The sequence below is a fragment of the Diadema antillarum genome, unplaced genomic scaffold, assembly GCF_040938485.1.
Source record: "Diadema antillarum isolate AM-2024a unplaced genomic scaffold, OU_Dant_1.0 seq00000620_RagTag, whole genome shotgun sequence".
Lineage (NCBI taxonomy): Eukaryota > Metazoa > Echinodermata > Echinoidea > Diadematoida > Diadematidae > Diadema > Diadema antillarum.
Window position 1 is genome coordinate 826,727 of NW_027271543.1, and position 72,089 is coordinate 898,815.

Below are 72,089 nucleotides of genomic sequence, written 5' to 3' on the forward strand. Positions count from 1 at the left end.
GATTTTATGGTCCTGTGCGGTGTATGCAAGGAAGCTGCGCTTCAGTGTGCTTGTCATGTTCATTCATGGGAAGGTAAGATGAATGAGTGACAAGTCCACCGCTTTGTAAACAGATTTTTTTTTTTTTTTTTTAAATCTGTGAAACCTGTAGAAACCTGCAGTATGTTCACTGAGTGTAAGCCTTGTATGTGGTTAGCTCTTCTTTCCTTTGCCATACTAATTGAATGATGAACACCTTTCAGTAGTTTTTTGGAAATCAGATTCACAATGTATTATGAAAGAAAACAGCGCATCATGTGGTTGTGAATTTAGTTTCCTCCAGGAAACTGCTCTTCAGACATTTATAGTTTTTTAAATTGTAAATCAAATTTGGACTCACCAAAGTATTGTTCATCCTCCCACGTATTTTATATCTATTTTGTATCTTTGTGCATATTTACGATATGTGACAGTCCTCAATGAAGGTGTTAATTTCTTGACTTTATTGCCAGGTTATATTATTAGTGAAATTACAGAATTTTTTTTGTTTTTGTTTTGTTTGTAAATTTCAAGTGTAACAAATCATGAGCTCAAGAAATCTACAGATAGTATGTTTAGCATGTTACACTGTACAAGTGTAGCCTGTACAGGTTGTTGTACCTCGATGAAGTGTGTTCTGAATTACGGTACCTGCACGATTGCAATTTTTGGTATTTGGACAGTCCTTCACATACTATTGAGGTCATGTTTATTCGAATTATTTCATATTTCCCATGGACAAATGTATGTGGTGGGTCCAAGTACTGAGATTGTTTAACAGCAAATAGGGCTTTTAATAGGGATGTAATGCATTTTGTTTGCATAGGGGACACAAGCACAGGCTACTAGGAAGATTAATCAGTGTGACAGCTACATCAGTACGTTTGCATGTTTACAGTCAGATAACCTTTATGTTGCAACATACTGCAGTTCTGTGGGTATACAGTTTGTATTTGCCACTGATTTAATCTTGTGTCACATTTCCTGTCATTACTGTAATCTATTCCCAATGGCATTAAATGCACAATAAAGTCAACTGTAGATGAGTATCAAAGATATGTCTGCTACCATGATGTTGTGTGGGTGACTGGGCTTGGGATAATGTGATTTACATTTTCACACTGAGTGTACATATATTTGTGAACTCTTTGTACAATGATAGGACAGTTTACTAGTGTATGAAACTGTGTGTATTCAAAGTCATTGATATTTTTCCCTCTGAGGACCTGGTAACAAGGTATTTCATCAACCTATTGTATACATATACATTCCATACATCTCAGTACCTGAATTCGGTCTGCATGCATTAGTGTTGCTACGTCACAGATTCCTTGGGCAAGGTCTCTAGTCATTACAAACTAGGTGTACCTTTGCCTTTATTAAAGAAAAATACACAATACAGTATGATGAATAAACCAGTATATTGTCAGGTTTGTGTACATGTGTACAGTAACTGTACTTGAATAGATATGTATTCCCCAAACACCACTGTGTGATTTGACATTCATAATCTCTGTCCCAAATTCTTTTGCTTGCCTACAGGTCTCTGGAACTTCCCTTGACAACCTACAAAGTTGAGTCCAAGCTGCTGCCAAGCTCAGCCTCGAGGTATGCAGCACTATGGACATGGAGTATATCTTTATGACTGCATACAGCACTCCTCATCTTTGTGATTCATGTGAAGCCACATCCAACAGTATTTTTCATTTCTGCGTCAGCGTTACCTTTAAATTAGCAATAACAAGGGAATCATATTTCATGCGCCGCCCCACTGAACTTCCTAGAATCCTGCATTGTGCCCATCACAATGATAGAGCAGGAAATTGGTACTTATATTGATTTACCAACTATTGGTTCAAGTGGATGTGTTAACGAACAATAGATAAAGAGGATTAGACATAAAACTGATAATTTAAACACTCACCCCCTTTAATCGTTAGAAGTCCTGACAAAATCCGCATTTGGAATACAAGTGGAAAGCTGTCATATTACTTGACATCAAAACAACCACTTGAGAGAACAACAACAAGCAAAAAATGGCATCAGTCCAAGTGGTTCTTCAAGCACTCTCCATGGTGATGTGGCACTTACTGTCAGTATGTGAGGCCAGGTATCCATACAATACCCTGACAGGTAGCAGGATGCAGTACCCAAGACAGGAGACTGATGACTTCACCATGGATATCCTCATGCCTGGTGTCATACCTAAAATGGTGAGTGCTATAAACTTAGGGCAGTTGGTTTCATCACGTATGAATTTTGTATCGTTGATTTTATAGCTTCATTGGCTTAGGGGGGGGGGAGTGTTGGTGTGAACGCCCCCCCCCCCCCTTTCAGACTGTTTTAAAAAAGTTTTACCCGCATGCGTGTGGATAAGAGGCTTTTATTTTTTGCTTGTTAGCTGATGATACCCAGAAGTGGAACCAGAAACGTAAACACCCCCCCCCCTTGAAAAAAGCTGGTGATGCCCCTGAGCTTATACACTGACTACAAAGCCTTAGCCTTCTACAATTCAAAGATCATGTTTTATACTCTTTTGCATGTTTATTGCAACTCTGTGGTTCAATTCTTATTTTCACCATGTGTTGAACTACAAAATATTCTTTTATTATTTTTGTTTTGATAATTTTTGTGTCTGAATTGAGAGGCATAATTTTGCTTTATTGTTTTTGCTTGTCTATGGAAGGAATGGTGGCTGAAATTTAGGCAGCGAAGTGGCCCAGTTGGCAGCACATTTGCTTTGCAAGCAAATGGCTTTACAGATATATAACTAGAGATGAGATCTGCTGGTTCACTTTGCTCATCAGGTGACCAGTGATAGTCAATGAACAATGACATCAACCAGGCATGTGGTGGCATAACATGAGGAAGAAAAGAAAGCATGTCAAAACTGTAATACAAACTTGTACAAATTGTACATACCGCGTAATGCATTTCCATCCCTGTTTTTTTTTCCATTTTAAAAAAAAGAAAAAAATGTGACAGTGTTGGCCTCTTACATACAGGTGTACATACTTTAAAGGCATGTAGAAGCCAATTACATGTATGATCAGTTGTGTGGTAAAAATGCTTGAGTGCAAAGGCTATTGGACCATGAAATGAGTGTCTTCAGCACTAATTACTTATCGTGGCATTTTACATGTTTTCTGATAATTATTAGGTGGTAGGTAAAAGCTTTCAAAACTATCAAGAAGGGTAATGATATTAACATGTACTCCAAGTACAATGTACATTGTACACTGTGCCGTCACTAACAATTACTGTATACGCTGAATATTTCGCGAGGTTTTTATTTTCGCGAATTTCGCAAGTTGGGTGCTATTCGCAAAATTAAAGGACAAGTTCACCTTCATAAACATAAGGATTGAGAGAATGCAACAATATTAGTAGAACACATCAGTGAAAGTTTGAGGAAAATTGGACAATCGATGCAAAAGTTATGAATTTTTAAAATTTTTGTGTTGGAACTGCTGGATGAGGAGACTACTTCAGCTTGTGAGTCATATGCGTACAACAGTATGAAGAAAATGTAAAAGAAAATTCAACATATTTTCACTTTCTTCGCATAATAAAAGAGCACTTGACCTGCCTCTTTCAAAAGGCAGGGGGAATGATATTACTAATAACATTTGTCGGTAACGAGTCAGGGGAATGTGTACTTTTTTCAAAAGATGGAATTTTGCGAAATTCTCTTTATATTTTCCTTATATTGTTGTACGCATGTGACATCTAAGTTATTCATACACTGCAGTAGTCTTCTCATCCAGCGGTTACTGCACAAATACTTCAAAAATTCATAACTTTTGAACGAATTGTCCGATTTTCCTCAAATTTTCACTGATGTGTTCTACTAATATTGCTACATTCTCTCAATCCTTATGATTATGAAGGTGAACTTGTCCTTTAAAGACACGCGAAAATATTGGCTCTGATCCCGATGTAAGTGTTACATACGCGTTTACATTTTCTCCATTCAGTACTGGACTCCATGCTCGCGAATTTAACCACTCGCGAAATCGTCGGGAATTCCCGATTCGCGAAATTTTAGACTCGCGAAATATATGGCGTATACAGTAAACATGACGAAGTGATTTGCTCAGAGGCCATGTATTTAGAACTTAGATACAGGATTTATTTGGGAATTGTGCAGAGCATTAATAAAAAGTCTGGATTTAATTTTAAAATCTTATTTTCCTATAACAGATCTTATCCTTGTGACATTATGAAAGGACCAAATGATATATTTATAATCAAAATCTGCATTTTGTGTTTGAAATACTTTTGAACATCGTTAACACTACAGATTTTTGGCTGTATCGAAATTCTGAATGTTTCTTTCACATGATGCACAATGTTTCAGGTTTTAAAAGTAAAACTATCTTATCAAGTAGTTGTGTTTGTTTTTATAGATGTGCAATTGCACATTATCATGTATTTCAAGCCCTATGTAAAATTGCATTGTTAAAAAATGTATATGTGACACTGCACCTCAAAACAAACAAAAAGTCGCCAGACATGTATTTTTAGTTATGACCATATTCTGAAAGAGCAGACTTTAAGCTTTAAAATGATGTATAACTCAAATCAAATGGACTCTCCTAGCCTATCTAAATATTGGAAAGAAAGCACAAACTCAGGAAAAGTGTGAACTGAGAAAAGAGGCTCTGAAGTACAGTGTCTATTCGAGCGCTTAATCTTTACCAAACCGTGCTGGCTGTGCGATGAATGGGACAAAAAACAGGAAGTAAACCACCAGAGTAACAACAATGAAGGGATTATCAGATTAAACTGAAATTTAGCATGCCTCATTAACACATTCTGTCCATAATCAATGCCAACTTTCAAAGCAGTAGCACTATCTTTTCAAAAGTTATTAGAGATGAAAGTGAAGAGTGTGGACAAGGTTTTTTTTCAGAAATGAAAAAGGGATTCTAAAGACACACCTAATCACACTATTCCATCAAAAATGTTCGAGATAAACTGCTAAAAAACACACTTTCCTGGCCGTTTTATCATACCAAATTTTAGCATTATGTAAAGGAAGACCCGCTCTTTCAGAAAATATGAAAGAGTCAAGTTCGGCTAGGTTGACCCATTTCACTTATTTTCAGTCCTCACGCAAAATCAGTGTGTGCGACTTTATGTTCGTTTTGAGGTGCACGGTCACATATGGTAGTCGTCAATGCACACTTTATTTCGATGTTCATTCCAGTGTTTTAATTTAACAACACATGAAACAATTAAATCTGATACCTGTAGACATGAATGCAACATTCACATACAATGTACATATTGTACATTTGTTTGTCCATCACTGCATGTTTGCATATAAATTGTATAATAACCACTCAAAATTGTTGGAAAGACCTGGTTTGTGAAATAATAGACTCAATGAAATATATGGTGTATACAGTAATTAACTTTTCAGTTACAAATTTATTTGTTTCTTTGACATATGAAATGTCTACATTGTGAGCAGTAATTTACATTAATGCCATGTACTGCAGACTCGTTCATGCAGAATTGACAACATGATGTATTTGGCCACATTTGTATGGAAAATTGGTTGATTTCAATGACAAGTATTCATTCTTTTGTTGTTCAAGTAATTTGTGATCCTCACTCTTAAATGCTTTCAAAAATCATTAATACATGTATGTGAAAAAAAAATCCACTTCTGCTAGGCATTTTTTTTTTTCAAAGTGTACTGTATGGTTACAAACTTTGAATCTTCTTTCAGAATGAATTACATGTATTACTACCTGTCATGGAAAAGAAAAGAAAAAAATACACTTCACCATAAAAGGATATAGGAGTATGAGATGCAAAGTTCAGTGAATCATTTATGAAAAACAGTGATATTCAGCGACAAAAGTGCGATGCTCATACTGCAAATAATTTAGTTTGACATGACACAAGAGAGGTATACATTGTACAATGAGGTATTATCAGCCAAGCCCTCGCTGATATAACCCACTTCAACCCCATTAATTGCCGCTGTGCCAGAATGACTTGCTGGTAGTACAGACAGCCTTCTGGGCTGCCCTTGTGTGTGGAGAGCACAATAATGATGTCATCCGTTTCCATGACAACTCAGCCGTAATGGTCATTTCAGGAGGAGCTTGTGAATGGTGTTGTACGCAGTGGAGAAAAGCCTAGAGCTCGCGGCTACCCTGTGGTCTTTGTTAAAGACGGAGTGCAACCTCATTTTCAAGGCAGTTGTCTCCTTCAGATCACATATTATCAAAGAGAGCTCTCTGTATAACCTACAGAAAACAAAGTTTGCCTCAAAATGCTTTGTACTCTCCCTATTGACAAATGTTGCATAGCCACAAAAACATCTTCAGTTTTACATTGATGTATTTGTACTCACTGTATACCTAGTATCTACACAATGTAACATGCTGCTAAGAAATTACAGACATCTGTAATGATTTGTAATCATGTTTGCATCCCTATAAGGAAATGCATGAAGATATTCCGGATAAAAAATTTCCCATTCACTATATCTTATAAACTACATGTGTATATTAAAAAATGAATTCATGAACAAATAAAATCTCAAAGTTGCAAACTACAGTAGTACAATGTTTTTGTGATATAATACACTTAGGTATCAACATTCAGTCTATTTCAATTTCACTGTGAATCCATGAAGGACAACACTTCAAAATATGCAAGGAACTAGATTTACACTATGAAGTTGAGCACGTCATGATAAAAAACAACAATATTTGAACTGCAATTACACACTAATATTATACCTGATTTACTTTTGTGTTCTGTAACATTGCCCTCACATTTCAGACGTTTTCCCTCTTTGATAATATACAGAATGGATTTCTTTCAGCATTGTTGAATAGAGTTTTATCCACTATATGTACAAACTAACTTTAATGTCTATATTGTAGTACAACTCTTGTTGACCAAAAACCAATATCTTTCATCTTCTACTCATTAAATGTCTGCTGTGACACATTGATATCATCTTCATCTACTAAGTTGAGCTGTATAGTTGTGTAATTTCATCTTCTCCATATGTAAACATGGAACTGTGGACTGCTCTGAGTGCCATATGACAGAGGCAGTTTTACAGATTATTCAGACAACTTCTGCAAAAAACACTCAATAAATAATCACTGCAAAGTGCATCAAATCATGTAGTATCATGGCCAAACATAAAGGTCAACAGCTTCACATTCCATGATATTTGTTTTGTACAATTGTTCATGTGCACAGATGATTATCTATAAAATACTAATTGGAAATCAAACATTTGCTGTTAAACTTGTGCATTTGGAATAGGACTAGAACACATTGGTACCATCTGCATGTAAATCGAGCTGGAATAGTTCATTGAATGGTCAGTTGTTGTTTTTTTAAATCATCTGCATAAATGTACAGTACATGTACTTTGCGAACACTTTCCGCATTTTAACCCGTTCAGGACAAGTCCCGAGTATACTTGGGCAGGTGTCTATGGGAAATGCTTGTAATAGCAAGATCAGTCCATCAATGGGTTAAAAAAGCTGATATCAAAATGTGCTGTGGAGAAAGCCTGTTATGCATCAAATTCTAGCTGTCCTTTAACTACAGAGTGCTGATCAAGGCATTGAAAGATGTGTTGCACAATTAGTACAAAATCTAGGGGAAGCCATTCATCTTTATAGAAAGTTTTTTTTTTTTGTAATGTAATTCACAAAGTTTTTTGTGAAGGAAAAACAATACAATAACATTCAATAGATTTTCATTCATGTGCAGTTTGCTAATAATCAACACAATTGGTCCACAGCACTGTACAACTGTACATACATTGTACAATGTATGTCTTCAGAGCTCATCTGAATGCATACAATGTAGACTTTCTCTTTTACTCCAAATGGTGTCTGATTACAGACTCTTTTATCTGTCCATCTACTAGGCTGTATAATTTGTTTGTTTAATTTATTGTTGAGCTTCAGTAAAGCTTCCAGAGCATGCATTCCAGGGTCTGCTTGCAAGTGAGAGTTACATTTAACTCCCACCATGAGTTTCCCATGTTTCCTTCCTTGTTGCTAAGTAACAGTTAGCAAGACCACTATTGTATGGCTACACTGTACTCACAAACTTCACTGAAGTCACACGGCCCGGGTTTTTGTCTTGAATCTTGCGCCCATCTCAGATGGCATTACTGTACAGTGATATAATATACTACATGGCTTCTGTCTGTGACACTTAGTGGCAGCTGAATTCCAAGCAGCTCTATGGCAACTGTATGCCAAATATATGTTTCATCCACAGGCTCTTTCTCACTTCTCTTTCTGATTCTCTGGTAATGAATGCAGTTGCATTATCTCGAAAATTGCTGACGATTTGTTGTCAAACTTCTGTGTCTGTCTCTCCTTGGCAGTTGTTTCGGGTTTACAGTATGTTATTCCAAAGGGTTGTTACTCCGAAGGTCCGTTATCCCTGAGATATCCAAAAATGAAATTAAGTTCATTATTCCATAGGTACAGGTACATGTCCATTATTCTGGACGTTTGTTATTTTGCAGGTTCAGTAATCAAAAAATAAATTGGCGTTTATCATTATAAAGGTACATGTTTGTTATTCCAAAGGTTTGTTTTAAAATCCAAAAATGAAATAAGGTTTTTTTTTTAAGCTTCATTTAATAATCCAAAAGTGAAATAGGTTTGTACAAGATTTTGTAATTCTGAAAGTTCCTTTATTACACACCTTATGTTCGCTTTCAGATTAACAATCCTTATTTCATTTTTGGATTAATGAACCTTTGAAATATTGAACCTTATTTCATTTTTGGATTACATTGTAGTCAACTAATCTCTGGAATAAGGAATCTTATTTCATTTTCAGATCAAGGAACCTTCAGAATAATGCTACAAATGGTGGGATTAATGAACCTTATTTCATTTTTTATTTATGAAGGAATACAATCATATGCATGTACATGTACAACAACTGTAGATAGAAGGGATTTATGTGTGTCAAAATAATGAACATTCGGAATAACGAACCATATTTCATTTTTGGAATAACCTTTGTGAGCAACTGACAGTTCTGTGCATTGTACATAATGGCTTATTGTTCCCTAAAAGGTATAGTGATATTACTCTCATTTTGACAACTTTCAAAATTATGTAAAATAGCTCACTGCATGTTTATTTTATCTATAGGTTATGTTTATTTAAAAGCCTCTTAGACTTTACCAAAAGACTAGTGTGTCACACACATAATTCAGACATACCTTTGTTGACCTTTGACCTCTGTCAAATAAAACAATAAAAATGGTAAAGCGTAAAACTGATTTTTGAAAATGTGGACAGGCAATTTTGGGCATTTTAGGGAGTAAATAAGGTGGGTGGTTTCAGGCGGGTCAGTGACTAATTTTAATAATGAACCTTTAGAATATTGAACATCGCCTGTTGTTTTCTCAATGCTTGTATACATTTATACCTAGAGTACTGTAAGAGTGGACATTTTTGCACATTTCATGCAACCGGAAACTAGCACAAAAATAAAAGTATACAAATATTTGTGCATGCCATATGTTCCAGGAGTAGATGTCTTGATTCTACAAAATTAAAAACATGCGAAAGTTGTCTTACATCTACCCCGTTTATTGCTTCAAACATACCTTTTAAAGAGTATATAGAATTATTGCTCTTACAATGTATTTGATTGCTTAAAAGAAGAACCTTATAAAAATTACAGAGACAAATTGTTATCTTCATTTGTTGATCACTCAGATATCGTGTTTTATGAAAAGTTGTTGAAAAAAAATAATATTGCATGGCTACTGTAGCTTAACAAAGGTTCGTTATCTGAGAAATGCATCGAATGTATGCTGCTCCATTCCTCTAGAGGGGTGCCATTTTGAAAGGAGAATATGCCTGGTAAAAGATACTATAGATGGAAATTCCCATTAAATTATTGAGCAAAATTGGAGAGAGTATAAAAAAACCGGTGACTTAATGGTTATCTGCTATCCCACCATGTAAAAAGTTTTCCTGTGTTGTGGCTCTAGAAATATGTCTGTGAGTTCTAATGTGTGAGCAAGAAACATTTTCATTGACATACAATGTATGAAGCATTTCTATTATTTTCATACCTATCATCTGTTTTTACAAACATTGAATGAAACATATAGAAATGCAGGTTATTATACAATTGCCATAAATTTGCATGCAGTCAGGCAAATTTTACGTGGATGATTTACAAGCACAAGTTGTACTCCCGAGTGCACTCTACTGTAGGCCTTTTCATCAGTGCACGGAAGATGGAAACCCATATTGAGCAGAGCACTGGGGAGTGATGGGAGAGAAGGAGAGAAAGAAAGAGAGTGTGAGGAAGAGAGGACAAGGCATAGGTTTCTGTATGCACAGCCATAATGAAATTCTTATTCATGGAGTCGGCTGCATAATTACTGCACCAGAGCCTTGTGCTTGTAGCAGGACTACTACTCATTATAATGGGGGAATGCATGATCTGTTCCTAGACAATGATGACTGTTTACCCAGTACAATTAAAAGGAATGACAATTATAACCAGGAAATATTTCCCCGATAAGCTAAACTCATGGTATTCAATTGGATAAATCTTGTGTTTTTTTGTCTGTTTCATTTTTTTTTTTTTTGGGGGGGGGGGAGGGGAATCTTCTAAAAGCACTCGTACCAAGGAAGAGCATACATGTACATTGATGAATAATCATCTGAATGAAAAGTACATTTAATGCAATTTTGAGGATATTTGATTAACATTGTATTACTGGGTAATAACTGAATAGATACAAACTCTATTGTGGCTGAGAAAGATCCAGTTTGCTTTTTGATTTTGTGTGTAATGTCAGAATGTAAAGCTACATGTATGTCTCATGGAATCAAAATATTCCACTCCAATGACTTGACCTTCGGTAGAAATGTATTACAGCTACAAGTGTACGTGCAGCATATGATTCAAATATGAAATGAAATAAGGTATGTTCTCTGATATTATGCATTTCACCATTTTATGGAACTGACTGAGGTACGTTGTACAAGATGAATTTTTTTTTTTTCATTTGTGTGTGTGAGTGTGTGCCGAGTGTATGTGTTACATTTAGCTTTGTGTGGGTCTCTACATTGCCGCAATGTGTACATACCTCTTGACAAAGCATACATACACAAGTTGTAGCTCAAATATGAGCTACAACTACATACCTATTGAACTACAGACATATGTCGACATATGTTTGTAGCGCAAACATACAAGATGCTGACATTGAAAATGTGTTATGTCATTGAACAAGAACTCTTTTAGTGGATCATTTTTGTATAAGCATGCATTTCTGCATTTATTGGACATATATATGCATTATTAGATAATTTAATTGCATCTCTAACTCTTTCCACATGTATTTTTTTTCTTGTACCTTTAACAGCCTGAAGAATATTTGTGCTATGCAGAGGCAGCACCTTACAGAGATTCCTACATTGGTGAGTGTTATTCAAGTGACCAGGTTACAAATGTAGTCAAATGCGGGAATTTTGTTTTAGTACAAGTACAACCTGTACTGAATGATGAGAAATATTTACCATACTTATTTCCTTCTTACAAGTGATTATACTTTCATGTGTATGCACATCATGTAACCAGTATGCTCAGCATACGTCAATTACTGACTGTGTTTGACAAGTCTTACTAGGCAACTATTTCTTCCTGTTACCTTGGTTATCTTCAGTAAAATGTAGTATTTACTTTCCTGTTGGAGTCCAAGATATGCTGTTACTAATATTGTGAAATGACTGGAATTGCATTCTACATTGTACATCAGCAAAGTGACATTTACCTTGAAATCTCTCATCTGAGTATTTTGAAAGAAGAAAATATGGTACATTGCAGTATTTGCAGTTATACACATTGGCATTTCTTATATCTAAAGAAAGAAAATTATTAGTGAAACGCCAATGACATTATCATAATTCAGTGTACTGCAGTAGACCTTGAATTTTATATGTGTCTACCCACGAATTCATGATGTATTATTTATGAGAACATAAACTAGTGAACTTTTACAGGCAGGCAGAGAAGAGAAGTTGAACATTCAGTTTTGATTGAGTCAGATAGTGCAATGATATCAATCATTTTCAGGTATGGTTAGAGCCAGTAATGAATAATTTAGTCACCTCTAATGCAAGCATACTGATCTTGTATGTCAAATACTGTATCCAGCTTGCTCTGTCTACTGTATAAGCTGTTATTTTCGTGTACAGATATTTTCACAAATGAGGAGGTCTCGAGACATTTTTGTGAGATGTTGTTTTCGTGAATTGAAATCGAGGCTATCGTAAGTGTACTATTACCCTTACACACGGTAACATTTTCGCGTGTTGTTAAATTCGCAGTCCAACAGTGATTTGCTAATTTTGTGAAAATAACAGCCTACGCAGTGTATAATGTTATACAGTTGGAAACCTATAATGTCATTGAAATATCAGTGTGTTCTTTTGTAGCAAATACATGTACTTCAATTGATTTGTCTAGCTACAGCCAATATAAATATTAAAAATTCTGTTCTTGCTACCACAGTAAATTTTGAGCCGAGAGCATCCATGAAGACCATCCACCATATGCTTGTCTACGGGTGTAGGGAGCTGCGGGATGATAGGCAAAGTGTTGTGTGAGTACCGGTCCATTTGCTATAAAAATGATATCAAACATGCAGAGGTTCATGCACTGATAGCCTCCTGTTGGTGAACTACATGTAGTTCTCTCATTTGATGTGAGGGCCATGTAGGGTGTCAGATGGAACTGCAATGTAGCATGAAGTGATAGCAGTACTTTGTGTCTTTTTTTTTTTAAGTTATTTTTTTTTTAATGAAAGCAGTATTTGCGGTAATGTGTAATTTAAGTCATATCAAAATATTCCTTTCTTCCTCTTTTTCCTCTTTTGTATTTTCTACTTAAGATTCCTCTCTCCCCCTTGTCCTCTGTATTTTTCCTTTTAACTCTTTTTTTTTTTTTTGGATAACGAAGACATACTTGCTTCATTTATAGTGTTTCTTTGTTATTGCAGTGGTTTAAGTGTATAAAAGTTGCACTCGTCACAGAAATGTAGGATCTTGATCAAAATTTCTCTAGTACAACAGTGGCAGATCCAGAAGGGGCACACCGGGCGCTTGCCCCCTCTTTATTTTTTGTCCAAAAAAAAAAAGAAAAAAGGGGGGGGAGGTGTGTGCACCCCCTTTGATTTTGTAAAGGCGCCTCCCCCTTACGGAATTCCTGGATCCGCCCCTGAGTACATTATCAATGCCTACATAATATGGTGGTATCCTGTTAGTATTACAATGTTTGTTTGTGATCATAAATCTGCCATCAGGAGAAAGAAATCTGCTGCAACACCTTACCATACATTGTGTATAGTACAGTATGGTTGTGCCTGATAGAAAATGAGGTGTACTTTGACATTGCATATTACTAGTCCCAAAGGCAACTTTGTATCAGTATCAGAAGTAGAAGAATTGTTGGTGGTATACTGTACCCTGGCTGCCTGCTAACAATCCTTTTGCATAAAGGGGAAAAGGGCAGTGTTTACTTTGTGTTTCACTGAATAGAGTGAATAGTGTAAACTAAAAATTGGATGATGGAGTGATACACAACTGCTCATCGTAGTCCATTCCTAACCTTTCAACTACATGTACTGTAGTTGGTTGTCAGTGTTATTGTCAAGTTTACTGTGATTGTGTGATGATTATCCAAGTGTGTCCCAGCTTCACAAAACCCATGAAAAGTTTCCAAGGTTGGTAGATATTTTGGTCAACGCAGCCAATTTTCTTCTTTGTGTTTTCTGACTCTAAGGTCAAAGTTTAAAAGCATGAAATAAAACACATATTATAAATTTTTGTAGAATTTTATTTTCTGTCATCTCTTTTAGATGGCTCAGTGCACTTGAAAATATCCTTAACTTTTAACACCTTTTCTCATAAGTATAGTAGCATTCCTGCTTGTTTATGTTTCTTTGATCATATATTTTCATGCGTTTTGAACGTCCAACCTTCGTGATTTACATCATTTTAAAGACAAATATTTCCTCATTTAGAATTGGACCTTACATGTAACTTTACACCAATCTTGGGACTTTTCATAATCTTTGAAGTGCATACAACTTGTAGTCACATATATGATATGATATAAAATGCATTGAATGTAACTTTCATTACCATATAGATGATCACTAATTCAATCCATTTTTCCTCTTGTTGAATGAATATATTTTACAGGCAGTGTAGTGGAAGCCCCTGCAAAGGCAATAGCAACATTTTGTTTGGCTGGGCCAGGGATGCACCCTCTCCAAATATACCAAGAGGTATGAAAGGACATGTCCTCATTTGTGTGCCCCTCTCAATGCCCCCCCCCCCCCCCCCACCCTTGCCCATTATGTTGCACACATGTATGTACACTCACTCATACCTTGTGTTCACACTAGGTCCCACATGTCACAGAAAGTCCTGGGCTGCAGGACTTTCCCCGCTATAAAGCCATGTTATGGATGCTTACCGGGACTTCTTCCAGTGTTCATGTGAAACCTTGTCAGGTCTGAGGACAAAATTTGGAGGGTAGAGTTTACCTTGGGGCGCAGTTGATAGTGCCAAGCTGTATTTATCAGATGCGTGCATTTGTAAACTCTTGGCCCTGTTTTATGAAGAATTATAATTGATTATATTACTTGATTTCTATCATAAGTCTATGGCAGCCTGTGTGGTAAGGAAATTTGTAATCGATTACTTGGTATATAAAACGGGGCCCTGTTGTTGAATGGCAGGGCTTGTGCTAAACCCCAATTGCCTCTGCAGCTTGGGGACAGTAAAAATTTGATAGGTGGGGATGGTCAGTTGTAAAAAAAGATCAGATCTCTCCCGACTGTCCCCACGTCGTAGGGACCCAATGTGAATGGAGTGTGAGCAGGTGTAGCGTAGTCAGGGCGTTACCTTTCACACCCAATGTCTGTAATTAATCAGCCACTAGAACTATCAGAAAGTCTTCTGGAATTGAAATTGTCTTTACCCCATTCATGTAAGTAGCTACCCCACCACTAACCTATACCTTAGAGAACTGTAATCCCAACTAGAACCAATGGAATTGTTATCAAAAAAAAAACTGCCAGATTTGAGGATTTTTTTCCCCTCAGCATTATCATACCCATAAATGTCATATTCTCTTTTATGACCTCTTTCAGTACATTTGTGTGTCAGTCACACTTTACTGAACATAGAATGATTTATGCACACAAGGACATCCTTGGGTTATCATGTGTGACTGCACACATACTATGCTGGAGAGGTTTTTTCACACTTGGAAGCCTGCACATACAACATTGTCCAAACTTAAGCAGTTTATTATGCAAATGAAGTGCAGATGTTATGTGCTTCTGATGTGTGTAGCAAAGGTCTAGACATACAAGTAGGCTCTTTGTCGTCAGATATGCAAGGAAACTGATTTACTAACAAACTGTAAGCTCCAATCCAGCTAATGGGTGACATTTTCTGCATGAAAAGTTTCATGATGTACATGTTGTATGTGCATCATGGAACTGCCAAACTATGTTTGATATCAGGTAATTGCAAGTGGAAATTTGCTTAATATCAGGCATACTGACACTACAATGACATTGAGGTCCATTTTTACACAGGGCCACCACAATGAGATGAATGAAAAATTACCCCCATCCCCCTTCCCTCACTCCCCCTGGTGCAGTGACTCAAAACTGTCTATCAATAATGCAGGCAAGCCCAGACATTCAGCAGAGCAGCTCTATATATGCATGCTGGATAATGTCTACTGCCCACGGGCAATTACCAATACCACAAATCAGTCCTTGTTTTAAAGGGTTTGATCAAGCAGCATTCTGTGTGGAGATTGTGGTTGTGGGAGGGAGGTGACACACATGATGTTCAATCTTAAGGGTATCAAATGCTATTCTAACTCTTTTAGGACAAACTTATTTTGCGATAGCACGCATTTCCCATAGACCCCTACATTTACCTGAGTATACTTAGGGCTAGTCTTCAACGGGTTTAAGGACCTGTATAACCTCCCTAAAAATATTTTTTCAAACCTTGAGGTTAGAACATATGAAGGAGTGTTCTGTGTTTCTCCAGCAATAAAAGCCGCCATCTATCTAATGTGTGTTAAAGTCAGAGTACATTGTATGTACTAACTTTTAAAATGCAGGCCTGGACTTTCATCTTTTATTTTCTGTGATAGTCACTTTTGCAACATCACCACCAGAACAGCCCAGCTTTTGCACTCAGAATATCCAGTACCCACTGTAATTACCCACTGTTTTTGTGTGTTATTCTCAATATTCAGCAAAGGTGATATTTGATGAATTGATCTTTCATGTTGTCACATTGTACATAGTGCAAATAATTGGTCACTCAGATTTTTTTTTTATCATTGTATGGAATAGTAGATATATTTCATCATCATTCTATCATCTGATATTGATGGTTACTTCTTTATAAATGTGAAAATGTTCTTTCATAGGAGAACATAAAAAAATTGTGCCAATGGGCAAATGTATACAGTCAAACCTGTCTATAGCAGCCATCCAAGAGAGATGGAAAAAAAGGGGGGGGCTGCTACAGACAGGGGCTTTAACACGCCTTTCAGGGGGGGGGGGGGGGGCACCGTGTATATGGCAGGTGGCTACTCTAGACAGGTGGCCCCTATTAAAGGCAGGTTTGACTGTTTTCTAATACCACATGGTCATGTTTTTCAGTTACTTAGACAAACCCAAAGAGTATCCGAGATTACGGTATGTGTAGCATGCCACGCTGATACCTCTTTCCATTGAGTGCCAAGTTCATACACCAAATTCAGAGGAGTGCCTCGTTCATAGAACACATTGAGATGTAATACTTAGTAATAGATTGCTCTGTCAACATAGTTTATTTCATGCTGCAGCAAGCAGTAGTTATGTAATGTTTTGTTCATGCTGTTGATTGGACATATAGCATGCAGGTTTAGAATACACGATGCATTAGAACAACCCTATTGTTTACATGTTTCTCTCACTTACTTTAGATAGACTGAGGGAAGAATTCTGGTGCTACAGATGAATTCTTTTGAATATGTGTCAATCATTACTGATACTGAATTGAATCTTCATAGCATACATACAGACATGTATAATGTGCACAGCTTGGTGTTTATACATGTATGTATTTTTATCATGTATGTTTACTTGATGTATGTTGATTATATGTTTGTGTTTCCATGACACAAATAAGGATGTACCAGTATTAAAATTATTCTTTTCCATCTGTGTACATCAAATTTTGGTCTTTCATCAAGAACTTAAAACAGTTACCATACTCTATTTGATGGCTGGATGCTGTGATACATTACAAACAGTATTTCATGTTCCCTCAGATACTACTGTCTTTTTTCGCTGACATAGCTCAGCCTCTGAGATTGAGGTCAAAAAGCCTGACTTGAACTATTTTAATAGGGGTTCTTTTTTGGCTAAACATGTGCCACTTTAACAGGAATCCATCTGTTGGTGGAATAATGTATTACAATGTATTTCATTTCTGGTTCATCTTCATCTGACTTTGATAAAGTGTCTCGGAAAAAAAAAATGCTTTGAATTTGTATTCTAAAGAAGAGTAATGAGATTCAAATACATGCCGTGGCTTTGCACGTTTGCATACGGAGTATAAATATCATAAACTGTGTTATGTGTAATTCTGTTTTGTAAATGGCTCTTTGTCTTCTTTCTTATGTCTTGAACAGGTGTTGGTTTCCATGTTGGAGGCTCCAGTGGAATCAATTATCTGATGATCCAGCTACACTATGGAGATAATCTGGATCACTTGAAAGGTAATGCAGTACTATAAACCTCTCAGTTACACCAGACGGATCTATCATTGATGTGACAAAGTACGGTAGGGATCCTGAATGGTGATCAGTCTTGTGGCATTAAACTCTTGTGTGTGTTGAGATGGCAGTCCTCAAAGCTATCATGCTCCACTTATTTCCTGGTTTGTCACAGCCAGCTAAATGGCCCATCTAGTTCATACTTACTGTCCTTGTGAAACCTCCCAGATTTTTTCGCTCTTTTCATCTGCTTGAATTCTGATTTGTCTGCCACCTGCTTTTGTGACCAACATCCCGAGTAATCAATGTTCTATTTTTTTTTGGCTAGCTTGTAATACCACCAATGCCTTTTCTATTTGACATTGATTAATAGAGCATACTCTCTGTTTTCTTATAACAATTATAAAACTTAATAATTCTTTGCCTAGCATTCTAAATGGATGGCGATATTATCCTCAATTTCTTTGCCGCTAGTACATACTGGTAACATACAATAAGCACAGGACCAGACATTTGAATTTAATCCAAAAAAAAAAAGGAGAAATGATGAACCTTTGTGCTATCTGCAGCCGCATTGATTCTTGAGCATTTATTGAGCACAGATTTAAGGGAGAGTCACAGCTGTCTGTATGTGTGAAGTGCTCAATGTATTTGCCTGGTGTTTAGCCAAATAGCTGGAGGGAGTGTCACACACAGCTGTATTTTTTTGGATGAGAGCCACAGCTGTGGCACAAAAACAAGCAGTGAACAGGAGAACAGCAGGTGCCATAAAGCTGGTATTGATCCCCCATTCGTTGAATATGTGAATTTGCGTCATTTTTGGGGCCAACTTGATCATGGCATTGTAGGCAGTAGGCCATTTTGCTACTGTATTCAAATTATTGATTTTTTCACGTAAGGGTCGAGTAAACCTCCTGTTCCTTCCACCTGTATATATAAGATGCATTTCATTACTTGGAATGTACTTCCTTAGTTGTTGCTATATCAGGCAAGCCTTAGGCAAACTTTCTGGTTCCAAGAAAAGTCTTTGTTATAGATGGAAGTATGAAATTTTTATGCTTGTAAACTGATCTGTTCTGCTTTTTGTGTGAAAGTCAGCCATGGTTTTTTGTTTTGTTTTTAGTTTTACATGAAAACATTAGTAAAGCGGAAACGTTTTAGTTATTACAACGTCTTCATGCATATCAAATATTTCTGTTTAAGCCATGAATGCCATCATGAACTTTAAGGCTGTGAGCATATTTGGCTTGGTGTTGAGTAGGTACTTACAAGTAGCACATCAAAGCATACTTCAGAGTTTATGCCATGATAATATGCAAAACAAGAAACTTGGGTGGGTATCATAATTGTGAATTTTCCTGCACATGTGATGATGCCATCACCCTCCCACTGGTTTGCACACACAAATATTATTTTGAAAAAAAAAAAATCTTTGTGTTTTGGGGGATTATTTAGCAGCAAAACTTTCACCCCCATTATGAATCATCCTATTAATAGTAAAAGTACATATACACATTTTTTTTTTATAATGTCACAACTTTTTGATAGAGAAATTGACTGCTGTCTGTACTATACAGTCCACTGAGATGCCTCCTCATCTCAAGCAATCACTACATTGTACTGTTCATGTACATGTGTACATGACCCTTCATTTACACTTCTTTCAAGTTTTAAGAACTTGACCACTGACCAAGGAGTAACAGTTAACCCTTTTTGTGCCAGGGCCTTTTATAGTTTATACAATGCTACAGGGGTTTCTATGCTAATCGGCACTCGAGCTCAAAAAGGGTTACTGTATATGCTGTTATTTTCACATACAGATATTTTTGCAAATGAGGAGGTCATAGACATTTTTGCAAGATGTTAGTTTTGTGAATTGATGCCACCGCTAACTACTGCAGTTGTTAATGCACTATTACACCTAGCGCATGGAGACATTTTCGCATGTTGTTAAATTTGTGATCCAACTGTTATACACAAAATTTGTTAAAATGAAACTCTGCAAAAATAACATTTTATTCCTCTGCAGAAAGGAAGTAATTTCAAATTTAACATCGTTATTGGGATTTTTAAATGGGATCACTGGCCAGAAAATATGAATTTATTCATGTTATGTTTTTGTTTTGTTTTGTTTTTTTGCTTTTTTTTCACTTTCCCACCAGATAATGTTACCAAGGAAAGATATTTCTACATGAAGCTCTGACTGGAAATGAGACTAAGTTGTAATAATCAAAGTGCACTGACCTTTGACCTTCTGCAGTCCCATACTGAACATGCAGCTACCTTCATGTTTATTTATTTCTACCTTGTCCACCAACTTACTTCACCAATTGGACATTACAAACACAGGAGTTCCTTGTTTGAAACATTCGTAATCACTCACAAAAGGGGTAGGGAAAAATGAAGGCAGTTCTAATGTCACATATTGTAACTACATGAGTGTGTTCATTCCCTTCAATGCCTTTCTCTGTTTTATCACGTATAGTGCAGTGCAGTTGTGTGGGTTTACCATGGTTGAATTATGCCTGCTGTATAGAAAAAAAGAATAACAACAACCAATAATACATCAAAACGCGATTATGGTGGATGAATATCTAATGACACTGGCATTTCCAGAGAACTCATCTGGGGAATCTCATGTTGCCTTGAGGCAACATACAGCCATTGCTTATTGCAGCATTCCATGAATATACTTTTTGTTTTTGTTTTTGTTTTTTGCATGCATTGGATAAAAGTACTTGTATACATAACAGGTCAGAAAATGTCAGAAAATGTTCCCATCAATGGTATTTTGACTACTATAGTAAGAGAGAGAGAGAATGAGAGACGTGTGTATTCTGTACATGAGTTAAACATTTTCCATCATGTTTGACTTGTTGGGAACATGCAATGCAAAGCTGTATCAAAGTCAGGTTTTATGTCTTCTTGAGAGAGGCAATATTGCATGTCTCAAAAAGCAGACGAAGTGAAAAAAAAAATCAAAACAAATATTAAACTGTAATGTCAATGATTGTAAACATATGCAGTTTTGTTTGTTCAGATGGATGTTGTCTCCAAAGAAACAAACATGGTATTAGTGGCTCTGTTGAAGGAAACATTGGTATCAATATGCAAAAATTGCAGTAGGAATGAAATGTAAGAAATTGTATGTAACAGTGATGAATAAAAGGAATAGTAGTTATTGGTTTATAGCAGACATACTGTTAAGCAATATGACAAAATTAACATCTTTTTTCCTAAGGAGTACACGTATAATCTCCCATTAGACTATTTTTGGAATACAGCTACTGTTGCCAATGTATGTGAAAGAAGAGGACACAGAAGTACATCAAGAAGTTCTTTTTGTCTGGTATTTTAATAATGCTTCTTATCAAACCCCAATTTGGGACCAGATCTGAGATGGTTGGATTCCCGGTTTTTCCTGGGAGCCATCATGCAAAACGGAAAAAAACAAACCAAACCAAAACAAAACAAAACAAGAAACATGCATACAAAAAAGAAAGATCAAAATCATCACAAGTTTTACTCGTGATCTCTTAACCAAAGAACAACAACAACAAAAAAAATGGTGTTTCTTAGTGGAAGACCTGTGTGAGGTTATGACATTAGCTTTACCTACTTTAAATTCTACATGTGTGGTTGCTGGTAATATTGCACTGTGTGAAAACATTTGACACTACAAAGTTCCAGAACCTTTTTAGTTTATGTTTCCCTTTGATGAAACCCCCTACCACTCTGTTTACATGACTCTTTTTTTTTCTCTACTACTAGTACTAGTCAAAGTCATCTTGAACATGGTGTTTCGTGGAATCACACCTGAACTTGTCCGTATTGAGCCAGATATGGGATATCCTGTAGTTACATGTAGTGCAAACCTCCACAGAGGCCACACACAGGATATCTCTTAATACAGCTGTAGATGAAAAAGAAGCAGTTCAGCTGTTTGTTAGAACTTTTCTGAATGCCATAATCAATGAATTAGCAAATAAATGGAATGCCAGTCATTATGTAGATAAAGACAATTTTCTCCCCTATAGAATGATACATGACTTGCCCATGTTTCATTTTTTGTTTGCCAGTATAGAGGAGTTGTCGATGTGAGCTGTTGGTGTGAATGCACTTACAATGTAATTATGGAAATGTGACTGGCCTCTCCAGGTGTTTTTCAACTACACACATGTGGCCTATTCTCATTCCCTCTTGTTCTGCTGCACCAGATCCTCAAGGATGGGGGTGATGTACCATGAAGGGTTTTGAACATTCAAAAGCACTTATTTGTAATTATGTTTTAGAAAACACATTACAATTACTGTTTAATGTCACAGAGCATTCGGAGCCTGTGAAATGATTATCCTTGCAAACCACTATAAACTGCAAATGACATTTTATTTATTTAAAAAAGCTATGTCACAAGTTGCATAGCCTGTCAATCAATCATGCAGCCTTGGACTGATTTTACAATGTGTTATTGTGAAGGTTCGTTATTCCAAAGGGTCGTTCATCCGAAAAATGAAATAAGGGTTAGTAATCTGAAAATGAAAACAGGTGTGTACTAAACCTTGAGAATTACGAACGTTATTTCGTTTTTGGAATTAAAAACCTTTTTGATTACATTTTTGGTTGATGAACCTTTGAAATAATATCATGTATGCTCTTATTACCAAACCCTATTTCACTTTCAGATTAAACATCCACACATGTCATGTAGGTGTATGGAATTTGTGTATTTTGCAATAATGAACATAACCCACTTTGGACATGCTTTTAGGAGAGAGCAGTATGTCTCCTTGTACAGTACATATTTAAAAGAACCTTCCTGAATCCTGTGGTGTCATCTCCTAGATAGCATTAGTAATATCAATGGCAAACAGTTCTCATTTTGACATTATGTTACCGGGGAGAATGGTTTGTAAATCTATTTCACATGTAACTTTTAAGTGCCGACTACCATTCATATGAATAGGCTTCATCTCCTTGGATAGGATCTTCAGATGAAAGTAAAGCTAGTTATGATCACTTTGCAGATTATGTTTTAAAAAACGAGTCTGGAGCGTTATGCTACACTAGGCATATTCCTATGCGGAATCTCGTAGGATTATTTCAAGCGTGGGCCATTCCCCACTCCCGAGTTCCTTGTCAGACAGGCAGTGCCGGCAGTGTGTGCAAATGATGGCTCACTGCCATGGTCGCCCTTGTCTCCTCATAACTTAGGGTCATTTCCTTCCTCCCGTGCCGATTCACTCTTTCCCAGTAATGCACAGGAATAAAGGCAAGCACTGCCAACGACCAAAAAGCTGCTTGCCAGTCTTCATGATGTCAACCAGCAGGGGGCAACAATAAATCGCTTGCTACCCAGTAAACTGTCCTGATCTTGGTGCTCATATATAGGAAACCATTTTGTCTAAGGACAGCAGATTCTAGGAAGCAACATTCCAACAGCAAGCCTGATTTTATACCTAGAAGGAAAATTGAACTCCCCCTGTTCACAGAAAAGTTAGTCTTAAAGGGATCATACAGTTCTGGTTGAGACCTAATATCAGGTTTCTAACATTTTTAGGTGAGATAATGAGAAATCTCATATGAAATATGAAAGAGCATGCAGTTCTATGAGGAATTCATTGTTTATTTGATAAAAATTGGTTTTGAAATGGCCAAGATATCCAAAAAAGAGCAATTCTAGTAAAGTGTGGGACCCACACTTTGTAACGATTGCTTTGTTTTACTTTGTTTTTGGATGTTTCAGTTATTCCAAACCCGGTTTTCATCAAATAAACTTTGAATTCCTCTTAAAATGCTATGCTCTGTACTATATCATAAGTGTTTTCTTGGTATCTTGCAAAAATGTAAAAGCCCAATATTCATCTCAACCAATACTGTACTATCCCTTTAACCCATTGAGGACGAGTCCCGGGTATACTCGGGCAGGGGTCTATGGGAAATGCGTGTTGTAGAAAAATTAGCCCGTCTTTAATGGATTAAAAGGGAAGAGATGAGTGTGGATGTGATAGTTAATTTGCCTTCTGTCACGTAAATGCAACCTTGATCTGATCCTCTCTTGACTTCCTTTTTGGATAATTTATGTCTGATTTTGATTTTACCATTCTGTTGGTTTGATTTCTGCCTTTCTAACAAAGTCAATTCAAATATGTGGGACCATGACATTTGAAGGTTCAATAGGGACACAGTTTGCATGGGAGAGAACAAGATGCATGAAAGGGTTGGGATGGTTCATTGCAGTCGATCATCCTCCAGTATTTGTGACCCTTGACAGATAGTGGTCGTGTACATAACGTGTTGACTGCACGTCGCTAGCCTGTGGTTGTAATCAAGGAGTACATTATGATGGCACACTGCGGCGGCACTGGGGATAAACCCAAGCCGAATTCTGGTTTGCCAGCTGAGTCGACAGGTCATTTCCCCATCAGAGGACAAACAAAACCACAATCAAAATACAACGTATGGAGATGAGAAATAATGTCATTTCCATGTGGGTCTTGTGAACATGAGCTGTGTTGCTGTGTTACCCCACATCTATTCATCCCTAACCTGTCATGTCCATTATAACATCCCCAGTGCTATTTTCACAGCCGTGTATACTCCAATATTGAGCTAGCTAATTACCCATTCTCTACCAAGATATATTACCTTTTAGCTTGTGGCACTGAGGCACTAATATAGTGAATCAATATTGCCTTGCTGGTCCATACAAATTGTCACTGGTGTTAATCACAGTCATCAATAAAGATCTTGGTTCAAAGTTGCTCCAACGAGACCTAATTCATCCCTTGAGTATTTTCGCATATTTCACAAGTAACTTTAAACCACCCAAAGAAGACCGACAATTTCAAAGATTAAACGACTTCCATTGCAGATGCTTTCTATGATTGCTGTTAAAGTGACAGCAGTCCATCACAAAATGAGTTCTTTAAGCATATTTTAAAGAAAATTTTAATTCATCAATTACATGCTACCTTATATGTAAAAGAATACATATCTTCAGTGTTATATAGCATTGTATTTGCCTGTCTAGGATATATTTATTTCTGTGTGCTCTTGTGTTTATGATAAGGCTTGTCCTTTCTCATGCATACTTCCCCTTGATTTTATCATGTATTATCTTCAATTAGGTCAATGATTTTGTATTATATATGTTGTGTTTTTTTTGTTTAGTCGTTTCTATTTCTTACACTTAATTATTTGATGTTTCATCAGCTATGGCAGCATTTTCTGTGCATTCATAGTCATACATCATTTTGGTCCTTTTACTGTGTTCTTTATTGTTTTCACTGACAGGTACTGAAGGGGATCATTCAGGCATTACTCTCAGAATGACTCACACCCCGTAAGTATTCTTTCCTGCAGATTTAGGGAAAAGAGTATCGTTTTTGACTAGTCTAGAGAGTATGAGCCTGCCCAATGTATCATCTGGACACGATACACTAGCACTTTGTTTTCTGCACTCCATCACTGTGTGATTTTACAATGGTCTTTCTCTTCCGTGGGCAGTCCTTAAACTTTCCACTGTGTTTCTCCTTTCTTTTTCACACCCTACACTGTAACTTTAGTCATATCTTTCACATTACTGTCTGTGCTATTGAATACAGTACTGTAAAAGTGGAAATTTTTGCGGTGTGTAAAATTTTCACGCATTTCGCGCAACCAGAAACTAGCGCGAAAATAAAAGCATACAAATAATTTTGCTTGCCATATGTTCCTGAGCACGATGTCTTCATTCCGCGGAATTAAAAACACACAAAACTCTTCTTACACGGCCAAGCGTGAAAAATTAGTCGCGCGAAAATATCCACTTTTACAGTACTTGTCATTTCTACTGGATCTACCCATTATGCAGAACTCTGAAATTCAGTTGTTTTGTAGTATTATCTACTGCAGGACTTGTCTATCATAAAACTTGTAATGAGGTTTGCGTGTTGGGCGTAATTTCCTGTCATTGATGCTTTCGTTGATTGTATGGTGCATCATGAGTGAGCTCCAGGGAAAGCCCACAAGATGTTTGTCTTTTTCTGGTTGATTTTCAGGCAGCCGTTCATAGGAGGGATCTACTTGTTGTGGTCAAGCAATATCAACGTACCACCTCATAGCACAAGTAAGTTGATTTTTTTTTCTTCAAAACTTCAAGGGCATTGTAAAACAGTGTTTACAGTTTTTCATCATCTTCATCTTCATTCATTTAAACATTATAATATGGCCCTGTCAGCAATTTTTTGGCAATTTTTAAAATGAATCCTCACACAGTTGAATTCTGTTTTTAATTTCTTTCCTATGTGTACCTCTGTAGATCCTATTGTCAAGTGCTACTATATTTGGTGTCATAACAAGCAGTCTAGAAGAATAGCTAGATAAGGAGCATTTTTTTTTTAATTGTTCCCCCAACCCTTGTTCAAGTTACTCCTCAGGCCAGTGCTGCTGCTACACAACCGGTGATGCCACAGTTTTAGGCAAAGCACATCATACTTAAGACCACTTAGCCTTTATTCAAGGCCCTCACTCTATGAACGCCAGCACTTTTTATAAAGTGAAGACAGCCAAAGCAGAGCATGTCAGTGTGAGGGCCAGCAGGGATCTATGAATGTGATTATCATTCATGGGCTAGTATAAAGCCTAACCCATGTACCACCCTACTAGATAATTCATTAGTTACTTTGACCGATAGGATATGCTAGATATCGTATCCATCAGCCCTCAGTGCAAAGTGTATTATGCATGGACTTCTTCAAACAGAGCTTTGCTGATTATGTGTGAATTTTGTGGCTCAGTGTCACAAAAGCGTTCAAGGCTAAGAGATTTGGATGAGTCTTGGAAGGCTCCCTCACTGGGGCTTACCTCCTACTGGTGGTTCAACTCTGTCTCACATACCAACCCTCTGCTCACTTCTCTTGCAATTACTGTAGCAAGAGGGCCTTTGACAGAGACTAGAGTGCAGCATACATCAAAGTGTATCTCCCCTCAAGACATGTACAGAGCAACATTTTGACCATTGGTATCTAGGCACTGCGTAATATTGACCATTCACAATCAAAACCGGTCACAAAGACTTATGAATGCATTATGCAGAGCTGCCAATTACCCCTAATAAGTGCCTGAACTGTATCTAGTATGTTGTCTCTTTGTCAAAAATTAGACTAATATTTTTAACCTTTTTTGTACGGGAACCTGGTGGCCTGGGTATTAAGTCTGTGGGCATTTCAGAATTCAGTGTGGGATGGGTTAAATGTGAAGCATGCAGAGCATATGCAATTTTCTAATTTTTAACATATATAATATGTTAAATATTATATGATATAATTCCCCTGCCTTCTGAGGAAGGTAAGTCATGTGCCTTTTAATTATGCCAGAAAAGTGTCGATGTAAGGAACAAATCACCTTGTCTTTTTATTATTCCACTATTGTGACATAACAAATTGTTGAAGCTTGTGAAATAAGTTCACAAGGATGTGTGATGAATATAAATATTGAGCTCCGTAAACACTTCCAAGTGTGTCATAAACTGACACCGCAAATGTCACCGCAAATCTTTCTCCCTCATTTACTTCACCATGCAAACCTTCAAGCAACACTTCCAATTGTTTTAACTGTCATTGAAATTGTCGCAGCACAGGTAAATACAACAATCAGAATATGTGTTTAGAGAACTAAATATCTATATCTACATTGTTGCAGCCTTTTATCCAGTACATAGTGTCACACTGAATAAACTAAACTATTGAAGATTCCTAATTTTTTTTTTTTTTTTACAAGATTGAGTTTCCTCAAATTTTGATGGTGTGTTCTAGCATTTCTGTGTTTACTGAAGCCACATTTTACATTTGCAATTTATTTTCCTTTTAAACACTCTGTTGTGCAATGTCTAATCTGCTGCCACAGAGATTCCCCATAGCATGATTATATGGCCAACCCATTTCCTAAAGCAGGGATCTGATGCACCTATGTAGCAATCATTCAGTGTCTGTAGTTAAGCCGGTTGTGATGTGAGGTACTCCTGTAAAAGAGGGGAAGGTATTCAATTTAGTGCATGGCAGTGAAGCGGTTTTAATTTGTTTTTCCAAGGTACTGCTTTTTATTGAACATCAGCATCCATAACCAGTATGACCATGCCCCGCCCCGAGGAGTGCCAGAGGCATAATTTTTTTAATCTGCTGTGCTAGTCCGGGTATTAAGAGACATGAATAATGTTTTGCTGCATCGTGACTGGTCTTGTTATCTTTTTTTGTCAATATGTGAAGAAATGTAGTTGATTTGAATAGCAAGTGAAAATCAATTCAGGAGTATAAATACATTGAAGTAGACTGGGCAAACAAAAGAAAAAGAAAACTTTTTGTCTGTTTAAACAGAGATGCCACATTTCCGGAAATTTCCGGAATTCCGGATTTTTCCAAAAAGAGGGAAGCTTTCCGGAATTTCAGGCAAGATGGCAAAAAATCTGTATTTCTAGATTCTCCGGGAATGCGTGAATAACTACTGAGATAATGCGCCTATTCGCTCTCTCCGTCTCTCTCGGTGACCTCCGTATGCAATACATGCAGCATGAAAGCAACGATGTTTTTCTTTCAAAGCATTTGCCAATTTGATGAGTGTCATCATTGCATTGATTACTGTAATAATGCGTATTACGAGCGCTAGTACCGACGATCGGTATTATCCTGTTCAAATATACGGTCTTCAAATTGGCTTGTAGTACCGAAAGTAATCGCTTATTTCAGTTAACTTGAAAGAACAGAGATTTTTTCCCATAGAAAAGCATGTGAATCGCGCACCGCACACCGCGAAGCAGCTAGAGCTAGACAGGCGACCATAGTGCCCGGCGGCCTTCCGCGAGGAGGAGCCGCATGCGGCGTACGTTTCCCTGCATTCTTCTAGCCGGCTCCAATCAGGCTAAGATCACCGGGAGTCACTGATGGAAGCAAAATGAATTGATCTCGCCGTGACAGGCAAGGTTTTCCAAATAAATCGCTTCGACTAGCCGAATGCATTTTCAGCAAACTTTGTCTCAAATGAAAGGTTAGAATCTTACTTTTAATGTGATATGTGTTTCATTAATGTTCCATAACAGCGAAATCAATTAATGTTCCATAACAGCAAAATCAAGAATTCTGATCAAACAATTCTTATGTGAATGCTTGGTAGGCGCCATGCACAACGCTGCATAGTTAAGGCGTATTGCGTTATGCACGCACGTGTCGCAGTTTTTGAATGGTGAAATTGGGCAATGGAAATTCATGAAAAATAGTAATACATGTTTTTCAATAAAATTACAAAAAAAACAACCAACAAAACAACAGTCTTCTATGCTGCATATAACTGATCATCTTAACGTAGGTATTTACATATTGCTGTACAGAAATATCAGTAATTCAGTATGTGAATTAGAAGTATCAGTAATTTCAATTCAGTCTGTGAATGAGAAGTGATGACAAGTATGAGTATGAGAAATATCAGTAATTCAGTTTGTGAATTATTATACAGTATACTAATTCACATACTGATAGGTGTCAGCACTGGAATCAGTTACATGTAATTAGATGTAGCTTTACTGTGCCATGTTTATTTTAGAAGCACGTGTGTAGTTGATTACAACTGGCTGATTACAACATGGCTAAAGTACCAATTATTTAAGCACAGAAATAGTGAAAATCCCCTCTTAGATATGCACCAGAACCCATAATTCTACTCCGAAAATAACAAAAATTCCTTACCGTGCCCACACTCACCCCCCCCCCCCCCTCCGTCGCTTCGCTCCCTCGCATGTGATTTTCAGGAAATTTGGACAGCTCCCTGTGGCATCTCTGTTTAAAGCAAATAAATCATGAGAATGTTTGGGGTTTTTTTTCTTCAGGTTCCAAACAGCATGGTTTTTGTTTTGAAGTAAAAAGTTGAAGGAAGAGTACAAAAACATGCAAATATAACTGTAAAACTTGCATATTTATAGCAGATGGATTGTATAACTGCAAAACTTGCATAAATGATGCATAGCATGAAAATGCTTGAAGACCTTCTGAAAATGTCCATAGTGATAATCATACTCATTTTCCATATATCTTGAGTTATGTTGCAAATTTTTGAATTCATCCACTTTAACCCATTGATTTTAAGACCCTTCTCCAAAGGGTACCAGAAGTACCGTTTAATGACAGTAGCATTTTTACAGTTTATGCAACTGTGACAGACCTTGTTTGGGGGTTTGTTACAATTTGATTTGTTTTGCTTTGTTTTTGTTTTTGTTTTTTTTTTGGGGGGGGGTTTCTTGTTTTTTTAATGGAATATTCATAAATAGGCCACAGTCAGTCGTAGAGAAGGTACGGCTTGCCCAGTCCTGATACAATACAATAGATCTATAGGATACAGTCATCAGGCAAATGAAATATGTCATCATAGTTTGTAGTATTGCAGATAAGACTTGGTACACACTCTTTCAGCAGCGTTAATAAATCTGAGTACTGTCTTAACCCATTGGATGTGAGCAATTACAAATGATCACACCAGAATACAGTATACATTTGTCTCCTTGTCACTGTAATGACAAGCTGTTTAATTATGTTAACTCTGAAAAAAGAAGCAGTAATTAAGTTTGCTCTAAAAAAATATTTCCAATGCCCTTGGCCACCTGACAATCTCTTAGTTCAAACCATGGATTGTTGAAGTTACTGCTACACTTTTATCAAGTATAAAAGTAGAAGTCATCATTTTGAGTGAAATCTGGATTTTTTTTTTCTCTCATATGAAATAATGAAGTAGATATATCAACTTTTAATAACCACTATGGGACAATGTTGCCTGTCGATAAGAGTCACAAGAGTAAGAATTACTTGCCAAAGTGAACTGCTCCCATAATTAAGTTGAATTAGAAATTAAATGCTATAAACTTGAGTTATGGTACCTAATGTAGGATATCTTGAATGCATTATCCAAATTGCTAGCTAGCATGTTTTATGATATCTCACATTATTTTTTTTCTTTAAAAAAATAATAACATACAATTTTTAAGTGGCAGATTTGCATTTTTGTCTGAAATATGAGTTCACCTGATTACTAAGGGATATTTTCGTGATATTTTGTGACATCATCGAAGTTGAATGGATAATCTGTAATTAAGCTGGTTTGTACAAATGCAGACATTACAAGAGGAATATGAAATTTATAGATATAGTGACATACATATATGTACTTTACTTGCGTGCTGATTGAATAGATTGATGAAGAAAACAAGATTTTTTTTCTTGTAGTGGTATGAAAACATGGTATGGGGTAGTACAAGTATCTGTTTCATAACTAAGGAAATGAAACTGAGGCTTATACAGCGCCAATAATTGAATTGCTAGGTCTTTTGCTGAACAGCACTGTCTTTTCAAGCTCTCAGCAAACTAACTGTAAATCACTGGCGGATTGTGATCAAAAGGTCAACATTTACTGCTCTTCAGATGTGGAATCAATTATTGCTCTGAATGGCGTACCTGTGAACTTCATAGTGATTATAGATTTTATGGAAATATGACACTCTATACCCCCTTTTTCAAACCATTGTTTTCCCCAAGTGTTTCTTTCCAAGTTCTTTTATGCATTGGAATTATCAATTAGTGTATCTACTGTACATGTAACAAGAGGTCATACAAATGTACTCAAGAGATATACAGTAAGTGCAGTGATATGGACCAAAACATCCAATTCTTCTTTTTTTTTCTGTGCATTTTGGTACAGCACAGTGCCACCTTTATACCTATGTCTGGTCATTTCAGACTTATTGTAAAATGTATCCCCATTTTCATCTTGTCAGTATCACACTGTCAGCTACAGAGAGGAATTATATGGAATTAAGAGTTCTCAATCTATGCCAAGTGCACCTTAATATACCCACATTCACGTTCTCAGTGAAGAGATTCTCCCCCTTTCTTCATTCAAATTGTCAGGTCAGTTTTTTTGGTATGCAGTTTCCATTTCATTAAACCTGCCTATTCCAATGCAGGAAGGATGGTATTGTGCTTCTCTAGTGTCTACTAGCTTTGTTATTGTGCCAGATATTCTTTTATGATTGTTCATTCAATGGTATCAAGATTTGATCCCTTCATTGGTACTTGTGAGTGGTAAAGACCCATAATATACACACTGTACACATGCTGAGATCAGTATATGACAACCCACTTTGATATGACATGAATGAAAATCCTCAAAATCTTCCATTGACTTTCAAGTATTAGTAATTAGTAAAGGATGAAAAAGAATTTGCATGGTCATAGTGCACACATATACTGACCAAAGACCATAAATGGCAGAATGCTTCAAGTGAAAAAGGCAGAGGAAAAGTGCATTGTGGATCACAAGTTTGATTTTTTTTTTGTGTGTGTGTGTGTGCAAATATGTACTCATCTCTTAATTAAGCCTAAATGTTAAGCCTGAATGTTTAAATAGATACATGTTAAAGCTCTGTTGTTGTGGCACAAATTGTCACCCCTGCACAAATTGTCGCCCCCTTCAACGGGCGACAAATTGTGCAGGGAGCCGACAGCACAAATTGTTGCCCCTACACAATTTGTTGCTTGGCGACAATTTGTGGAGAGGGCTGACGGCACAAATTGTCGCCTGCCCTCAAAGCACATTTAAGGGGTAATATCATTCTTGACATAGGCGTTGGAATACCAACACATAAACTTACATGGCTACATCCATGCAAAGAAGTCTGTGTGTGTGTATGTGTGTGTGTGTATGTGTGGGGTGCTCGTTAAGAGGAGAGGAGTGGATGGATGGGGTGTGGGTTAGAGGGACGGTTGTGAATGTGTGTGTGTGTGTGTGTGTGTAGTGGGTGGATGACTGGTGAGTGTAAGGGAAATGGGTGTGTGTATGTGTTTACATTGTATGTGTGTGGGTTCGCGCGCATGTGTGTGCGTGAGGGATGTCTGTATGTGTATGTGTGTGTGTGTGTATGTGTATGGTGTTATGAGTCATAATAGAAACGTGCCATTAAAAACTTAACATTGACCCCTGCCTGGGACCTTTGACCTTGAGGTGACTCCATGTTTGGTAAAATGTGAAACATGGTAAAATGTGAAACATTGTAAAACCACCTTTCCCTCCAAGTTTGATTGAAATTGAAGCCTTCGGTACAGAGTTATTCAAGTTTTTGTAGTGTTACAGACAGACGACGGACAGCCGGACGACGGACGGACAGACGTCACAGGTGATCCCACACACACACACGTACACTTCAGATTACCAGTCATACCGACCCAACCCAACACAGGAACACCCAACCAAACTACACAATTCGAAGTGCATATCTGAGCATTATCTTCTGCATCTCATAGACAACGACTGACGACAATTTGTGCCGCTGCGTTTCATTTTACCTGCACAAATGAACTGCATGAGCAGCACAATTTGTCGCCAGGCGACAGATTATGCAGAGGTGACAATTTGTGCTATCACTCCCTGCACGAACTGTCGCCCTGTGCCGGAGGCGACAATTTGTGCCGCAACATCTCTTCATTCCTAGTAGTGTGATTGTGTGATGATAGGGATATCAAGTATAAACACAGGAGATTAATGTAGGTCAAAGTTGACGTTTTGCGCTATAATTCTATAACGCAAGAAGGGTTTGTCATGGGGCTTCTTGACTTTCCTAGTTCAAGTCTCGCACAACTTTTGAGACCAAATTTGCAACATCCACACATACTTCTGTGCGCATACTTTTGCGAAGCCATGCCCATTTTCTAACTGCATGTCACTTGTAAATGGCACAATTTTGTGATTTTTTGTACATTTCCTGTCCATCTGTCGTCCGTCTGTCCGTCGTCCGTCCGTAACACTACAAAAACTTGAATAACTCTCTACTGAGGACTTTAATTTCAATCAAACTTGGAGAGAAGAGTGGCTGTACAAAGTTACACATTTTACCAAACATGAAGGTCACCTCAAGGTCAAAGGTCACGACAGGGGTCAATGAACTTTAGGGCCCAATGTTAAGTTTTTACGGCGTGTTTCGATTATGGCTCATAACTTTTGATGTATATGTTCGTTTGTGACCAAACTTGGATGGTAGATGTCCTTTGGGGAGTTGAAGGTCACCACAAGGTCAAAGGTCACAGCCAGGGGTCAACAAACTTTTAGGGCCCAATGTTAACCCGTTCCTTCCGCAATTCTCTAAGTGCCTTTAATGCCCCCAAACGAGATTCTTTTCGCCCGTCGACAGAGAGGCACACAGGTTGGTAATCCAGCTGTGTGAAGGCAGTCAAGCGGTTCATTGTGTCCCCCTTTCTACGGTCAACTACATGTGCCCATGGACAATGGAAATATCGATCGGGTGCGAGGTATGAATAGAGCGTGCGCTGATGAGCTCTCAGAATCTGTTGTTCTACACAAAACAAGGTACCTGAATGAGGTAACTGGGGTCAGCGAACCCGCATTTCTAACTGATCTCAGCCTTGATCATTATGTACATGTTCGTACGAGTTTACAGCAGAACAAGCAAAAAACTAAATCAGGAAAAGGTACATAATACTGTAAAACCCCCTTTTTTTAAACAGCAGGAGAACAAATCCTGATAGAATAAACTCTGATCTTTTTATCAAACCCACTTTTCTGAGCATTTTAACACAAAGAAACATGAATTTAGGCCACTGAAGCAGGCACCCTTGTCTTCATTTTGGGAACCTGGTAAACCAGGTTCCCGTATATCAGTTGCTCCCACGGGAACCTGGTAAACCAGGTTCCCGTAAGGAACGGGTTAAGTTTTTACAGCGCATTGTGATTATGGCTCAAAACTTTTGATTCATATGTCTGTTTGTGACCAAACTTGGATGGTAGATGGCCCTTGGGGAGTTGAAGGTCACCACAAGGTCAAAGGATACAGACAGGGGTCAACAAACTTTTAGGGCCCAATGTCAAGTTTTTACGATGCGTTTTGATTATGGCTCATAACTTTTGATCCATATGTCTGTTTGTGACCAAACTTGGCTGGTAAATGTCCCTTGGGGAGCTGAAGCTCACCACAAGGTCAAAGGTCATAGGCGGGGTCAATGAACTTCCGGGAGTTAGAAAAACATTAATTTCTTCTGCCCGAATGGGCGAGACACATTTTGGCACTTGCCTTGTTTTTGTTATTGTATGTAACAACAACTTTTTTTTTCTTTTCTTTTCTTTTTTGTTGCTGTTTGTTTGTTTGTTTGTTTTTTTTTGGGGGGGGGGTTGTTTTATTGTTTTGATATTGCCAAATACCAGGCTTGCTGTCAGGTGGATGTGCTTGCAAGCACCATTTTACACAAGGATCACATGAATAACCTTGACATCACAAATGCTTATCTCAGTAAATTAACAAAACAAAATGCCTGTTGGTATAAATGACCTTTTTCTGTTCATGCGCAAAGTGGAATATTTACAAACTGGTCTGTTGCATGCTTGCATTGATAGATGTCCACTCAGACATCGCCTGCATGTACGACTCTTCCGCCAACATCCACCCGTTTGCCTTCCGCACACACGCCCATTCCCTTGGAAAGGTCATCACCGGCTACCTCATCCGTGATGGAGAATGGACAGTCATTGCCCAGGGTGATCCACAGTGGCCACAGGTAATAGCCAACCAGGAAATAAACCCCACCCCTAAACACATCTAATGGAAATGAAATCCACGTATATCATTCTGTCATATCAATGTCAATAATGATATCAACCTTGTCAACCAAATCAGCTATCAAGTTTTGCTAATTCTGTACCAGTCCTTTTTATTGCTAAGTTTGCTTTTCGCATTTGTCAGTTTTGTTTTTTTCTCTTTTTTTCAGTGTAGGTAATGGTTTACCAGTCTGAGTTATTCATTTATAAGTGTAATGTCTTTAAATCCCATCAGTGTGCAGTTTTTGCGACTGACATTGTACAACAGTTCAGTGAAATGAGGATCTTCAAAGTGTTTCAGTGTTCACTTTGCCACAAATTTATGAGTGTTGCACCCTTGTATTTTCTTGCTGGTCCTGCTTCTCAAACCAAACAGGCATTTTACCCATCGCTAAATGACTACACAGTACGACCAGGAGACATATTAGCAGCCAGGTGCACATATGATTCCAACAGGGATGTCGCTGTTCATGTGGGGTAAGAGTGTTTTCAACTTCATTGCCATCAAACTTGCTCTAGTGACTACTTGTCTATGGTGACCACCTGCCCATAGTGACCACACGGAAATCCCCTGAAAAGAAAACGTGTACATGTAGTTGAGAACCTGTGGATAATGCCCACCTGCCCAATGTGAGCAGTTCCCCATATATTTGGTATTTGGACTAGAAAAAGTGTGCACAATGTATACTTAGCAGCAGAGTGACCAGCTAATAGAGCTAGGTTACATGTAGTTGTTGCATCAAATGATGCAGCTTAAACTTGTTTCCAGCTAAGGCACACAGTGATCATTTGAAGGGCCAGGATGAGCAGTTGCTGTAAACACAATGACTGTATAGATGTTCAATACATAACTGTAGTATCATGTACATGGTAGTTTGTGTTATTTTTAAGGACACAAAAAATATGTATAAGGTATCTCAGTGTGTTATTCTTCGTGTATTCTAATTCAGAATTGTAATGGAAATAGGCACTTGGTATGCTTGAAGTATTGAATGAAATCCATACCTGCTCATGTATCTGTCAATTATTCATCGCTATGATTCATGGATTAATCATCTGTGCATGAAACTAAACATATCTTCATAGACACATACCTTCATTTTTTTTTCCATTTTTTGTTGTTGTTGTCAGATGCTATCAATGCATGGCAAGATTGTAGATTTTCAACTTTCAAACCTATCATTCTTCACCTCAGTGGTACACACAATGATGAGATGTGTAACCTCTACCTCATGTACTACACCGACTCCATACATGGCAAGCCCTTCCAAGAGTGTGGTCAGTCTCCCCGTCCCCACTTTTTTGACGCGGCACCCAGCGGCTACGACAGCCGCCCTTCCCACCCAAAGTACTCCACAGCCCAGGAGGTACACTCCAGACTCCGCCCACCGGTCGACAACATCTGGGATCCTTTCTATAACTACGACAACAGAGGGGAGTATTACACCGGTGGTGAGCAGAGCTACTTGAGGGAAGGCAGCAACAATGATTACCTGAATCCCCTGCAGGAGGGCGATGAGGACACCATGGGGGGTGCAAGTCTTGGAGGAGGAGGAAGAGAGGAGGAGGAGGAGATGGATGGAGGCGGCAGGCAGGGAGTGACCGAAGGACCTGATAAGACCATTGACGAGACTGGTAGCCTAGTCACAGCTGGCCAGGAGCTCAGGGTCGGAGAAGGGGAAGCAACACCCAGTGGTCAAGCCGCGGAGACAGGATCGGGTACCAGCTCACCCATAGCAGAGGACAAGACAATTCCATCACTAAGTAAGAGTGCAGAGATTCAAATTAAATCATCACGGGCAAGTCAGGGCGATGTGCAGGCATTTAACACTATCAGGAGAGAAATCCTTTGTGTAAATTTTGGATGTGATGAAGCTATAAATGATCTCCTTGTTGCTTCACTAAACGAAAGTCATATTGACACTTTGTCATTATCAAAATAAGTACCTCTTTACAATATTTCACTCCCCACCCCACCCCTACCCCCCCCCCCAAAAAAAAAAGGTGGGGGGGGGGGAGAGATCACTTAAAACTAGATCAGAAGCTCTGGACTGAACTCCTCATTTGATCATGTCATGTATATATCTGTTCTAGATATTTGTAGAAATAATTAGGAGATATTCTCCCAACACACACACACACACACACATATACACACACATACCTATCATCTGCTCTATTCAAATACATACTGGCCATGCTCTTGCTATTTGTATTAATTACCATTGTTTGCAGTACCCTGGTTTCCTCGCCCTTGATGATAATAGATGATGATATAGAAGTATGTTGAGGCTGGACAGGTATATGTAGAAGGTCCTAAACAGCATGTCAATCACTGAATACAAGTTGATCTAACAGAGACATACAGGTTCTGTCTATTTCCAGTAATTACAAACTGTGTCTAAAATTACTCGCTTTTCATATTTTATGTGTGCAAGCACAGGCATGTGTTTGTTAGCCATGTAAAATAATTACTAGGTTATTGTGCTCTTCTGTGTAGGCCTACATGCAAGTGATGGAAAAGTGGACAATTCAGGAAGTATAGTGGGCCTTGTTTTAGATTCATGTGAATGTCTTTTAACTGTGGGCTGTCATGCTTTCCTGGAATGTGCAAAAAAAAAAATGTCATTCTGACTGTTTAGCTTGAGTTCTGAAGCCATGTTTTCCACAAACTATGTTCTGAAAATCAAATAGTATATATTTCAGACATAAAATGTAACGATTAAGAAGAAGCATTTACTTTACGTATTGTGGTATTACCAACATGTTCCCGTCCACACCTGAAAGTTTCATAGGTGAATTTAAAACATTATAACACCTTTACCTCTCCTGCCCAGCTGTTACTGATGTTGCGGGATGGCCGTCTGAAAACAGTGACGTGACTCTAGGCCAAGTGTCAGGAGTCGCCGTAGACTCTCATGGCAATGTCCATGTCTTCCATCGGGCATCAAGACCATGGGATCTGGAGTAAGTCCTACAACCGATTCTCCTCGTCGCATACAGGGGACTCCCGATATAATGAAGTCCTCGGGACCGGCATCTTTCTTTCATTATGTCGAAATTTCATTATAACTGAACGAATAAACAATGAAAAAGCACTCATTTATTTTTTCCTTAGCCACCACTTAAATCATAATATCAATTAAATCAATATCATCAACCACATATTGTAAGATCTTAAGGGAAACTTTGCAGAGGAATATTCCTGAATAGAGAGAAACCTTCAGCACAGAGAATGGATTTCATGTCCAGATTTCTTCTGCATTGATACTTGTAGGTGCATTGTTTCTTGTCAATACACACAAAACTGATTTATGGTATGAAGATATTAAGATTTTGATGACGATGAGTTGTAAAGGATTATATTTACGGAGATATACCATGCGTTCAGACATAAGCTCATCCTCATTGCTATCACGTGAACTCTACTCAGCAATACCCAATACTTTCTTTTTTTCCATCAGGTCCAATGGTACCAAAGGCAGTCATGATTTCTATGCTTGTATCCCACATGTTATTTTTGTACTTTTTTTCAGCTCATTTGATGAGGACCATTTCCTGCAAGCCAGCAAAGGGCCGATCAGCGAGAACACTCTGGTGAAATATGACTCCACTACTGGTCAGGTCATCAGCCAGTGGGGAGCTAATCAGTGAGTAGAACTAGTCATGTCACCCTGCATTGCAGATTTCACAAAAAGTCGCTTGAGTGGAAATTCGAACAGACCTGAAAATGTGAATTTGGGGTCAACTTGGCCAATTTGGACTTTAATGTAGAAGAGTCCTTTAGATACAGAGTTAACCTTTTGTTTTGTTTGGATGATAAGCTTGGAAGCATGAAAATATTGTCAGTGTTTGTTTTGTTGTTGTTGTTGTTGTTTTTTTTTGTTTTTTTTAATTTTTTAAGAGCTATCCATCTACCATCTTGAGCTGGTTTTCTCAATTTTCCCATGAAGCATAATAAGCATGTCCTGAGTGCAGGTGTGAATTGGAATAGCGAATTGAGAATGATCTCATGTCAATGTTCCATTCACTGTCCACTTTCCACAGTTGCCATTGATTGGGTATATCCTAGAATAGAATAAGACATGAAACAAAAATCAAGAATCAAAATAGAATTCTCCATAGTGTTTGGAAAGATAAGTTTAGTAAGTAAAGTTCATCACAAGCTTTTACCCCCCCCCCCCATATCACCTCTGAATCCAGCCTAATGTTTTTGATGTTGAGTACTGTAAAAGTGGATATTTTCGCGCGACTAATTTTTCGCGCTTAGCCGGGTCAGAAGAGTTTCGCGTGTTTTTAATTCCGCGGAATCAAGACATCACGCACAGGAACATATGGCAAGCAAAATTATTGGCATGCTTTTAATTTCGCGCTAGTTTTTGGTTGCGCGAAATGCGCGAAAATTTCAACACCGCGAAATTTTCCACTTATACAGTATTCACAGTCTCTGATTGCACTGGTGATATTTGTATCTATAACCCTGCCATGATTACTGCAAATGTTTTTATTGCATACTTTCAGTTTCCACAGTCTGTGGTTCCCCCGTTGATACATGATGATTAGACCTTTACACACGCTATTAACTCATTAAAGACTAGTCCCTAGTATACTCAGGCAGCTGTCTATGGGAAACATATGTTAAAGCAAAGCCAGCATGTCCTCAATGGGTTAAAAGACAGTGTCAAGTAATCACACCCCCTCCCCTTCCTCACATATTTAAACTCCAAGAAAATGAACAAGTGAAAATAAACTAAGAAAAACTTAGTCATATTGAGGTTGAACTGTAATATATCAGATTGAATTTGACATAGCACAAACTGCTTATAGACTGTAGTCTAAACCAGTCCTAAACAGATTATGTACACCAATTTTGAGAGCATTGACCATTGTGGAGGAGGGGGGGGGGGGGGACAATAATTTCTGAAAGAGTAACCCTTTTTCCATGTTAGTCTGAAGCTTAGAAGCATGACATTATGTGTAACAACTATATTTCTTCTTGTTACTTTTGATGTACAGCCGTGTATGGTACAGTTTGTATTTTGCTGCTGTGAGCTTTTTATTTCTTGTAAATACTCGTAGCAGGTGGGAGTTTTTATGAAACCCTGCAGAAACTTCAGGACAAGTTGGCAATATCATGGATATTGAAATTATCATGAATAGAATGTGCTTAATGGCAATGCCAATTTTCATGTCAATCCAATAATCCCTTTGTAGCAGTTACTCTTGTGTGTAAATTCTGTTGCTGTCTTGTGTGTGTGTGTGTGGGTGTGTGTGTGTGTGTGAATGTGTGCTTTGGACAACTTTAACTGGAAAGCCCTTTTTTCTCAAGAGTGACATTCCTACAGGGTGGATTTTTCTATCATTTAGTTCCATAGGTCTCCAGCTTTGATGATTAATGTTAATTCAAAGCTGTAAATCTCTTTCTTCAAGATTCGAATGGATAAACACGAAAAAAAGAAATCTTATCCAGTGACATACCCGGTCACATTTTGTGTTTCATTCTGCCTTGGTTTAGGTTCTACCTTCCCCACGGTCTAACCATTGACCACGAGGACAATGTGTGGCTGACTGACGTGGCAATGCACCAGGTCTTCAAGTATCCTGCCGGTGGTGGAAACAGCTCCCTCCTCACTCTCGGGATAAAGCTGGAGCCGGGCAAGGACCGGAATCACTTCTGCAAGCCGTCGGACGTCACCGTGGACCCAAAGACGGGCAACTTCTTTGTCTCTGATGGTTACTGCAATGCCAGGATTGTGAAGTTCTCACCAACAGGAGAGTTTCTCACAGAATGGGGACACCTTGTTAAAGGTATGACAGGATTTATGATAATACAGTGGACTCCCGTTACAACGAAGTCCTCTGGACGGGCAGTTTTCTTTCGTTATATCGAAATTTTGTTATAACCAAACAAATAAACAATAAGAAAAAATAGGGAGGATAATGTTGTGGCCTGAATTTTTATTTCATTGTAACCAGAATTTCGTTATAACTGTATTCATTATAATGGGAGCGCACTATAAGTAGAATTTAGTGTGTGTGTGTGTGTGTGTGTGTGTTGCTCCCCTGAGATCCACTGTTTGGTCTGTATTTTTTGCTGTGCCAAAACAAACATACTGAACTGGCTTCAGCTGTGTTGGAAGTGCCAATACTCTTTACAGTGGACCACAGGGCTGAGGAAGACTCTTGTTTATATTTGTTTGCTTTATTAAAGATACATTAAAAAAAAAATACTGTCTGTATCATGACTATGATTTCCATGAAGAGAAAACCAAGAAAAAATTCATGGCTGAATTTCTTAAGCATATAAATTCCATGCACGACTTCCATCTGTTTGTGCATTTAATCATGAGCATGTGTTCATTGCTTTCCCCTTTCCGCTTTCCAATTATTGGGTCCCATGTATATATCGATAATAGGAAAGCACAGACTGCACTAATGCATATACAGTAGGTATGGACCAACTATATTATCATGCATGCACGTGACAGAGTGTATACCACTCTGTTACATCCATTGCATCGAGTGATGTATCATAACAGAGCATCAAATGGGCAAATGATTACAAAAATATTGTCCTTAGGTAGAGTCTTTTAGGTGAAAAATAGTAGTGTTATATATTTATGAGTGGTGTATCTGTCATGTAGGAGAAACAAAGTTCTTGTCTGGTACCTTGGTACCCTTCAAGCAACTGTTGATGTATCAAATCCCAGGCCTGCTCCTTTTTTTTGTTTGTTTTTTACTTGGTCTGTGATGTTAGAATCATACGCAGTGGTCTTTACAAATAGCAAAAACAATACTCATCTGTTTAAGTTTACACATTCTCTTTGCTAAAATAAGTTCTATGCTCAGGTTTTTATGTGTCTGATGGCATGATCTTTCAACAACAACAAGAAAAAGCAAAAAAATAGTAATAATACTAATAATAGTACCAGAAGTTTTGTCTTTCAAGCCAGGTTGAGGAAGACAGAAATTTACGTGCATCATACTTAGCATTTATCACTATGCAAAAAAGAAAAAAAAAAACATGCTCATTTTTGTGATCAAAATTGGGACAAAAATGGGTGACTTCAAGTAGATAGTTGTTTCTGTTTGGTTGGTAATTATTTTACAGTTTTTGTAGCTGTCACTGTGGAGGTGGTTGCTTAAGACAGCATTAATTAAGGAAGGGAGAAATTATGAAGGTTTCCTCTTTTTCACAAAAAAAAAATATATATATTTATGATTGACTTCACCATCTTCCTAAACAGCTTCCGCCCTGAATCCTCCTGTGGGCCAATTCAACATCCCCCACAGCATCACCATGGTGACAGACAAGGACCATGTATGTGTAGCAGACAGAGAGGTGGGCAGGATTCAGTGCTTTGAGTCCGGCAGTGGGGACTTTGTCAAGCAGTTCAATCTGCCAGAGTTTGGAGGCAGGCTCTACGCCGTGGTGTACACAAGTGCAAGCGGTAAGTGGTTCTGTGTCTCCGACTTATACATCTCTATAGATATAGGCAAGAGCAGCATAGAGCCACATTCTGTGTGAACAATCGCTCTCAATGCTTATGGTAATTTTACACTGTAGGTACCCGGTGGCCACAGCAATTCTGTTTTAGGCTCATAGACAAAATTGGATGGACTTGAAACTACGCAGGGGGATGGGATGGGCAAGCCTGACAGGCTGTGATTGCCATGGATGCTGTGTCAGATTTTTAACTGTCTAAAAATTTGCCACCGCAGTCACGATGCTAATGAGAAACCCAAGTTAGATTTAACATGTAGGTCATAATAAAACGGGTTGAACGCAGCAAAATGTGACAGTGAGTAATAGGACGTAACATAACCTGTAGGCAGTTGGTAGTGGGACACGGAATATGTGCTGTCTAGCCTGAGCAGACGCTGTGAGAATGGTTTCTGAAGCCTAAATATTCTCTGGAGCAGAAACTGGAATGAGCAGGACTAGAATATGGAAGAGCAAAAATAGAATACCTCACCTGCCCATGGCGCACTACGTTTCGGGTGAACAAGGGTGCCATGGTCGCTGGGAACATGGTGTAAATGTTGCATAATATGACTATGTAGTCTCGCACAACTAGACGAGATATTTGTGCTGGATTGCTTGATACTCAAGCAGCGTTGTTTTCCTATCACTGATTTTGTGAGACTCTATCTCAGTAATTGTAACTTTGTGTCATACAGCCTGCCAGTTTGACTGGTAGTTCGCTTTACAGAGAACTTGCCCATTATTTTATAGTTGTCAATGATTTCATGATTTGATTCAGAATCACTGGTATTTCACTCATGTAGCATTTTGCTGGTGTATTAGCTGGACCCCCCAGTTGTACCATTTAAAGAAAGAGACAAAAACCAAAACAGCAACTATTAAATTATGCTTTTTCATTGATACTCTGACATCGACCATTGTATCTGTGAACTGTTTGAATCATGCAATATTTGAAGCTTACAGTAATTGCAGTCACCATTGTAACAATTAGGCAGTGGCTATGCTTCATGTTTTTTTATGTGTTGATTGCAATTGTTGTGAGTAACGATCACTGTATAGAGAGTAATGAAATGAGCCCCTGAATGTTTCTTTGTCCAGACTTTAACCCTAAAAAGGCCAGGGGGGGTTGAATCAACCCCTACCCCCCCCCCCTCGACATTTTTCACGACTATTCTGCCGCGCGAAATCTTTTTACTGCGCCATTCGCTGACTTTTTACTTTCAAGTCTTGCACATCTTTTGACACCATTTTCGCAAAAATCGCGCATACCGCTACATGCCCGTCAGACCGAAAATGGCTCAAAAACGTGATTTTGTGTATAAAGTCTATGCCAACGGAGTTTTCTCACCTTATTCATAAAGACATGATTATTTTCACTTTCATATGCTGAAATCAATTAATCTTAGCATAATTATGCTTGAAATAGGTTCTGTAATAAATTTTTTGAAAAAAAATGATAAAACAAAAGGTCGAAAAACAAGGAAATACATAAGAAATTCATAAAACAATAAAATACATAAGAAATTAATTTTGATACCAGATTTTTTTTTGGAGTACACTGTTAGAAATGCTACAAAGAATGCTATCACCAAAAATTAGGATTCTAGGAGCTTTACTTTTTCATTTATATAGCAAAATGTATGATTTTATGCATATATTAGCATGATTAATTAATATAATGAAAATTATCATTTCTTTTTGTATAGTTTGGTAGATTACGCCACAGGTAATGCATGTGCCAATTTTCATGGCGATTGCACGATCGACGGCCAAGATCTCGGGGGTGGGGGAGTTTGAATCAACCCTCCCCAGGCCACAGAACACCCCAAAAAGCCCGGCCTGGTTAGGGTTAAAGTCATTACAAATGCATGAAGAAGGAAATAAAGCTGTGCAAATGCAAGGCAAAAGTGCTCTACTTATACCAAGCTTCCTGCATGCAAAAACTGCTGGGTTTTTGTATGCCCTGTATTTTCAACTGTATGACCTAAATCACTAGAGGGCAGCATACCATCTATCAAATCCTGTGTGATCTTCCGCCATTGCTCATGTAACCAGGCACTTTACTGGTAGTTGAATGTGAGATCATTACCATGATCATGGTACAACATATCTAGTAAGATAGCCTGTGATTACGTGAATCATCGTCAATAAGTATTCAGTAATACCAAATGTGGTCTTTCCCTCTCCTGACTGTAAATCAATTAATCAGTGACTCCTTTTATTCATGTCGTTTCATTATTCATTTCCAATTGTTTTCCCATCAAATTAATGGGAGTGATCCAAAAATTGCACCGTGCCTACCAGCCGAAGCCAGAGGTGGTGCTTTACGTGTTGATATTTGGTGTTAGCAAAATCATCCTCACTATACGTTCATTGAATGATCGTGCTTCCCCAAGATAAGGACTGTCAAATTATCTGTGTGGAGTGTGTAGACATATGTACAATCGTATTTAATTTTAAGCCATGGTTACTGAATGTGATAAGGTTATTATTTTTAGAGTTTTATGGGAATTCATGGATACTAGTTTGATAGAGTGAAGAGTTTAGGCAGTGAGCATGAAAAGTCAATGAGTTTTCATGCTGTTAGATTAATTATTTTCAGGAATTCTGATGTAACAGCCAGGAAACCCTATACACTGGCAGCTTTGCCTATTAATGAATATTCATGAGTTGTGAATTCTTGTAGTCTAGCTTCTTGTACAGCATGGAATCAGTCACTATGTGTTGAATGATTTAGGGATGAAACTTGTAGTGCTATATGAGAGGAGAACAGCAAGATATATAATTTCTTTTCCTCATATCGGATATTCGGGTCAGTGACTACTAATTTGCATATGAATAAAATATCATTTCAGTTCAAAAGATTCCAGTTTTTTTTTTGTTTTGTTTTGTTTTTTACTTTTCCACAGCTTAATGTTTGAAAAGTGATACAGGCTATCTGTTTTAGTATCTGTTTATCACATGCAATTCCAGAATCATACACCTAAGCAGTTGGTGTCTTTGTACCTGCATGTTATGTGCCTTTTGACTATCTCATGAATATTAAGTTTTTGGTTATGAATATTCATATTCCCAGTCTATGAGCTGGTGAATGCTTGGTTTCCCCACAGAGGGACACTATTTTCTGCTCAGTTTATTGTTCCTTTTCAAGTGGGGGAGGGGGGATTTCTTTATTGAACTTTTTCTGCAATGTGTACACTTTTTTTTTTCCTTTTTTTTTTGTCGCAATTCTACATATGATTTGTATACATAATAGAATGAATAGTTCTAGTCTATAATTTAGTCTTGAATTCCAGTTTTATTTTGTTGAACTTTGTAGCTGATGTTATCAATTGACAGTTCAGCTTCACATTTGAAATGTTATGGATCGCACTACTCTCAGTTTTAAAGCAATTCACATGAAATTGGGCACATGTGATCAATGTAACATGTAGTTGTTCAAGACTATGTTTTATGAGCGTCAAGAAATGGGTTGCCATGGCAACAGCAGCTTTCTTACAAATCATACAAAATTGTGTGGATTGAATTACTCATTCAGTTTTTGAGCGTTTCAGTTGAAATTTGGGATGTGTGATCACCATAATATGTTGTCATGCAAGACACCTGTTTTGTAAGTGTCAAGATATGTGTTGCCATGGCAACAGCATTTTTTAATACAAAGCATACAAACATATGTGGATTAAATTAACTCCCTGAGTTTTTTCGAGCATTTGACATGAAATGTGGCAAATGTGAACACTGTTGTATGTAAATGTGCAAGCTTCATCTTTTTTCAGTGAAAAAAATGTGTTGCCATGGTAACAGCAATTCTTTAATAAAACATTTAAAAGCATTGCAGATTTAGCTCAATCCATCAGTTTTTGAGCATTTGACTTATGATGTGGTACATGTGACCATTGTAAGATTTAGATGTGCAAAACATGTCTTCTGTCAGTGTTCAACAGTGTGATGCCATGGTAACATTTTTTTTTAAAGAAAAGCATACAAAATATTGTGGATTGAGCTACCTCCCTCAGTTTCTGAGAGTTTTACATGAAATTTTGCACATGTGACTGCTGTATTATGTAGATGTGCAAATTTTATTTCTCGTCAGTATCAAACAATGCATTGCTGTGGTAACAGCATTTTTTCAATAAAGTGCATGCAAAAATATTATCATTTGAGCTAAATCCCTTAGGTTTTGAACATTTGATTTTAGAGTTAGCACATGTGACCAATTTCATCTTTTCGATACATGTATGTACAAAACACATCTTTTATCAATATTGAACAATGTGTTGTCATGGTAGCAGCACTTTTAAATCAAAAAGGGGTACAAAAATATTGTGGATTGAGCTACCTCAGTTTTTGATGGGGGTGTAATCAATTCAATGAAAATTCTAGTTTTTATTAGTCTTTGTTTCAGACCCTCATTTCTGAACAAAGTGACCATTTTTTGTTCTGTTTTTACTTGTACACTGCAAAGGAGAGTTTGTATTGGTGAGCAATTTACATTAGATACTTCTTTCTTAAATAGTATGAGACTTGATGTATGATGTGTTGTTATGACTTTGGATAAATTTTACTAGTCTAGGATTCAGACCAAATTATTCATGTTCATGGAATGTCTAGCATTGTGCAATATTTGTTTCTTTTTTTTATGCCACCATCCCCAAAGGGTGCCAGAGGCATGATGTTTTCATGCAGTCTGTCCATCCAGCCATAGATTCTGCTTCATGAGGTGAACATGTGCTGATTGCCTTTTGGGCAAAATCCCTCGAGATCAAAGTGAAAAATCACTGAATTTTGGCTGACAATTAATTTTTTTTTTTTTAATGGCCTCATCTAGGCAAGTCCAGTGGTAATGTGATAAGTATTAACCCGTTGAGGACAAGCTGATTTTGCTTCAACACACATTTCCCATAGACACCTGCCCAAGTATACTCGAGACTCATTCTCATCAGGTTAAAGGAAGTTAAAAGTAGGTCATTACCTCCGCCAAGGAAGGAGGTTATGTTTTCATTACCGTTGGTTTGTTTGTTTGTTTGTTTGTTTGACTAAAAAATAAATAAAATAAAAATAACTCAAAAAGTTGAGCACAGATTTGAATGAAACTTGCAAGAAAGGTTGAGAATGGCACAAGGAACAGGTGATTAGATTTTGGTAGTGATCCAAAAATGTTTATGAATTTTATGAAGGACTTTTGATATTTTGGGAGGTAGGGTCAATGAACTTGGGAGTCCAAGCTGCGCATTTTTGAGGTTTTCATACGCGCACTAAAGTGCGTGCTCTAGTTTCTGCCAGAGCGAGGTGCGCCGTGCAGCTGAGGGTTTATTACGTAACAAAGGCTTCTATATTGGGAAATCGGGCAATTTTTCAGCAAGCATACGTATGAGTGGAAATTACTGATCTCTATGGAAGAGCAAGATCATCTGTGGATAGTAGCTGCTTGGCGGAGGTCTGTGCTCTCAGAGTGCTTTTCTAGTTTGCCTTAAATGATAGTGGTGAATAGTCAAATATCAAGGGCAGAAGTCTTTGTAATTTTACTTTTAAAAAAAATGCATATTCTAAGGTTTACTTCAGCTAGGAATGTCCAATGATGGTATACATGTAAGTTGGTAACTTTGCAAACTTATGAATTTTGTTAAGTGAACATTGTAATGTGCCGTATGCACTCAATTTTTTTAAACAGCAAATTATTATGTCTTTCTGTTAGAAATGGAAAAATAATGAATGATTGAATGAATGATTGAATGAATTCATGAATCCATTAGAAGTTTTACATTCTGAATAGTGCATAATTTGTACTCTGTGTTCTTCTCGTACAACACAGGTGGCTTGCTGTATGCAGTCAATGGACCATCATATGGAAACAATCCTGTCAGGGGCTTTGCCTTGAATTATACCAGTGGAGAAATCCTAACCAAGTGGTCACCCACACACCAGGTGAGACCACATATCCAGAGATGAAAACTATTGTTTCTTCTTTTTTTGCCAACAATACTGCAGGTTTCATGGAAAATACTATTTTTCCCTAATTGTATTACTTCACATGTTTATTGCAGGAAAAGTAAAGAAGATACTGTTTCCCCTCCCCCCCCCAAAAAAAAAAAAAAAAAAATGCCTTTTCAGCCCTGAGAATATTTCAAAGTTGTTTGCAAGGTTGGCATCCCTGAATATTGTACTGTTTTATGCTACACACTACTGTGCAAAATTCTATATCTGCTTCCCTTAGTCTTTGTCATGTCCATTTTCCATATTTGGTTGTTGATACAATTTAGCATCCTTTTCCTTCATGCGATGAATCCTTGCTATAGTTGTTACAATCATCTTAAGTAAATGATAGTTGATCACTCTTTGTGCTATATTGAAAGGTGAGAATTGAAGCAGCATTATTTTATTTTTATTTTTTTTAAGCATAGCTTGTGTTTTTTGTCCAGCAGTATAATAGTTTTCAAAAATGGAAGGTAAATTCCCAACCTGTTCACAAAGTGCAGTTTACGAAGCTGATTATAGTTTGCCCCGCAAATCAAACTTTCAATTAAGTTCAATGATGTTAAATTTTCTCCTCTGTTCTTTTTTATGCCTCCGCCACGAAGTGGTGCCGGAGGCATTATGTTTTCGGGTTGTCCGTCCGTCCGTCCGTCCTTCCGTCCGTCCGTCCGTCCGTCCGTCCTTCCGTCCGTCCGTCCGTCTTTCCGTCCGTCCGTAATGAATTTTGTGGACAAGGTAACTATCAAAAGCTGTTGAGGTATCCTGATGAAACTTGGCATGTATGTGTATTAGGGGGTGAAGTTGTGCCTATCAACTTTTGGGTGCATGTGCTCAAGGTCAAAGGTCAAAAGGTCAAGGTCAAATACATAAAATTTCACTATTTCCACCATATCTATGCAATGCCAGAAGATATTTTCTTGAAACTTAGTGTATACATGTATTACCCAATTTAGATTCTCTGGTGAAAGTTTGGGTCATGAGGTCAAAGGTCAAAGGTCAAAAGGTCGAGTAAAAGTATTAAAACTTCTTTTTTTTCTCTGTAAATTGGAAAATTGTTCAAGGTATCTTCATGGAACATAGTATATATACATGTACTGACTGGCAGTGATTATCTAGAGAATGTAGGGTTCATGGGGTCAAAGGTCAGGGGTCAAAGGTCAAGTGCAACACTTCAAAATTTTACTATTTCCCTCATGTTCATGCAATGCCAGCAGGATTAGTATTTTTTTTTTTTACACTTGGTGTATGCATGTGTAACCTAATAGAAATTCTCTGGAGAGTTTTTTTTCTTTTTCTTTTTTTAATTGCCTCAAAGGTCAAAAGGTCAAAGATCAAGTGAAAGTGCTGAACTAACTTTTTCCTCCATATCTCGGAAGTGGCTCAATTTATCGTGAAACCTACTGCATATCTATGCATGTTCTACCTGAAAGTGATTATCTTATGAATTTTAGGGTCTAAGGCCAGATGAACATGGTAACAATTTACTATTCAGTACAGAAATTGCACTTTTTCTCCATACCAGTACCATGAAAATTACTCAATGCATAAATGTATGAATGGGTCAAAGTCAAGTTAAAGTCCTTAAATCCCCAAATACATGCTCTCCTATTCATCCAATTAAACCAAGTTCAAGGAAGGTGAACATTTAACACATTTCTGGCAAACTTGTCATTTCAATATTTTGCCAGTTTTGTGAAAATGTAATCACACATTGTCCACATGGACTATCTAGACCTATTAGGAGAATCATGCATTATGGCGGAGGCATACCAGTCGCCATAGCGACATTTCTAGTTTTTTTTTGTACTGTGTGTATGTCAGCCATGTAACATGGATTGATATTTTGTTCTTTGTTTTACAAAAAGGACTTAATGGTACATTGTTATTTCATTATAACATAACTCCAGGGAGTCTAAAATCTTATTATATTTTTACACAAAATGTGTCAATTGTGCTTCATTTTTGTGGGGTTTTTTTTGTGTGTATGCAGGAGTTTGAAAAGCCCCATGACATTACCTGTACACCTGATGGAAAACTTGTTTACGTTGCTGAAATTGGTCCAAATAAAGTCTGGAAATTTGTTACCAATGCAGGTAGGTACCAACCAAAGCAAAATGCATTGTGTGGACTTCAAAGTTGATATTTTATTAGCATGGTATAGAGTGTAAATGTTGTGTTAGCTTGTGTGGTAAAACAGATGTTTACTGTTTCTCTATATTCTTCTTTGTTAATTGATTTCTTTGTATTTTCCCTTTGCAATACTAAAATGTGACCTATCACTGTGTTACCTTAATAAACTTGCCATCATGCAATCAATCTGTTGAAAAAAAAAAGTTGATTTGACTCAAAAAATTAAGAAATAAACACTTCTTGAATAATTGAAAATTCTTGACTCCCACCTGTCTAAATTGTAAAGTCAAAGAGTGCTGATTTTTTTTTTTTTGTCCTTTACATAACACGTTATTTTGACATTTTAGTCTCATCAGTTATACCTGCATTTGAATGCCTGATGTCTGCTTGTCTCCACCTATTGCCATAGCTTGAAATTCATGTTCATCTAGTCATAGGCTCTGTTACCATTTTTTTTTTTTTGTAGTTTATAAATAGAATTTTGAAGTAGCAAACTCACAAAGTTGATGTTTGGCGAGTGTATCAGGCATTTGTTGTGAAAGGACACATATAGTGTATTTTTTTTTTTTTTTGTTGTTGGCTTGTTGGTTTGTTTACATTTCTATGATTAATTTGCCTTCTTCAGATTTGCTGTGTATTTCATTTAATCAGCACAAACGTAACATTTTTTTTTTCTCATATGCATGATTGTGACTGTAAATAATTGTGTTTTTCTCTTAGAGATAGTTTATGATGCATGTATTTAAAACAATCAGAAATCACTTCAAGAGAAACAACTTTGCATGGCGGCACATTCCCAGGCAACTTCAAAAGAGATGACAAACATTTTCGACGTAAAAGTGTTGTGTATCCTAGAGTGAAAATTTGCAGGCAACTTTGATTGTCATTGAATGCCATTGTCCACACTTTTGAAATTATGCATAAAACAAGACAGTGAAGCACAAACAGATGAACACCCATCCTACTGGTACCCACAGAAGACATTTGTATGTTTTCAAAATTAAGAAGAAATGTAAGGCACATGGCACAGACTTACTTTTTGAGCATTTGTGACGCAGTGGTGGACAGGAAATTCCATGCTGCTGAGCACATCAATTAGCACATCATTTCAAATCTAGAAATACCTCTCGTAGGTAAGACTGAAAGCACTCAAGTACCAGATGGCTCTTCTGGTTGCTTTTCAGTTCTACAGAAGTGATGCCTGAAGGGACTGTATAGTTTTGGTTGAGACGTAATTCCAGGTTTCTAACATTTTTTGTTTAGATGATGAGAAACCTCTAATGAAAAATGAAAGAGCGTGTAATTCTATGGGGAATCGAACCTTATTTGATGAAAATTGGTTTAAAAATGACTGAGATATCCAAAAAGGAGCAATTCTAATAAAGTGTGGGACCCACACTTTACTACAATCGCTTTGTTTTACTTTATTTTTTAATGTTTCAGTTATTCCAAACCTGATTTTCATCAAATAAACTTTGAATTCCTCTTAAAATGGTATGTTCTGTGATATATCATTGATGTTTTCTTGGTGTCTGTCAAAATGTTAAAAGCCCAATTCTCATCTCTACCAATACAGTACCATCCCTTTAATGTTGATCATCCGCACTTTATTCTTGAATGTAAAAAAAAAAAAAAAAAACTTTAACACCTTCCTCCTTCTCTTTGGCTGCACAGCAAATGAATCTCATACACAAATCTTTTTATTCAGTGTTGTCCACAAAGTGGATTGGATGGGGATGCTAGTACATGTATTTGACAGGCATTTTCCAATCTTACAGCTTGATACATGCTCTTTTGTAATAGATCCCTGCTAATGCCACAGAATGGCTGCACAAGCTATATTCTACTTTTTATTTATAGTTTTTATTTTTTGCAAGGGAGGTAGGAAATTACAAGTCATATCACTGCAATTATTGATTTAGTGATTTGCTACATTTCTGCCAATCCAGCTCTGAATTGTTATCCAGTTATTTCAAGACACCACTTGGATTATTATTTTGTGTGTTACTAAGCAGCAGTTATTTTTTGATGAGTGATATTGACTTGTTTCACTGTGTGTGTCATTTTTTTTTTTTTTTTTTTTTGCTGTGGAATTGTAATGCACATGATCTTTTGTGTTGTCTTGTTCTGTGGTTACATTTTGTCTTTTGTTCACTTGTTGTTTGCTCACTATTGTATCAGAGTTCTTTGACAGTGTAGCCTTGTCCAAAGCTTTCGAGACTCAGTCTGTAACTCCAGAAATATCTCAAGCTCAGACTGTATCTGAGGCTAGTACTCCATCAACACTAAGGAACCTATCTCAACCTGTCCCTGTGAGCCCCTCAGCCCACAGTATTCCAACAGTAGAAGTTGATAATATGACACAAAGTGTAACAGGTGAGAATGTGATGATGCCCTTTAACAAGTTTATAGAATAAGATACTAACACTGATATTCAAATTCTGTGTATAAAACAAAGACTTTCCCATCAACCAGAAAGCTTGTTTGAGGTTTGCCAAACATTGCAACAACTAATGCATACAAAGGGCATTTTAAGTAATGAAATTTTAAGTAATGAGCATGTACTGGTAACAGCTTGTTTGTTGTCGTTGTTGTTGTTGGTTTTTGTTTTGTTTTTTTACTAATTGAATGGAATTGACGGTCCATTTCCACATTCATTTATATAAACGTTACACAAAATGAACACATAGAAGTTTGGAACACAAGTAGTAATGATTTACATAATGATTATAGTACTGATTTAAACAAGATAGAAAATGGAGATTACCTTTTTTTTTCAATTAAGCAAATACAATTTATCAGATGATACTGTATTATGTGACATAATGTGGAAAGGAAACTGTTCCAGAAATTAAAGTTTCTATGTAATTAACAGTCTCACCAATTTTAGCCTGAGAAACCTATTTAAAAGCTAATGAGCTTGTATGAAATAAACCCCTCCGAAGGAGAGAGAAAATAGAGGTACACCAAGAGAAACATGAAAATAGAACATGGAAACATACAAACAGGGCAGCTTGTTGTGGGTCTTTAGGTGCAAAATATCCATGTAACTTTAGATACATTATTTGTGAACTGGCCTATTGTCTGTCCTTCTGATCAGTTTTGCACACTTGTATTCAAACTGCATGGTCAAGACAGATACATTGTATTCATGTAGAATGCATTCAGCCAGCTGATGTAATGCCTGTTGTGATTCACTCTGCACAGTTAGCATGCAACTTGTAGCTTGAATTTAGTTCTGTTTTGTAGCATTTTTGTTTATTCAATTCTTTTGCTTTGTTCTGTGTTTTGTCCAAGCAATGAACTTACAGGACGATATACATTAATGGCGAAATAGCAGTAGGGTATCTTGAAGAAATTGTCTGATTGATCCCTTTTTTTCATCCAGAAAACCTCAAAAGTAAAACCACTGTCTAGACATTGCATTCAGCATTATGAAAGGAATTTTGCAATGGCTTAATTAGTATGTAATGTAGAACATCAGTTCCCCTTGAACAAATTACTGACTCTACACTGTTAATGGGCAAATCATGGTTGTCATTTGAAATTCAGATCAAAGGTATGACAGGATTTGATGGCAATGAAGTATTGGAATTATGTAGTATATTCAACATCACAGGTTATATGCTGATATGAATGGTCAGTGCTTTGTTTGCAATGTGTTTCTGTCATGAATTTTTTTTTTTCTGTATGGTATTGTTGTAAAGCTGTTAGGTCAGAGTACTTAAATTCAGCTTTCCCTTATTAAAAAAAAAAAAAATCACTATAGCATACATAATGGCCAAGTGCTGTAGGACAGATTGTCAGCATGTTGCAGAAATGTTTGACTCGAAGAATGCGAGACGTAATGAGACAATAGTGTAAATTTCAACTTGTGATATGATCATAGATCTCACATGGTGTATTGTACTCTTCACAGTTTATGGTGTTTTACTCCTGCATGGATTCTTTACAGTCATTCTCAAAGTTATGCAATTTCTTTTGTTATTTATCATTATTCAACTATCCTCCATTTTTCTTCAGGCAATAGCTCAACATTCAGGCCCAGCTCCTATAGTGGTCTACAGAGCAATGCAAGTGGACTCGGCGACCGGCTGAACAGTTCGCCCGGCGACGCCAACATGGGGACGACCACCATCATTGTTGCCGTCTTCGCCGTTCCCATCCTCCTCATGCTGCTCGTCACCGTGGCGATACGGATGCATGCACAGGGCCACTTCAGGCTGAACAAGAAGAGGCGGAATTACAAGGTGAGCTCCATGAACACATGATCTAGTGGGTTGCTTCATTTGAAATACTATGATAATGTCCAAAATATAATGATTACTCAGATTAGATTGTGATATCATTGATGGTATCAGTGGTGATTGTGATTCTGATTATTTCACCAGGGAGAAAGAAATGAATGAGAATATTTCATGAGAAATTCATACTTTTCCAAGAAACATAGTGACAGCACATCAACATTCATGCTTTGATTTACAACCAGAACAAAATTCCTACCCTGTATGTATGGAACATTGATTGGTGATTTTCTCTCTCTTTCCACATTGCCAAGTGAATGCAAAAGAGTCTTTCATGTAAAAAGTAGATAATAATTGATTAATTAGTTAATATGAAATCAGAGTCATTAAAAAGCCTTTTGTCCCAAACTATGTATACATGACATGCCTGTACATAGGATATGTGAGATTAGTTGTTCCATGTGGTAATTATCAGGGTTATAATTCTCATTATTCTCATGCTGATTATGATGATGATGATTCTAGCTCCATTCCAAAGGCCCCAAGGAATATTATTTTTAGGTTGTCCATTCAGCCATATGTTCTTCCAATGTATTATGTAAATTATGATAACTCAAAAAGTGTGATTCAGATTGTCATTTTTTTTTTCAGGATGAAGTATGACATTGCAAGTAACCAAGTGATAATGAATGAAAATTTGTGTGAGGTTTAGGGATAATGTTTCAAGGGAAAATCCACCATGTGGTCAATCTGACTGTAGCAGATAGTGGACACTCAAAATCATTCAGTTGTCATTTGACAAAGCAATGCATTTGTGAGGTATATAAGGAATGAAGTGTGGAGCAGTTCAAGGTCAAGTTCAAATTGCATAATGAGTACAATTACACCTGAAGTATGCTATGTCAAACTTGGTACATGATATAATACCAAAAGACAGTTAGTGAATGAGACAGGGTAACAGCTGATGAAGTGTGAGTGTCAACAAGACTAGGATCATAATATTGTAACTATTTTTACACTGCTCAAGGCTGTAAAACTCAGGGTTTGAACTCAAATGGCCACATTTGACATGGTGTGTTGAGTGCAACCATGTTGAATTTGTGAATGAATAATTTGTACTAGGTGTCGGCTGGGGACAAGTTCAGCCTGGGCAGTCTGCTTCACAAGAGGAACGGCTTCAGTCAGGTGGCCACGGAGGATAGTGACCACGACGGCGGTCAGTGGAGCGAGGAGTCAGACATTGAGGAGTACAGCATACTCAACAACTTCAAGAGGACTCAGAACCTGTGAGGTTCACTCTCTTCTTTATTTTGTTTTATGTGTGTCTGTGTGTGTGTGTGTGGGTGGGTGTGCGTGTGCATGTGTATGTTTTCTTGATGAAATGATAAGTTGTTTCCAGCATAACTATCAATAGATGTACAACAACCAGAGTATGTGAAATGATTTCATTCCATTTTCTGAGGTACATATCAACAATTCCACTGAATACATTCTCACTCTGACCGAGGTCATAATCATTATTTTTATGTGTGTCTGTGATTACAATCATTTTGAGGGTTGTTTATGCTAATAGCACTACATATACTTTGGGTTGGTGATTGAGTTTTAAATATGCATGAAGTGTTTTAAGGTCAACACAGAAAAGGTTGTCATAGCTGCTTATGGTCATTACTATGAGTATACAAAAATATTATTTTTCATGCTTGAAGAGGAGAACGGGTCTTCATGTAATTTGGTATGCAATTTCTTCTTCTTTTTCCCTCCCTGTCATAGTTCCACTTTCAGAAAATATCCTCAGGCTACTGCAAGGGAAATATGCATATCTATGCACCTCTAAGATATGGCATAATGTTTATTATTTATAGATTTTTAATTCTCACAAGCTATGGAGGGTCAGTACTCTGACTTATGGTAATGGTGTATATCATATGTGGCCAACAGATGTTTAAATATTTAATAGCTGTAGGCACATTGTGTTTTCCATAATGATACATTATGTATTCATGAATTTTGCACTGCCTCTGTGAAGGGAGAAATGATGTATAACTCCTCTTCATGGCTGGGGAGAGAGAATAAGACAGTATATATTTTTGGATGAAGCATATTGCATTATCATCGGTCTTTAGAACACATCCACTGACTGTATCTAGTACTTAATTGAGAGTTTCATGAAAACTCGGTAAGGCTCTGATAATTTTGATTTGTTTCAAGGAAGAGCTAATATCATAGCCTGATTTCTTCCCTGCAATGTGCAATCATAGCTCAAAGACTGTGGCCTCTGGTGAGAAAGACTGACTGTAGGTTTTGACTACTGGTAGATCTACAACTGCAGCAACTAAACAACACAACAGCTAAAAGCCTGAAACTGAAGCTTTGGATGTGACAATCTCAGTGACTGCTAAATTGCATTACTCTTGTGCGATTAAAGCCTTTCACCTACCTGTATGATATGAATTTAACAGTAACTATTCACCGATATTTTTGCAGTATTTGGTAACACACATAAGATGTACTTCCCTCTCTCTCTCTCTCTCTCTCTCTCTCTCTCTCTCTCTCCTCTAACTTTTACCTGTCTGTCTGTCTGTCCTTCTATCTGTCTATCTATCCATTCATCGATCTATCTATCTATCAATCTGTCAGATGGGATTAAAGTTCATCTGTGAGAGTACATAATGTTAAAATGTGAAAAAGGCTAGTGATAGCTGCAAACCAACAGTACAAGTACTATGACATGAATTTTCGTCAGAGTATGTTTAGCCATTGGGGTGTTTGAATATCTGCAAATCTAAGAAAGATGGATGCTCCCAGAAGTCAGATAAAGTGAGATGTTCAAACCTGGTAAGAAAAAAAAAATAAGTAACTGTTTCATTTACAACAACAAAAAAAGGAATATAGAGAATATTCATGACTACAGTTGACTACATGGTGATTATTTTTATAATTATCTTGTTCCAAAATATACAATAGTTCAGACACAGGTTCAACATCAGAGAGCTTCTTCTGTTAAAGGCAAAAGAAGTAAATCTCCCCCTCCCATTACTGATTGTGTAATACATTTGATTCATTTGTACAATTTAAGTCATCTGTGCTCACAGAGTAAAACCATGTCCCAAACAAAGTTTGAGTATACATGATAGAGTCACTTATTCATGCCACACTGCATTCCTAAGACAATGATACTGTGAGGATCCAATTGTTTGCCTCTCGGTTGTATCTCACACTTGTACTTAAGTTTGATTCTTTCTTTCTTTTTTTGACGCTAGATTTGGTGATCTCCCATCATATTAATGACATAATTGTATCTGATCAAGAACTAAGGTGACTAAATGTATGTTGACATGAAGCCATCACTTCCATTCAGCTGAAATTACCAGACTACCAAGCTGTGATCCAAGTGAGATGCTAGGCAGTATCATACATCATCCAAAAATAGTCTAGCTATCCAATTAGTCAATTGCTCATCACGCGACATGCAGATAAAAGTACCGTTGCACAGTGTTCCTGTTGAGCTGTGCAGCTGTTGTCAAGCAATTTTGGATATTGCGTGCTGATATTACCTATTTACATTGACTCTTGTGTTAATTAGGCTCATAATTAATTCAGTTTTTGCACCATTGCGTGTCTCTGACATCACAATATACATACCTGTGCAGCGCATTCAGTCATTTATTTTATTGTTGGCAACTTCAACCGATTGCTTTCACGTATGACTGACTGTACTGTGCCACACTACAATATACAACCATTCGCCTTTCATGAAAATGGTTGCTATTTCTGTACTTTATTCAAGAGTCAATGTGGACCACATATTGATGTGCAAGGTGTTTTATAAAACAAATAGTGTACGGTCTTTACTTGTGCAATGGGACACGATTTCACACTTGCAACCCTTCACCATTTGTATATCTTTTGAACATTGTCAAGCAACAAATGCTTAAAGACATGTATAAAAAGAAAAGTATGTGAATACCAAGTAAAAATTTTTGTGTTCATGAATCGAAAAGAATGGAAGAAGAGTAAGCAATACCCAGCCCAGTTTGACCCAATTTGCTTATGGTCACTCAGTGTGTTTTATGTTTAATAAGATAGAAGCATCTCAGTCAATCTTTTTATTTTTCATCTTCACTATTTCTTCACCCACTTAAATATATGTCATGAAAAGTCTGTCTGTTTTTTATGTACACATCTATTTTTATTTTCATTTCTTTCACAGAGAATTGAAATTAATTCCATCTTTTAAATTGTTGGTGTGTATGGAGTGTATATACTTCCTGTACAGATGAAATAATGCAATGAAACATATTTTTTTCAACTAAAAAAGGAAATAATAACCTGTAGTCTTAAAGAGGAGGAGTGTTGGTGCTGTGTGGTAGAATGGCTGTACACAAATGCTGTGTTATTTATGTTGCTGAAGCATTATCTATTGTCGGTGTGTTGTAGAAAAGCACCTGGTGTGGTGGATTTATAGAGCTGACTTTCATATATTTTGTGATGCAATCAAATCCAGATTGGAAAGTACTAGGTTTTTAGGGACAAGAATATTTACTATGCCCATCCAAACCAATGCAGGTATTCAGTATTTTGAAGGGAAAAACTGTAGATATAAAAAAGAGGCAGGCCTTGCATTTTATGTTGCCAGTGTTAAAGGCTTGTGTTAGCAAGAAGGAAGACTATGTATAGACCTGCTGTGCATGAGGCATCAACTGTCTGCACAATATATGAAGGAAATGGGGAAGTATCTTATCCATGCAGATGCGCACGCCCCTTTTAGTATCAGTCATTAAACCAATTTGGTATAAGAGAAAGTGATAAAATGGCATGTTGCCATGGAAATACGAAGCACTGAGCAACACAAGAGTGATGTGTGGAACCTTTTTGTTGTTTTTTTTGTTGTTAATTTTTCTTCACTCTTTGTTTCTTGGGTTTCCAGGTGCAGCGAGTACGCCCTGATTTTTGCCTAGAAAGTTATGGTAATCTAGACAAAAGTATGACAGTATAAAGATAATCTTACAAATGTATTATAGTATAAAGACATGTACATAATTACAAATTATCCCGCCACCTCCAAAGGTGCTGAAGGCAAAATTTTACATCTTATTTCCCAATTCATTCTGCTAGTAGATGTAGCATTTTCTTCTTCTTTTTTTGGTATTGTTTAGGAATACATGTGGTCAGTGATCATGTTAAGTCTATGTGTTCATAGATTTTGATTCCATTTCTTTGAGTTAATGGTTCATAGAAGGCCACATTATCTCCGAAGTGAAAATAATAGAATTGTTTGGAATCTGTCGTACAAGATGCCATTCCTTATGGTGTGAAATGGTCCGTACCCTAGAAGGGGGGCAAGTAAACATGTGCCCATCTCGCTGTTAAAAATCCACTTCATACCCACACCGTCACATACTCATGTTCACACACACATACGCTCATTCCAGTGTACTCACATACTCCGTATTTTAATTCACAGAAGAAATGAAATCCTTTTTTTTTTCATTACTATAGTGTATCGAGGAAAAAGTGTGCGGAGCAAAGCTCATCACCTCATAAAAATGTTCAAACTGTCAATACCAGAATACGCCACAGTGAGAGGTTACCTGTACGTTTGTATCTAAAGAAGCAATGTTCTGAAAACCCCGATTCTTTGGCAAATGTAAACTCACATCTGAATTATTGTAATATATATTTAGGATTTATGGCATACCACTACTGAAAATGCATATTTATTTTTTGTGTTCTAGGTGACATTAGCAGATGTGTATATCTTGACTTAATGCTTGCCACATCAGTTTAGTGAGTACTTGTGTATTATTTATATTATGCGCTATTGCTTTACAATTGTTAAGTGCATCTACATGTAATGTTGTCACAGTTTTATTTTTTGGTATGTGATGTTTATAGACTTGGAATATGTGTTCACAGAATATATTGAGAGATACCTGTGTTTAGTATACAATGTGTCTTTGTCTTGTTATTTTTGTGTGATCCAGAGATGTGGCTTAATTCATTGAGAGGTGATTTTGATGGTGTGACATTTGATTTTAAAGGAAATCCAAACCCAAAGAGAAATGTGGATTGAGTGAAAGCAGCAACATTAGTAGAACATATCAGTAAAAGTTTGAGAAAAATCGGACAATCAATGCAAAAGTTACAAATTTTTAAAGTTTTGGTGTTGGAACTGTTGGATGAGGAGACTACCGGAGGTTGTGATGTCAAATGTGGACAAAAATATATAGAAAATATAAAGGCAATTGCACAAAAATTTACTTTTTTGGCATAATGAAAGAGCACTTGACTAACCACTTTCAGAAAGCAGGGGAAATAATTGCTACTCTTAACATATGTCAGTATGAATTTAATGGAATGTGTAATTTTCTTGAAAAATTAATTTTTGTGGAATTCCCTTTACATTCTTTTTATATTGTTGTCCACACATACGTCACAACCTCTACTAGTCTCCTCATCCAGCAGTTCCAACACCAAAACTTTAAAAATTCTCAACTTTTGCATAGATTGTCCGATTTTCGTCAAACTTTCACTGATGCGTTCTACTAATGTTGCTGTTTTCACTCAATCCACATTTCTTTCTGGGTTTGGGTTTTCTTCAAGGAAAGGGCGTACAAATGTATCAGAGTATTTGTAATAACCTTGCATCACAAAACCCACAAAAGGTCATGCAGAATGATTTCCCTGTTGGCCTATGTGTGTGTTTGTGTGTTCGCACACATACACGTAAATATGTATATTATCATATATAAGTATGTATATATATATATATATATATATATATATATATACTCAGCAAAAAAAGAAAGTAAACACTTTTTCAAGGTCATATTTTTCATAGATTTTTATGAAAATCAATGTGTTATATACCATATTAAAGGTAATTTAATTGGCTATTAAGCTCATAGGTTAATTAAAAAGAAAACTTTACGCATGAGTGAGCACATTCGTTTTTGTCCTCCAAGGCACAAGATTAAAAATTTCAAAAATTGACATGTTCTCTTTCATTTGCAAATGCCCTTCACGATAACATTGACAACAAAAGACCAGTTTAACACAATGAGAGACCTGAATGAAATGGGAAAACTAAGTTTTTGTTTTCTTTATCTCTTTATTACCTCTAAGGAAAGCAAAGTGGGAAACTAAAGGGGAAAAAATTCTTTATTTATTTCTTTTAAACTAGTGATTTAAAATCCATGTGACAATTTCAAGAACCAAACACTATTTACAATTTCCTAATTTGAAAAAAAAACCCTCAAATTTATACAGTGTACCATTTTTGTTAATTATTCCTTCTCTTATTTCATTTGAATTTAGATTTGACATAAGATGCTTTATTTTCCTTCATTACTTTTAGCCTTCATTGGTCTTTTGGGCTTTAAAGATATCATAGAGATCAAAGGTTTGTTTTTGCAACTTAATTCATGTTTCTTTTTGTGTGAAATTTGTTGTTTGTTCTTATTGTTCTATGGAAGAGCACATACGCATGAATGACAACTTGTTCAGTTTTGCAATTTTTACTTTTGTGCCCTGGAAGAGAAAAAAACAAAGGTGTTCACTCATGCGTAAGTTTCCCTTTTTGTTGACCTACCAGGTTGATAGCCAATCAAATTACCTTTCAATATATTATAATACATTAGCTTTCAGCCAAATATTCTATGAGAAATCTAAACTTGAAAAAGCGTTTACTTTCTTTTTTTGCTGGGGAGCAAATAAAGGAAGCAGTCCTTTTACCTCTTCCATTATTACCATTACCATTGGCGGATCCAGAGGGGGGCATACTAGTAACCGGCGCACGCCCCCTGTTGCGACACAAGTAAACCCCTGAAACAGGCGACAATTTGTGCATGGAGCTGAACGGCACAAATTGTCGCCCCAGCACAAATTGTCGTCTAGCGACAATTTGTGCTAACGGCTGATGGCACACATTGTCGCCCGCCCTCGAAGCACATTTGGGGGGGTAATATCATTTTTGAAATACCGGTAGTCATTGAAATACCAACGCATAACTTACATGGCTACATCCATGCAAACAAGCCATGTAAAAAGTCGTGGTGAGGTTTTGAGGAAGTGTGTGCTTGTATGTGGGCGTGCACATGATGATTGAGTGTCCGTTCGTGCGTGCGTGTGTGTGTGTGTGTGTGTGTGTTATTGTATATTATGGAAGAATGTGTGTTGAGGTGGCTTATATGCATTATGAGGATTTGTTTGAGTGTTCGTTGGTGTTTGTTTAAATACATATGTATTTGCGGTGCGCATATGGCAGTTCGTTTGTGCTAAAATCAACTAACGATTGAGAAATTATCTCCGGCGTGTCGAAATTATTCGCTCATGCATAAAGCATGCAAAACTTATTCTGGGACAAAGAATAGTGATATGGAAGTTGAAGTTAAGACTGATGGAAGAAAATGAATGCATTGGAAAAACAATGAGCAAAGACAGATAACATTTAGGGAGGGTACTTATGCCTTTTCTCTCGGTCTCTCTCTCCTAGCCCGCCTCACCGCTGAAATTGACACACTAAAAGCATACTATTTTTAAATCAACGCCGCTGTGAACTCTATAAACACGTGCCCATACACGTTGAAGGCATTTTCATTGCCACAGTAGTGCCTGTGTGGCAATGAAAATGCTGCCTGTTTGAGTCATTTTGTGTCGCCAAGTTTTTAGTATATACTTTTGGGGTTTTTTTCTGTTTCCAATCGGAATTGGATCAGTGTGAAGTAAGTTAAGATCTTCATCTGATGAGAAGGAAAAGAAAAAAAAATACTTCATCTGTACCTATAAAACTGCAGTCCATCTATAATGTATATAACACAATGATTATTATTATTGGTATTGCACTGCTTTCATTGGATGACGTCTCGCAAATATTAAATGAATCTGTCGTACACTACAACATATGAGTTTGAAAGTATGAGCATGTCATTTTCTCTGATTCAGCATAAACTATTTTGGATAGAATAAATATCATACACTTACCACACTCTGTCATTGCAGCGTGTTTTTGCTTTTGTTGCGTCTTTCTTTATTTTACACTTTTTGTCAGGGTGGAAGCGTTTGTTAAAAGGCATAAATTACACATTGCTTGCACTATAGCTGTGAAACAACAAACAGGAAGGTATGAAAACACATATAAACATAATTTTGAAGAACGCCTACAGGTACAACCCTTTTGAGCACACTTTGAAATATACATCAACATAAACACACAGAGAAGAATTAACTTTATTACAACTGCCTTTCATATTCCTTTGGATACGATTATTGTACATGTATTATCTAATAGTGACTCAAGTACGTGTAAACATTTTTTTCCCGCTTAGACGCAATTATAGCCAAGATCTCAATGTAATGACGGTCACTTTTATTAAACTGAAAGAGTATATCAATGCCTAAATATGCTGTGAAATATACTGTTTATATTCATGAGTCGTGGAAAAAGATACTCACAAATAAGGCAAATAAACTGGATAGGATAAGGTACTGTACTCGTGTTAAAGTCCTGCCATTTTGTTCATCTTTTATGTCTTAACACAACAAGCAGACAGAAGTCATGATTTAGACAGTTTTAACAACGAGTGCTGAGGATTTAAAGTAGACTTAGGATATAGTAATCGGGTTTAGGCTGATTTTTTTTTCTTTCTTTAAGTGAATGTCTTATTCAAGAATAACAGTATATTAGATTAATGTAAAATACTGCCACACGAAATCAGATCAGAAGATCGGAAACGCTGATGAATTAATTCATAAAGTATTTTTGTGCAGTGAAATTCGCTTAACATAAACCTCAGACATGCAGTACAATAGTTAAAAAGGACCCCCTCCCTCTCAGAAAGAGAAACAAAGCAAATAGACAAAACCAACTATCAAGTCAGTTATTAGATTGTCCGGTATTGGAATGGAGTGATTTTTTTTTTTTCGATATACCCCCACCCTTACACACACACGCATACACATCATACACATACATTATACACCCGTATACATAGTTGTATGCGTGTATAGATGTGTAAACAAAATAATTATATCCATGTATTACCCTCCCTCTCTCTCTCTCTCTCTCTCTCTCTCTCTCTCTCTTTCTCTCTGTCTCCGAAAATTTTACGATACCGTTCAACATTATTCTCAGTCGAGTGAATTAATTAAAAACATAGCCTTTACCGTACTGTTTGATTCAGATTCCCAGTGTTTTTGTAGTGAGAATTGAGATGGTAATTCAAAGTGATCCCGCAGATATACTTCTCATTCCTTACACACTTTTCCTTTATGCTATAAATAAAATTCACATCGGTCCTATTTGGAAAAACGAACAAGACTTTAAATTCCCACGACTATATTCTTTTCACAATTTCATTCGAGTCTTTAATGTCATTGTTTGGAGAGATCAAGGGAATAGGTGATGAAACAATAATCAATACTGGATGACTTGATAAGATCTGGGCAATGTTCAAGTTGATCAGTGTATAAAAGTCGGGCACGAACACGGAAACGAAAGCAAAGCAATACACGTAAGAGATAAGCAATGCACTTATAAATTATATAGAAGTTAGACTGCTCAAACAATATCGCCGTTACCTGGACGCTGTTTGCAAACTGGGTCGTTACTATGGCAGAGTAATATCAACAAATACTTCGACCGTAGGTAGCGTGGTAAGCATGCACGGAGACTGGTACACAATTTAAAGTTCATTACATTGCAGTTCACTTGAACATGAACGGCTGCGAAGCTGGTACTCCAGCAGCATCCTCTACTCACACATCTAATCGACTATTCTTGTGCGTGCCGCAGTCATTAGGCAAGGGTGACCCGAGCAACAGCGTGTCTTAATGTGTGTGTGTCTGTGTGTCTGTGTGTGTATCTCATGATTAGCATTTGCCGGGAGAGTGCTACCGAGTATTGAAGAAAGGATGCACCTTTCTCGCATTGAACAATGCAGGAAACCTAACTGATCTGTATTATGCATATATTTCTTGTATCTATTAAAAATCTGACAGCGCAGCTAGTGCCAAAAGAAATCAGTGGCAAATAATTTATAGATACAGGATTTCTTGATTTTGCTGCCATTACAAGAGACTGAAATCATGGCGACACACACACTCCGCATAGTGAACGCGAATACATCTGAGGTCACCACGCATCCTTCTAAATCTGGTGGCCGCACTTGCGGCGGATCCCGGCAGACGACGACGGCAAGTCAAAATGGCGCGAAGACTATGTCGTCCAAGAAGTTCAGCGGCAATGTATCGGGTACGGCCATCGTAGCTTCTCCATTCTCCCCGCTGTCCAGGAGAGAAAATGCCATTGTGAAGCCTCCCCCAAAGGCAGGGGCGTACCAGGAGAAGCCATCCCAACCTTCTGATTTCAGCTATTTCTACGAGAGGGGAGACTTTCCCATAATGGTTGAACACGACACAAGTCATAACAAGATTGCATGGAAGGTGAGTGCGTCAGACGAGGCGAAAATAAACTTACATCTAATGAAGATTTGTAATTCATGATATCAATATCGGTTTCCATACACTACGTACAATTGAAATGACAATTAACCTTCGATGAAACTTGTCACTACATTGAGCTCTGATAGAATAAAATCCAACATGTTTGTTCTGCCTCTCTAACGGTACTTGAAATTAACCCCCCCCCCCTTTACAAGAGAAATTTCCCAATTCATATTCTTTTGTATAAGTCTTCATTCACAGTATGACAAATAAACCGTAAGTTGATGCCGACTTAAGAAATGAAAGCAGATAGAGCATAATGGAAATATCAGTTTTCATCAAAAGTTACTGGCTTTCTAAAGGCTTGTTGATGCATGGAAACCACAAAGCATACTTTTCCTTTGAACCGAGAAAGGTAGGTATCGCATCTTCTCCTCTCCGTTCTTCTCTTCCACATGTATTTCATGTATCTCCGAGGATTTGTATTCAGTTTGATATCCGCCATCATGGGCACATAACTCGATCACTGCATGGTTGGGTTGATGAGGCGCATATAACACGGGAAGTAAATTGAGCATGTATGTTGTTTGTTACTGAAGGTCAGTTTAACAATGTGGAGAAATTACAGAGAAATGAGATCGTGTTTTCAGCCAGTCGAGTGGCATTATGTCGACGGGGGGCACATTCTGCAGTCAACGAATCTAAATGGCCGTTTCACTGTCACTTCATGTCGATGTCATGACATTGTGAAAAGAATGTGAATTCTGTAGGACGAGGCAAGAACTGTTCAATTGATTTTCCCCTGCTTGAGTGGTAACGACAAAGGTCATGTTATTCCCTGTATAAATGTGTATAAATTATGAATACATACATAATACATAATCTCTCTCTCTCTCTCTCTTTCTCCCTCTCCTATTATAATAGATAGATAGAGAGAGAGAGAGAGGGAGGGAGTGATATATATATGTGCACTTTCAAAGATGTTGTGATTACATATTTCGAGTTACTTTCAGTCTGCTGTGATAATATGCCAGTAGCCTTTTAACTGATAAATAAAGGTTCCATGAAATATATGTCGTCACCTCCTTAATATTCGATTCTCTTTTTTTACCGTACAAGGCGCTGATCACGACTAATACAACTATTACTATTGCACTATCAATACTGTCATCATCATGGCCGCCACTTCTGTCTCTGTGAAGCACAAGTTACTCGTATCACAATACACACCTAATCATATACCAAGCAAAATACGGACATGTAACAAAATTAACAATAACATACTTTGATTAAACATTTTGTCAAGTGCTGAACAATTTAAAAAAAAAATAGGTTCGGATCAAACATCCCCGCTAATTGCAATGTAACACACACACGCTCCTATTACATGAACCTCAAATTAAGTGTAGGGTCTTTAGACCCGCCAGAAAAAAAAAATAGAGAGAGAGAAAAGAAACGTCGATGCTATCTGATTTTTATCGATGGACATTCATTGTTTGTGTCACGCTCTTTGGAGTATTTTGTTGTTGCCATGTGACAGAGGAGAAGTGACCATGAAAGCAGATTTAGGGTGAAATTTGATTAGGAATGCTAAATGCTGTCGGCATGAAGTGTAACCACGGGCTTCTATATAGGCCTCAGGAAAAAAAAAAGACATTCAAACAACGAGAATTGCTTCGGTATACCCTAATTTTTTTATCCACCTACTTATTTATAATAGTGTAACCTATTTATTTTTTTCTGTCTATCCATTTGTTCGTTTAGCTATAACTCTGAATTGATGATTTGCATGCATCCAGTAATGCATATAGGCGTGAGCACTGTGGTTATGTTCGTGATATACGCAACATGATTATACGCTTGATTTCAGGAGAAAGAATTGTTAATCATGCGCAGCAAAGCGAGTCGGTATGCGCTCATTTTCCCTTTTCAATAATAAGACAGATTCCAGCTTCGTTTGCATCAAACCTTCATACCAATAACGCTTTACACGAATACGGATTTTTATTATAGCAGCGATATCAATACATTCTTTCTAATGACCTGCAAATAGATCTTCATGATACTGTTCCCCTTGCTTGGCTCATAGATGCGTAACTCTGGTATTCAGAAATCCTGTTTTACCTGAGGGAGGAAAAAACGATCACTCCTCCTCATGAAATAAGACGGCACCGAGAGGGAAACTTGCTGCTTATCGCCTGCCAAACGACCTTACCTCTGTTGTCAAGACAACGAAATGCAGCTGAATTTCCAGCTCTCTTAATAAACATAATTATGTTCGTGCGTGTATATCGCGCTGCCTATATCTTCAATACGTGGATATATACCATTGTGTAGTAGGAGAGCTGTACTGGAAATTAATGTTTTAAATGCCTTGCAGTCAATTCCAGTGGCTGCTGTCTGTGCCAGGGGTAAGCTTATTACGTGACGATATCCAATGCAATATCTCATCTAAATGATTAGGACCAACTTCCTTGTCTTTTCATGATATTGTATGAACATGTGTATATGTAAGCCTATTATCATATTCATTTATTAATCTATTTATATTTATGTACTATGTATATGTGCTGTGAGTGTGTGTTTATTAATATGTGATAGACAAAATGAACGTTGGTATGTGTATTCACACACACACACACGCACACATGATTATGATATATATATATATATATATATATATATATATATATATACGTTTTATTTAATACGTTTATACAGAAACATTCTGAAACAGCACGACGCCGTTGCTATCCAAGATGGTGCTGCTCTTTAGGTTATTCGTCAGTTTGTAGCTTCTGTTGTCAGTAGAGGACATTAGATGTATACGCTATTTTTAAAACTCAGTGATGAAAACATATCATTTGTCGGATATACAATGCGTATCGAGAGTGTGTATATGAATATAGGCCTACATGCATAGATACACAGACACGCACATGTCACACACACACGCATAATATTATTATCGTGGCTGGATGTGTGTGCGTGCGCTTGCCTCGAAGAGTGGTATTATTAAGACATGACAGATATGCATCAAAATTACATAAAATTTACGTGAAGAATAAATCCTCCAACAATCATACAACTCGGAGTGGATAATTGTGTTGGCTCATTGCATTCGAAGAGGAAGCTCTTTAAGATTCAAGATGCTAATGCTCATCAACAGAGAAGAGGTTGTGCGATTTATTTGGAAACGAAATAACTCCAGGGCCCTGTTGCATAAAACCCTTACCGCTGGACTTACCGCTCCTTTCTAGCGGTAAGTCTTCAAATTAGCGGTAAATTTTATAATCCTTGATGCTGATTGGCTGTGATGCCTAATTTTGATGGTAGTTACCATTGAAATTCAATGGTAAGTTTTATGCAACGGGCCACAGAATTTTATTATCAACACTGCTAAGCGACTCTGTGCGCAGTCTCTAAGTCTGTACGCCACAGCAACATAACGAAAATAAGTCGTCATTACCTCGAGAAAATTAGCATAATGCGTTTTGTGGTTTCCACCTGCACCTATTAAGCCTGTCTATATCATGATTTTCCCGAGAAGAAGAAGAAAGAAAATAAAATAAAGATGTAATGCGTACTTAGGAGAAAGTCTTATTTGCTTTCAATTTTGACAGCTTGTTTGTTTTAACTAAGCAATCACAATGGACCGTGGTTAAGATAGCACTCAAATGCATGCATGCATTACATGAACAGTCGTCGCCTTAATTTGCAAATTACCGAAGACACTTTTTTGTTGGACATTACTATCACAGCAGACATTTACCAGTTCATTAGATGGTTAAGTGACCGCTAAGCCCTAAAATACAACTGTACCTCATAGTGGCTTTCAAGCGCTCTGCTGTCCAGCCTTATACATTACAATGTACTTCCGCACAGGATGAGCGCGCGTTCCGAATTTGGAAAGGACGTTCATTAGCTTTTTGTGCGTGTTTACATGTTTACTAATAATGGGCAAGAAGCATAGCACAATATCTGTCCAGCGTATTGATTTCTTTTTTCTTTTTCTCTTTTTTATTCATTGAAAATCCAAAATCCAAAATTTAAGATTGATGTTAAAGATTGACTAATCGTATCAATGTACACATCTAATTTACCAGTGCTTGTTTTGTTCTTTGTGCGTGTGTGTGTGCGGTCTTGGATTTACGATCTGAAGTCCCTGACGAATGTGTATTCTACTTCTTGTTGATCTTCTTGCCCAAATAGGTGGAGATAGAGAAACTCGACTTTCACCATTACCTCCCCCTGTTCTTCGACGGACTGTCAGAAACGCGTCACCCATATAAGTTCTTCGCTCGCCAGGGCGTGCACGACATGCTGACCCATGGTGGTCACAAAGTCTTCCCCGTCATTCCACAACTCATTCTCCCCATCAAGAAGGCTCTCCAGGTATTTATTACACGTCATACTTATTTCACTGCTCATAATCATCATACAAAATGAGAGGAAAGACTTTTTTTCGATGTCTTTTGAGAAAATACTTCCTCTGATGTGCATTACTATTTCATGACATCATCGAATTATAGGCATATACTCGTCAGGGATTGGATTAATTGCAATCACGTGACGGTGACCCATTATTATTTTGTTATGTTCGTAAGGATGAACATAACAAAATATTGTGGGCCACCATGTTATATATAACACTTAACATTTCTGCAGGAGTTATATTTTTCCTCAGAGATTATGTTTTCCTGAAGCTCACAAGAATTAAGGGAAATGACTTCCGAGGGACTGCCCAGTGTTTTACTACAACAATAGACGGGCAATTTCATTATAATGGTCGACATGAATTCTTTTTTATTTTCATTTCCAAACAATGTACATGAATATCACAAATGAAAAAATGATAGTACATTTCATGTATGATTATATAGTTATATTTCATAGTAACGCGTCTTGTTTCAAGACTCGAAATGAAAATGCACATCAGTTCATTCTAAACCCAGTCAAATTTTGAGTTACAATGTATTATTATCTGATGACATGATGTCAATGCACGTAATGACAGTATGAGCAGTGACCTCCAGTATTTGGGTAGACCATTAATATTCAAAACCAATATTCCACCATGCAGAAACATTATCGTGTATAAACAACTGGCAAACAATACTTAACGGTAGACCGGAGACCAGAGTTCTTTTGTATAAAAGTCGACAGAAATATCTTTTTATTAAAAAAAAGATAATGTACAGTGTTAGAAAAACTGAGCAACTGAGCAACCGGGGAAGTTTTAAGTTCCGAGATTTATAGTCTCCCTCTGTAGCGAGTAAATGCCTTGGAATAAAATATTTTGAATGTTCCCTCCCATCATG

The 72,089-nt window shown here is 37.3% G+C and overlaps 2 protein-coding genes and 1 non-coding gene across 3 annotated transcripts in view; 2 read left to right on the forward strand and 1 right to left on the reverse strand.

Moving 5' to 3' along the window:
• The first annotated feature begins 2,054 nt into the window (after positions 1–2,054).
• Positions 2,055–56,613, forward strand: LOC139736039 (peptidyl-glycine alpha-amidating monooxygenase B-like). Its single transcript, XM_071646783.1, has 19 exons — positions 2,055–2,231; positions 11,435–11,489; positions 12,583–12,673; positions 14,274–14,359; positions 17,791–17,877; positions 25,168–25,216; positions 25,914–25,981; positions 35,290–35,450; positions 35,867–35,967; positions 36,686–37,254; positions 38,328–38,457; positions 39,027–39,140; positions 41,006–41,298; positions 42,738–42,941; positions 48,789–48,901; positions 50,940–51,042; positions 53,261–53,455; positions 55,103–55,329; positions 56,446–56,613. The coding sequence occupies exons 1-19, from the start codon at positions 2,055–2,057 to the stop codon at positions 56,611–56,613; spliced, it is 2,991 nt and encodes a 996-aa protein (XP_071502884.1).
• On the reverse strand, positions 45,252–45,383 carry LOC139736092 (U4atac minor spliceosomal RNA). The gene has a single exon (XR_011711238.1). It is a non-coding gene; the product is annotated as a U4atac minor spliceosomal RNA (small nuclear RNA).
• Positions 56,614–66,407: 9,794 nt separating the features above from the next.
• LOC139736078 (parkin coregulated gene protein homolog) overlaps positions 66,408–72,089 on the forward strand; it is a 6,727-nt gene continuing 1,045 nt past the window's right edge. Inside the window, exons 1-2 of the mRNA XM_071646825.1 lie at positions 66,408–66,768; positions 70,981–71,163. Coding sequence (XP_071502926.1) covers positions 66,412–66,768; positions 70,981–71,163 — 540 coding nt within the window. The 5' untranslated portion in view covers positions 66,408–66,411. The remainder of the gene's footprint in view (positions 66,769–70,980; positions 71,164–72,089) is intronic.

What these genes read in the sequence shown, in the direction of transcription:
- LOC139736039 (XM_071646783.1), top strand. Translation starts at nt 2,055, where the DNA reads ATGGCATCAGTCCAAGTGGTTCTTCAAGCACTCTCCATGGTGATGTGG. An exon ending in CTCAGAATGACTCACACCCC is followed by an intron (nt 25,217 to 25,913) that starts GTAAGTATTCTT and finishes GTTGATTTTCAG; the next exon opens with GCAGCCGTTCATAGGAGGGA. An exon ending in GATGTCGCTGTTCATGTGGG is followed by an intron (nt 35,968 to 36,685) that starts GTAAGAGTGTTT and finishes TCTTCACCTCAG; the next exon opens with TGGTACACACAATGATGAGA.